The sequence below is a fragment of the Lithobates pipiens genome, unplaced genomic scaffold (genome assembly GCF_037356315.1).
Source record: "Lithobates pipiens isolate NorthernLeopardFrog02 unplaced genomic scaffold, aLitPip1_a1.2 Scaffold_3, whole genome shotgun sequence".
NCBI classification, from domain to species: Eukaryota; Metazoa; Chordata; class Amphibia; order Anura; family Ranidae; genus Lithobates; species Lithobates pipiens.
In genome coordinates, this window is record NW_027507790.1 from 96,225,068 (window position 1) to 96,297,156 (window position 72,089).

General features: G+C 43.0%; 1 protein-coding gene across 1 annotated transcript; it reads right to left on the bottom strand.

Annotated features, from left to right (window-relative positions):
- Window positions 1-5,720: 5,720 nt before the first annotated feature.
- VSIG10 (V-set and immunoglobulin domain containing 10) lies at window positions 5,721-46,528 on the bottom strand. Its single transcript, XM_077462062.1, has 9 exons — window positions 46,380-46,528; window positions 37,813-38,091; window positions 32,626-32,931; window positions 28,875-29,138; window positions 20,511-20,804; window positions 17,558-17,668; window positions 15,030-15,042; window positions 14,578-14,756; window positions 5,721-9,806 (listed from the first exon to the last, which is right to left on the bottom strand). Exons 1-9 carry the CDS (start codon window positions 46,441-46,443, stop codon window positions 9,736-9,738), a joined length of 1,581 nt encoding a protein of 526 aa, XP_077318188.1. The 5' UTR covers window positions 46,444-46,528; the 3' UTR covers window positions 5,721-9,735.
- Between the last annotated feature and the right edge of the window lie 25,561 nt (window positions 46,529-72,089).

The window sequence follows — 72,089 nt, forward strand, 5'->3', positions numbered from 1 at the left end:
CCTCCAGTGATCAGAGTTGTCCTGACACACCCCCCTCCTGCATGGCCTATCACTGGGAAGCTCAGTATGCTGCTGCTTCTCCTCCCTCCTAGCTCTTATGCAGCTGAGAACAGAGAATGTGATCACTTATAAAAAAAAAGGGAAAAAAGGTATTTATAATGTATTTTTATATCTATACACAAATGTTTTGCCTTTCATTTCTATTTTAAACCGAACAGGTTGTTTTACAAGGTGATCGTTTACAGTTTAAAGCTTTAAGGTTAGGAAGTTTTAGTCCTGCAGCAGAAGTGCTTACTGCTTACCTTAGCTCCAAAGGGCTGAAGCCCACAAGGTTCCTCACCAGTGCCAGCATCTCTTTCCCGGTTTCTTCTGGGAGCCTGTCTTCAGCCAGAAGCCAATCTCGATTGGTTAGTGCACGATGATGTCACTCACTCATGCATGGGAGTCATTCATCCCGACACACTGGCAATTTAACACTGTCAGGGGTGCTTACAATGATCAGCTTTTATTAATTTATATAAAATCTTTATTCAAAAAATAAAATAAAAATAAAAAACACTGCTATAATTGCTTACAAAGTGTTTGCTGGAGTTGGGCTTTATTTTGTTATGCACTTAGCCCCCGTACACATATTGGTACGATTTGACATGCAAATCACAGCCTATTGCTGGCAATGGCACCATCCAACTTTACAGTGCTGCACCGATTTACAAAAGTAGTTCCTGCACTACTTTTGGCAACTGCGGGGGGCAATTTCAGTAGACATCTGTGCATACATTCCTGTGTGATTCCTGCATGATTTGAATGTAGACCGGGGCAGGCAAATGCACTTTGTTTGCTATCTGTGGTTGGGGTGTGGTCAACTTTACACTGACACCCACTGAAGACACAGCCCCCCAACAGCGCAATCCAGTGGAAACCGACACTAATGTATCCATTTAAAGTGATTGTAAAGTCTAGTTTTTTTAGGTAAAAATAACAAACATTATACTTACCAACCCTGTGCAGTTGGTTTTGCACAGAGCAGCCCGGATCCTCCTTTTTCCGGGTCCCTCTTCGGTACTCCTGGCCCCTCTCTCCTGTTCAGTGCCCTCACAGCAAGCAGCTTGCTATGGGAGCACCCGAGCCGAGTCACAGCTCCCTGTGTCAATTTAGACATGGAGCCGTGGCCTGGCCCCACCTTTTTTCTCTTCTCATTGGCTGACTGCGTGTTTCTCCTCATCCAATTCGAATAGCAAGAGATTGTGACAGGCTCTCTATGGAGCTGTGCTTCTGGTCCATTTCAGGTCCGAAATTCAGCCAAAAATTCAGGTTGAAATCAGACCTGAACCCGTAAATGGAGACGCACCAGACCCCCCCCCCCCCCGCTGTGAGTCTCTAGTGTGAACCCAGCCTAAAAATGCATTTCCTGACACCAAAATGGCAGTATACTGGTGATAGAGCTCCACCTCCTGACCACTCCTTCAGGACCAGTGAATAATAATGCATAGTTAGCTGCCCCACCATTCTTCTTTTTTTCTTCATACCTCAACACACCAGTGAAGAGTAGGCAGTATTATGTCTCTACATTTGCCTCAGCGCAGTATCTGTCGGGGTTCAGCCTCTTCCAGAACATAGTCTCAGCGATCAGGCTGTTAAATTTGCTAAATAGCCTGGGAGCCCCTTCTGTGGATCTTGATGGGGCCTGCAGTGTTTCCTCACTAGGAACAAAATCTGTCATGATGTAAATGTCTGCGGGGGGGGGGGGGGGGGGGGGCTATTTAATTTTTCTCTCTTGGTCCCTTGTACCACACACGGTTGCCTTTCCCTTTCTTTCTCCCCATGCGTTTTCCTCTGTGTCCTTGGCTCATTATTTCTTGTCTCCGTTTTTTTGTCACCCTCTTGCTTGCATGACCAGGGATCCATGCCGCACTGCCTGGGGCATCCACAGTGTCCCTATAGGGAGAGAGCGGCTAGCCAGTGCTTCTTTTTCTTTACTGAGAACTCTCTTGACTATGTAATTTGGCCGCACTGGGTTGCACATGCATACGGGCTGACAGGGGAGGCCGGGCACCATCTTGGTTTTTTGGGCACTGGATGCCTTCTTGCCATCAGTGAATGGGGGGGTCCTGGGGGTTCTCTCGCTCTCCCTGGACAATTCAAAAGGCGCTCAGACTGTCTTTGTTGGGAAATGCACAGCCTCCTTGATTTGGCTCCTGGCTGTGACTACTCCCTGGTCTAAATCAGCAGGCTTTCATCTGGCACCCTCTGCTGCTATTTTCAAGTATAGCACCCAATAAATAAATAAATAAAAAAGGTTTTGTCCAGGTTTCGCCTCCAAAAGGTGAGTTACAGGAAAACATATTGTTTTCTTTCCAGAAAGAGGAGAGTTGTGTCCTGTGGGTCATCCTGTACCAAAGGTAACAATGGCCCTCCATTTAACAGACACCTGGGCATTGTTAGCCGCCCCCCCCCCCTCCCCCATTCTTTGTAACATTTATATTAAAAACATTGCAGGGTCTGTGTGGACTGAGAAAAGATGCAAATGCTGCATTGCTATGTAATTATGAGAGCAATGTGACGTGGATACCTCTGGAGTAAAGGAGAATACATCACCCACTATGGGATACATCTCCTAATCAGCCACTCCTCTCCATATATATATATACCACATCCTACAGACTTTCTTTTGCTTTCCAAGGCTCTGATGTAGAGGGAACACCTTGAAACGCATTAGCCTACCTTGATCAATTGCCCTTGTATGGGCATAACTCATTTTTAATGAATATCTTGTAACTTAGTTTGTATGAATTCATAGTAATTTTTGTACTCATCTATTTTGTTTATGAATAAACTATATCACTTTGATTCATGCGTTATATCACGCACCTTCCATCCCCTCATTTCCACTCATGAGCATAAATGAGGCTGGATGAGCCAGGGATGGAGCATGGATGAGTATAAATGAGGATGGATGAGCCAGGGATGGAGCATGGATGAGCATGAGTGAGGATAGATGAGCCAGGGATGGAACGTGGATGAGCATGAATGAGCCAGGGATGACGCATGGATGAGAATGAACGAGAATGGATGAACCAGAGATGGAGCATGGATGAGCATGAATGTGGATGGATGAGCCAGGGATGGAGCATGAATGTGAATGGATGAGCCAGGAATGGAGAATGGATGAGCATGAATGTGGATGAATGAGTCAGAGATGGAGCATGAATGTGAATGGATGAGCCAGGGATAGAGCATGGATGAACATGAATGTGGATGGATGAGCCAGGGCTGAAGCATGGATAAGCCAGGGATGAAGCATGAATGCGGATAGATGAGCCAGGGATGCAGTATGAATGTGGATGGATGAGCCAGGGATGGAGCATGAATGTGGATGGATGAGCCAGGGATGGAGCATGAATGTGGATGGATGAGCCAAGGATAAAGCAGGGATGAACATGAATGTGGATGGATGAGCCAGGGCTGAAGCACGGATGAGCATGAATGAGGATGGATGAACCAGGGATGGAGTATGAATGTGGATGGAATAGCCAGGGATGGAGCATGAATGTGGATGGATGAGCCAGGGATGGAGCATGAATGTGGATGGATGAGCCAAGGATAAAGCATGGATGAACATGAATGTGGATGGATGAGCCAGGGCTGAAGCACGGATGAGCATGAATGAGGATGGATGAACCAGGGATGGATTATGAATGTGGATGGAATAGCCAGGGATGGAGCATGAATGTGGATGGATGAGCCAGGGATGGAGCATGGATGAGCCACTATTTTCTGAGTCTTTAAACTGGAACAAGTACACTGAAAGGTGAGAGAATGTCAAAAGTCACCTCTTTCTTCCAAGTTACATTCTGGTAACACATTATAAGGAGGTCGGTAGTCTTGCTTCTGTCAAATTCTTTGACCCCCCCTGAGAACCCTTATGTCTCCAACTACTGATATTTGTTCAGATCTGTTTTGCATAAGACCATTCAATAAATTATTTTATTTACCAAGGAAAAATAACTCCAAAAATCCATTGGAAATGGTGCTGGAATACATGCACCATGTAGTTACGTTAAACCCAATAAGAACAGCAGTAAATTGTAATACTGCTTCTTGTATTAGGCTGTGTCTGTGCTTAAAACTAGAAGTTTTAGATACATATTTGGCTTCAGGGATATAAAAGAATAATCTGTATGGATATGTAAATTATCCCTAATAGAAATCTGTGCCAGCATAAATACAGGCTGCCATTGCTGACTTTTCTGAAAATGCTTTCTTGGCTGTAATGCTGATCCAATAGCTTCAATAATATCTTGGGGAGGTAAAGAGTTCCCACCTCCTATGTATACTTGCTGTGTCCGAACCTGAAAAGGCAATTGCTGCGTCCACAGGAGCTGTTACTATGAATGGAACTGAGATTTATTGTCTGATATATCAAGAATATCACAAATGTAAAAGGAATGCTACAGATGACAAAACTGCACTGACTTACACTTCAAAGGGAACCCGTCATGGCAGAAAGGTGTAGACTGAAAATTTCTTACATCTCCTTTGAAAAATGGTCTTTGTCTGGCTGTCAAAGCCTTCATAATTTCATAGTTGCAGTCTCAGAATAAAGTATAGAGATAAGGAGCTCTGCATGATTATTCCAGGTCTGTGATTAAAAGATTAAGACTGGATTCACACGTAAGCATTCCACTGAGGTAATAATAACTCATAATGAATGGCACCGCAATGCACAAAGAGCAGGTACATTGCCATGCTTTGTGGTAGCATGGGCGTTTATACAATACAGAACTATGAATGGGCCCTTGAAGCCAGAAGCAACCAGGCAACTAGCATTTGCAGCCTCCATATTTCTATCATGACTGGATTACACCAAACAAGGAATAAACCCCTTGAGATTTAAAATGTTGATGAAAATGAGGTGTAAATACCTTGCGTTTTATAAAGACAATATTGTACTTAATAGAGCTATATTTACAAAGCAGTGAAATTTACCAATCTGGTGCATCTTCCTGGTGCAAGGGTTCATTACAGTAATGGATTCACCTGCAATGAATGTTTGCAAAATGTCACATTCACTGCATAATGCTTCTAAGCCCTCATTAACACAGGTGGACTTAAGCATACAGTGTATATACACACACACATACAATTTGATGTCAACTCTTCTATTGGATATTGGTGGAAAGTTGGTAGTCCACCCTGACACTGATCTCTGACAAAAGAAATAGCGTAGAGGAAGTAACCCACCCTATTTTTTGGAGATATATATTTATTTTAAACGATTACCAATATTCTCTGTCTTCATGTCAGAGTGAGGGATCTTCAAAATGTTTTTGCACTTTTATATTGTTGTTGGAAATGGTGAGGAGTAGCAATTGGTTGTGTCTGAAAGTGTCATGTGACTAGCCTGTCTGGTAAGCCGGCTGACCTTGCAGTTTAATGCAATTTGTTTTTGAAATTCTTAATAAAAGAGTTTAAAAAAGTGTGTCAACTTTTTGAAGGACCCTCGTATAACAATTGTTATTTATAATTTTTCTGCGTTAAAATGTGTGTATAATATTTATATATATATATATATATATATATATATATATATATATATATATATATACACACACACACACACACACACACACACACTTCTTTTAAAAAAGAATACATTTTATTTATTGTAATGTTGTAGTTAACGAAAAAAAAGAATAAAAAAAATGAAATAAAGTCTAAAGAACTTTAAAAGAAAAGATTTACTGGCAATAAAAATGACACTTTCACAGACAATGAAAAATAAATACACAATATATGACATTTTGTAGACGGAACATAAGTACATTTTTTCCTGAGCCAAATGATTTGTTTTTTAGAGTTAAATTACATTATTTTTCTAAATAAGGTCACATTTTGGTAGGTGATATGATAGTAATTTGGTTAGTAATCATTTTATTGTCAGTGATTTTCAATGAATTTTAGAAACACAGACAGAGCATTCTTAAACTTTCTTGGACACATTTAAAATGAAAAATTATACTGTAATCTGTATAACACATGTTAAATACAAACACATGTTAAGGTGTTTAGTGTTGTTCTTTTTTAGCATCTGTGATGGGATATGGTCAGTTAGGAAGCAAATAGTACTTTACAGGTTGATATTGGCATTTTTTATGAATTTGTATGCATTTATTATTTTAGGTAAAAATTAAAAATTGGACTTATTCAGTAAACCAGGGTACATGAGGATGTGAAAAAAGGAGCTACTCAAAAGACAGTCCGAAACTATTTTTGCTGGCTTCTTTAGAATAAGGTTAAAGGAAGATTTCGATTAAAAAGAAGGGAAACCTGCCAACTACGGGAGAACCAGACAGCCTGACTGCAAAATATAGGCTAGCTCTAACAAAAACAGCACAAAAGTAAGGTGACCTCCCTGAATATAACCCGCTTTGGTAGGTTAAACAAGAGCAGCCTCCAGTGCTACATGGGGGGGGGGCCTACCTAGAACAGGCAACGTGCTCTTTAATAACTACACTGTACATCATCAGTGTTCTCTTCACTGTCTTCTGATGTAGCCTAGTTATCTATAAAGTAGAAATATAGGCAAAACTTTTATTTTTTTTGGATAGAGCAAAGAAGGGTTATTATCCCAATCTGATTTTTTTTTTCTCCCTGTGTCCCATTCAGGAGATTTCTCTTCACTTCCTGCCCTATAGCCAAACAGGAAGGTAGAAGAAATCCACGCAAATTGAGGGAATTCCTTGGAGACCCCCAGAACTAGTGTCCCTATTGGAAGATTTCCTCTCCATTACTTTTTTGGGGACAATACAAACATTTTGGATTTTCTTTTACGTTCAATGATAATGGTAAACAGGACAAATAAAGAAGGTGAATCTCTCTAAAAGGGCCACAGACAACCTTCTTTTCAGTTTGTGGACCAGATTAATGCACAGGACATAACTGTTGTGGAGTCTTTAGACCACAGTTTCCTGAAATATGACATTGTTATGGAACCTCGACTGTCACGTTACTAATGTATGTAGTCATTTTTGATGGGTTTCTGTTGTTGCCTTTCAGTTGAAGTTGATTGAACATTGTGATATAATGCCATTTTGTTCAACCCGCATACCTTAAATAAAGATTTTTTTAAAAAAAGGGGGGGGGGGGGCACAGACAGCAATAAAAACTGGCAAGCGTTCTAATCCATCTCCAATCCGAAAAAAAAAAAAAAAAAAAAAGAAGTTTTGCCTTTAGTCATACTTTACATGAACTGCATGGATCTGCAGCCTGTAGGTCTGCTGTTGGCTACCAAGACTTGCTGGTCAGGTTATCTGGAGATGAAAAACCACCACCACCTTAATTGGATTGTAATATTTTGTGATCATTTCAAATTCCATCACCCTGGGATCCTAACTTGTAAAGTCTTTCATCAGTATATGTACAGTATAAATTTACAATCTGCAACCATAAAATATTAAAAACATTGGAACAATCAAAATAATATGTAGTTATCCATAACAACCAAGCAACTAACAGTTTTCATCAGTGCAGAGTAGTCAGAGTACAGAAAAAAAAAATTCTGATTGGTGGTTTTGTTTGTAGTACTCTGGCCTTTGCTCTTTGCATTATTAGAGAAACAGTAGTAAACATTGTTCAAGTCTTTAGCAAAAATTAAAAAGAAGTGCATCAGAAATATAAAAGTAGAATATCTTAGTTCAGCAACCTGTGTATATTGCATGTCTGCTCAAAGCTTTTAAAACATTGTTGTACTACACAGTATAACTATTCCAATCAGAAAATGTCTATTAAAGAAGCAAGTCACAGGAAATGACCCTCCTTAGGAGGAATTAAGAGTTACAAGGACTTAGATAAACAAGCAAGAGCTATGTGTGCTTTGTCAACATTGGAAATATGTGTATACGCATACACACATCTTGTGCATACAGAGTCACAATGGCTTATTATGAATTCATAAATAACGACATACCCTATATTACCAGAAGTATTGGGACACCTGCCTTTATACGCACATGAACTTTAATGGTATCCCAGTCTTAGTCGGTAGGGTTCAATATTGAGTTGGCCCACCCTTTGCAGCTATATCAGCTTCAACTCTTCTGGGAAGGCTGTCCACAAAGTTTAGAAGTGTGTCTATGGTAATGTTTGACCATTCTTCCAAAAGCACCTTTGTGAGGTCAGGCACTAATGTTGGAAGAGAAGGCCTGGCTCACAGGCTCTGCTCTAATTCATTCCAAAGGTGTTCTATCGGGTTGAGGTCAGTCAAATTCCTCCACTCCAAACTCAATCATCCATGTCTTTATGGACCTTGCTTTATACACTGGTCCAAATCATTTGGCGGAGGGGGGGTTATGGTGCGGGGTTGTTTTTCAGGGGTGGACAATTTCATGCTCCCAACTTTGTGGGAACAGTTTGGGGATGTTCCAACATAACTGCACATCAGTGCACAAACAAGGCCCATAAAGATATGGATGAGCGAGTTTGGGGTGCGGGAACTTGGCTGGCCTGCACTGGGATGAATTTGAGCGGAAACTGCGAGCCAGGCCTTCTTGTCCCCATCAATGTTTGACCTCACATATGCACTTCTTGAAGAATTAACAAAACCTTCCCATAGACATTCCTAAACCTTGTGCAAATCCTCCCCAGAAGAGTTGAAGCTTTTATAGCTGCAAAGGGTGGGCCAACTCAATATGGAACCCTACGGACTAAGACTGGGATGCTATTAAAGCTCATGTGCGTGTAATGGCAGGCGTCCCAATATTTTTGGTAATAAAGTTTATCTATTTCTTAGGCTAAGCTACAAGGGCCTGTAAAATTTTCATTGTGCAAGAGAAAACCTCTCCATTTTTCCAGCTTGGTTCTGGCACATGAGTTTTTTCATCAGACTGGTGATCTCTAATGTACCAACATGCCATACTAGAATTGAATCATGTCAGACCTTTTCACAAACAATCTTTTTCATTGACTCAAATGGGCTCTAAAGTTCATCTCAAATTCATTTTCGAGGGGCTGTCATTACTAAGGGAGTGCAAATCTGAATTATTCCAAACACAAATGTACAAAGATATGACCATGTATGGAGTCAGACCAAGATCAGATCAATGACAGTGGATGTAAACAATCAGACAGGATGGAAAAGTTCATATAACATTCTGACTAGGCACTGTTCAATAAATGTGCAAAACAGTGACTTTTACAGGGTCTTCTAGCATATCAGAGAACTAAAATAATCTCTAATGTATGATTATCTTATACTAGCCTTTTAAGGCTCAGGTGCAAGCAAGAAGTGAGCCACAGCATTTAATCTGTGCTTACTGAATGTAAAGCCTCCAGTTTTTGGGATCAGTAGTACTGCAATCACGAGTTAAGCATCTTTATACGGTGAGGGCATTGCATTTTCCCTAGGAAGGTTCCTGGAGACAACAGCTGTGCTCCCATTTCTATGCCTTCAGATTACTATTTCCCTGTTAAACACAACACTGTAGCTGGCGGTCATGAAATTAATCTTGCATAAATTTGCCCAATAATCTGCTACAGCTGTACACACATACATCTTTGTATGAGACTTTCATTAAAATGGATCTTGACCCTGTCACTCGGTCCATATAAACAGCCCTGTGTTTGTACATTGCAGCAGCGCCAGCACTGTAGGAGTTATTCCTCTGTTAGGAGGCTCTTTAGTAGACTGTGTGCAACCTCAATTCAAGTGGAAGATCTAAAGATATAGATCAGGGCACTCTAAAGCTCTTCCCCTGGAATTTCACTTTCGTTGTCTTCGGAGACTTCATTGTCTAGGTCAGAATTGATATCTGTAAAAGAAAAAACAGTTCATGTAAGTGCACGCAACACTGTACATTTGTCAATAGCAAGATAAAAGTCCTCAGGAATGAAAGTAGCGAGGAAAATGTCTACCGTATAAGCACTTCACACCTTAAAGGGAATTATTGGTGGTTATCTACATATTATTTCTTTATGTATCGTCTGAACTAAGAAGATAACATTTTTATAAATAGTTTTCTGTTTTTTAGCTAGGTAAGTATGAAATATTGCATATAAATATTTTTTATTCTCGTATTAATTTTTTTTTGGGCTCAATTGTACATTTCTCTTTAAATATTCAATCTTTCATGCAGTAGACTCCTAAAAACTCCCATCATGTCCCAATTCCTCTGGACAATCAAAACTCCATCATTTAACGTGACTAGTGTTGTAATTTGCCACTGTGCCACTACATTCCTATTTGCTCAAGAAATCTCAAGCAAGAAGAAATCAAGCCCCAAAACAATCAAGTATTGATGAAATACTGCCTGAAAGAACTGGCTGGCATTCCATTGTAAGACAAGGGTTGAGAGGTTGCTGCTGGAGATCTGTCTATTGTAGCTTGGAAATTCATGAGAACCACCAGACATTGCAATGTGTATGTACATCTCATTTGCTTTAAAATTGCGCACACCCGTCCAACGGCGACAAACAGCGTACATTTTACTATCCATAGCCAATGTTATGTCCCTGTGTACTGTATGTATAGAAGAAGTAGAACCCATCCAAGAAAAGGCTGTTTAGTTCTTAGTGCGATGCTCAGCAAAACTCTTGAACAAGTTGGGACAGGTAAGTATAAGACTAGGTGGGGTACACATTTAAAGGCTTATCACACTAAAAGTACAGTTAAAAAAAACACAATTTGTTCTCTTTAAAAGGATAGTTCATCTTTACAAAAAACCTCCCCATGCAGGTAAGGGATATTTGTAGATTAAAACAAACTGTGCAGCTCTGACTAAAGCTGAAAAAAGCCCTTGCTATAGGTGTAGGCCATTTGTTTACCATATCAAGCCTGACTGGAATACTCCCAGGACGTTGCTAAACGAGGCCTAGTTGTCACTGCTCACCTCCACCTTCACAGGAGTGAGCTTTCTCCGATTCAAACCCCCTCACATACTCTTTCACTCCTCTGATGCTCAGCATTTGAGAGCTCACTTCTGTGGTGGTGGAGGTGAGCAGTGATGACTAGGCCTCACTTAGGAATGCCCTTTGAATATTCCAGTCAGGCTTGATAAGGTATGTTAATGGCCTACACCTATAACAAGGGCTTTATTCAACTTTAGTCAAAGCTGCACAGTTTGTTTATATTACAGATGCCACTAATCTGCACAGGCAGTTTTGCGGTAAAGGTGAACTATCCCTTTAAACAGGATTCAGAATTTCTATTGAAAGACTGACAACAATTGAAGTCTGTTGTTTTACACTGAGTACCTGACATCAATAACGGCATCATAATCAAAAAAATGTATTCCTTTCCTTGACTGGGAGAAAAACTGGCAGAATATGATACGGATCAGAATGCAACACCCATAACACAGTTTATGTCTGAGCACTCCCCACCACTTCCTCTAAACATTGTCAACCGACAGCTCAGCTTTCAACAGAATAAGGAAGTTTATTACATAAAGCTTTAGTTCCTGATTAAGACCCCCAAGTTATGGCATGCAAGGGAGGCTTGTATGTACCAATTTAACTGCAGTAATGTTATATGCTTTAATGTTGTTATTTGACCAATTTAGGTATAAATAGTGCTTAGATTTAGAGTGGAATGTGACATGTAACATGTTCCATCTCCTGATGCCTTTGCCTTGATCTCCCCTTCAGTGTGACAGTAGGACGGGATCTTCTCCCCTCATGCACTGTCACAATTCAAAAACAATGTGCAGGGCTCCGCTATTCATCAGGCAGCATCATTCATTCACTGTTTCCTTTGAATGAGAAAACTTTAAGTACCGTCATCCACGACAGGCAGCTTGTAGTTCTAAATGAACTGTGAGGGCGCTGATTAGGCCCTTATAATTCATTGACAGGCCTTGCAGCTTTCAAACTAAAAGATGCAGGACCGACGTTGTACCCCCGATCCACTCATCAGGGGTGCAATGCTTTCCAGGCTCCTGCAGGAGAAAATAATAAAGGCACATTTTCTTTTCTGCAAAAGTATGCAAATTTATTATTTGTTTCTAAAAAGGTGGACTTATCCTTTAAGAAGTTCTGCAGCTACACCTTTGCCAGTAATACATTCACATTGAACACTGAACACTGCACACTATCATGTATACATTTTTTTTAAGTACTGCACAAGCCTTGTACAAAATGCTAACAGACATCCTTAGGCAACTTTCACACTGAGGAGCTTTACAGGCGCTACAGTGCTAAAAATAGCACCTGTAAAGTGCCTCTCCTGTGTCTGCAGTGTGAAAGCCCGAGGGCTTTCACACTGGAGCGGTGTGCTTGCAGGATGGTACAAAAAGTCCTGCAAGCCGCATCTTTGAGCGCTGTAGGAGCTGTGTATTCACTGCTCCTAAAGCGCCTCTGCCCATTGAAAACAATGGACAGCGCTGCAGCAGCGCTATGCCAGCGGTTTTAACCCTTTTTCAGCTGCTAGTGGGAAGTAAAACTGCCCCGTTAATGTCCAAATAGCGCTGCTAAAACAACGGCGGTAAAGCGGCTTTATTTTTAGCGCCGCTTTACCGCCAGCGCCCGCCCACCCCAGTGTGAAAGTAGCCTTCAGGTCTGTTGGATAAGTCATATGGAAACTGGAATTCACCTCTGCATCAAGTGGACATGCCTCCGAATCCATCCATTCTGGTCCCAATTACATCAACTTATTGGAAACATTTTGGGACACAACCTCCATTTACTCCCAGCACAATTCCTTCTATACACCACACAGGGCTTGCTACCTATGGCATTTAGATCCCTCCCCTTCCATCTAAATTCCGCAAACATTCATTAGAGATTTTAACTGTCTACCAGCACACCCAACATAGCATAGACCACATAGTGGCAAAGACTACATGGAAATGGAAGAACTGATCAACATCAGCAACAATGCCATAAACCCTTACATGCACACATAGGGGGTTATTTACGAAAGGCAAATCCACTTTGCACTACAAGTGCAAAGTGCACTTGGAAGTGCAGTCACTGTAGATCTGAGGAGTACATGCAAGGGATATAAAAAACAGCATTTTATCTTGCACATAATTGGATGATAAAATCAGAAGAGCCTCCGATCATTTCAGATCTTCCCCTCAGATTTACAGAGACTGCACTTCCAAGTGCACTTTCAGTGCAATTTCAAGTGTGCTTTGCACTTGTAGTGCAAAGTGGGTTTGCCTTTCGTAAATAACCCCTATAGTCTGCCTGGACAATGTTTATATGTACGGACCCATTTAGATGTATAGACCCATCATGGGCCAACCTAAACAAGCAGTTCCCCCACCGATGAATATAGATATGAAATTTATTACATTTCTTTGACTGTCACATCTCTAACTTCTCCCTAAGGGACCCTTGGATGAAGACCTCTGATCCCAACCTGCTGCTTGCTATTCATTTCCCAAGCCCCCACCTTCAGCTGCCTCTCACTTTCCCACCTCTGCACAAACACCCCTCCTTCCACAACCCAGATATACTCCACATACAACACTCTCCTCATATGGATCATCGTGTTCTTTTGGCATCTATGTACTTAAAGTGTTTAAAGTACTTAAAGCATGTTATACAGCAAAGTGCTTGTGCTGTGTAATTTGGCCCCCCGTATTACCTGAAATACCAGACTGATCCTGCCTGGCTATACCCTCCCCCCTGTAAACTGACCCTGGTGTATCATGGCTGCTGAGCCCAAACACTGGTTAGTTTACGTGCCTCCGTCATCCGCTGCTATCTGCATCTCTCCTGTCTCCCTTTGTCCTCCTCTCCCCTCCCCTCTTGTCAGCTCTTACTAGTGCCACTCTGCTACAAAACTATAAAAGCTTTATACCATCCCCATTGTTAGATATCAACCTGTGTCCTAGTGCCTTTGCTTTCTAAAAAAAAAAAAAAAAAAAAAAAAAAAAAAAAAAAAAGCAGTTATTTCTACCTGGCTCATGTGACTCCTCCTCTCCTCCCCAGCTGATCTCAGCAGGAGTTCTTCGCCCCACTCGCTGGAGCTGTGAGATGGGGAGAGGAGAGAGAGGGGAGGTAACATGAGTGCTGGGAGGCGCTGTGAAATCAGGTAGAATTCAGTTTTTTTTTAATAAAGCACAAGCACTAGGACACAGGTTGTTATCAAACAGAAGGGATGGTATAAAGATTCCAGATTGGCTTAACAACCACTTTAAGCCGGCCAAAGACAGAGCAATTTTTCCCCATCAACACTCCTGCTGAGCCCCTGTGTGCTCCCGGCGGGTACTTGGGTACATTCAGCCTGCCCATACATAGTTCGCATGTCGGCTGGCCCCTGCTAAACTGGCCGAGAATCGAAACGTCTACGGCAAGCTTTAGCAATCATGCATATACTGTATCTATTCCCTAATTAAAAGGTCAGGCCCTTACTTTACTCATGAGGACACCATTCAGAACACTCATACATGAATAATAATAGCTCCCACCAGCACCCTAACTTTTTATAACAATGCACTTTATTCTCGCCATGCTACCTTCTACAGCTCATATTAAACTGGAAAACATCTTTATGCACTGTATATTCTGTATCAGCTATGTACTTAATAAAAACTATTTGAAACTAAAATTTGTAACCCATGTCATACTACTTACTAGCAGGCGGATAGTGAAATAACACTTGATGTTTACAGATATTTCCATTTGCAGCTGGAGGGTTAGGGCAACTGTCAACAGTGTCTGTATAATGACCATTTTCAGTGGAATTTCCTGTTTGTTCCATTTCATCTTCATCTTCTGATTCTACAAGAACCAAGACTTCAGATTGGCCGGACCTGTAACACAGCGCCAAGAACATGAAACATTCTTTGCATGACTGAGTCAAGGAATCATCTTATGACCTAAACAAGCCTTGCAAGTGTTGGAAACAGTGCAACTTTATCTTACAGCAGGAATGCTAAAACAAGGAGGAAAAGCAGGTTGTTGATTAATTCTGAAATATTTATGAAACTGATAAATATAAAAAAAAAAAAAAAAAGAAATAAAAAAACTCAGGAGGAGAATTACAAGAAATACATATTAAACAAAATAAAGCTTTTATTACTCACCTGAAAGGGTTTGCTGTGAAAAAAAAAAAACAGAAAACATTATTGTTGTTTGATAATATTTGTCTTGACACTAAGGGGTCTGTGTATAAAACGTTTGTTGTGCAGATATGACAAACATTCGCATAATCAGGGAGAAAATTGCTGTCCTTTGTCCATTATGTGTGATTCTAATGCCCTGTACCACACGACCGGTTTTCCCATCAGAATAAACTCTATAGGTTTTTCCGACAGAGTTCCGAAGGAATTCTGCTGAAACTGTCTTGCGTACACACGATCACACCAAAGTGCGATCGTAAAGAGCGTGGTAACGTACAACACGTACGACTGGACTAGAAAAAGAAAGATCAGTAGCCAATAGCTTCCGTCTCGTACTTGCTTCAGAGCATGCATCGTTTTTGGTCCGTCGGAACAGCATACAGACGAACGGTTTTCCTGATAGGAATTGGTTCCTTCAGAAATATTTAGAACATGTTCTATTTCTAGGTCCGTCAGAATTGTCAATGTATAAAGTCCAATGGGGCATACACATGATCGGAATATACAGTGAAAAGCTCCCGTCAGACTTTTTCTGTCGGGTATTCCTGTCGTGTGTATGGAGCAAAAGGCCTCATGCACGCTGGATGTTAAAATAAAATTATAAAAATGCCAGTAGCTTTGCAGTGAGTTTTTAAATGTTTTTGCAATAGCGTTTTTTAGCTTTTATTAGCTTTTTTTAGCATTTTTCCACGTTGGCATTCTTTCTTTGAACAGTTTTTTTTTTCAATGGATCAAAAACATTAAACGCTGGTGAGAGACGTTTTTGTGCGTTTATCAGCGTTAGAGCGTTTTTACAGCTGAAAAACCTCTCTTAGAAGCCACTAGTTTTTTTTTTTTTTTTTTACTGCTCAAAAACGCCACTGCCCAAAACTGCTGATAATAGCCTATGTGTGCATGGACACATAGGATAACATGATGGAGAGTTTGATGACTGTAGAAAAAAACATCTACAGCCAAAAGCAGCTGCTGTAAAAACAAAAAAAAAAAAAAAAGTCCAGTGTGCATGAGGCCTTATAGTTTCAGCTCCATCTATTGGCAACAATATGTTTTGTTTCCGGATTACCTTGAAAAAAGTCAACATCTGGGGTCTACTTATAAAAGTTTTCACCCAAAATTCACACTATTTTCAATATAATCCACTAAGAAAGTTGTGTGAATCTTGGGTAAAAACACTTATAAAACAGACATCACAGCATGTTTCAGCATATTTACACTTTGTTTCCCCTTAAAATTTGTCAAAGGCCCTAAAGTCACAGCTAGTATTAAATGTCACATGGTAGTACATAGCAAACCTGCTTATTTACTCATACATATTACAAGGTAGACAACATGCCTGGGAGGTTGGTAGGTAACTTGTCATGGTGCCATAGAGATTTATGTGTTGCTATGCATAACAAGTAAGCAAATGGTTTTAACAAAAATAAGAAACGTAAGAGGTGAGACAGCAGCATAGTTTGCCTCATTTTCTACTTCTATCTATTTAAAACCAAACTGCACTCAATTAAGCATAACCAAACTAATGTAGTGGAAGCATCACATACACTGAGTTTTTTTTCAAAGGCCCGGAGCAGCCAGAGCACAATTCTTGTTAAATATTGACTTTGAAGCTGATGTATAGGTGTGCAGATGTTTGCATAGTTACAGCTTACACTAATGCAAGTATGTACACTATATTACTAAAAGTATTGGGATGCCTGCCTTTACACACACACACAAACTTTAATGGCATCCCAGTCTTGGTCTGTAGGGTTCAATATTGGGTTGGCCCACCCTATGCAGCTATAACAGCTTCAACGCTTCTGGGAAGGCTGTCCACAAGCTCGAGAGAACACCTTTGAGATGAATTAGAGCGGAGACTGCGAGCCAGGCCTTCTTGTTCACATCAGTGCCTGACCTCACAAATGTGCTTCTGGAAGAATGGTCAAACAATCCCATAGACACACTCCTAGCCCTTGTAGACAGCCTTCCCAGAAGAGTTGAAGCTGTTATAGCTGCAAAGGTTGGGCCAACTCAATATTGAACCCTACAGATTAAGTCTGGGATGCCATTAAAGTTAATTTAATAAAATATGATCATTGTAAGCACCACTGCTAGTGCTAAATGGATTGTCTTGTCACTCTAACTGCAAGAGTGCTTTTCTATTGAAAAACAGCAGACTTACTGGCTGCATCATAATTCATGATCAAAATAAAATAAAAGAAAGAAAGCCAAAAAAAAGAAAACGAATGCAGCCATTACATGTCATAATTGGTAAGCTGCAATATAATATATGATTACTTTGGGGTTTATTACTGCTTTAACATAACCTTAATACAAATCAGTTGGGTTATTGTGGCAAGGCAGATTTCAAAATCATGGTTTTGAGGTTCTTAAAAAACAGAACTAAATGAACAGAATGCAATAAAAAAAAATAAAAAATAATAAAAGACCCTACAAAAGCACTACAGTATGAAACTGAATAAAGTGTTGCATAAGAGTGGCAAGTACCATACCTTTCCAGTAGACCCAAGGATCACAGTATATTATTAGGCCTATAATAAGGCCTATCACCAGCAAAAAGAGGATCAGCAGAGCAGACACAAGTCCCACGATATTACGAGGCTCTGGAAAATAGGAATGAAAACTCAGTGTACCATTAAACAAAGCTTGTCATAAGCAGACATTATAAGGTAAGTTCACACAAGAATAATGCATGCTGTGGTCTCATTAGAATGGGTTATCCTATTTTTATTAAACTTTGTGTGCTCTAATGCAGCAGGTGAATTTACGGATATAATAATGTATCATGTTGTTTTCTGTGGTATTTTCAGACTAATGCCGCGTATACACGGTTGGACCTCCTGACGGCAAATGTGCGATCGGAGCTTGTTCTCGGAAATTCCAACCGTGTGTAGGCACCATCAGACAGTTTCCATTGGAATTTTCGTTGCACAAAATTTGAGGTCTGGTTCTCAAATTTTCCGACAACAAAATCAGTTTGCGTAAATTCCGATCGTGTGTACACAATTCCGAAGCACAAAATTCCACGCATGTTCGGAATCAAGCAGAAGAGCCACACTGGCTATTGAACTTCATTTTTCTCGGCTCGTCGTACGTGTTGTACATCACCGTCTTTGGAAATTCCGACAACTTTGTGTGACCGTGGGTATGCAAGACAAGTTTGAGCCAACATCCGTCGGAAAAAATCCCATGGATTTTGTTGTCGGAATGTGCGATTGTGTGTACACGGCATAAGAGTCAAATCACTAAGATTAGGACACCAGTCATCATGGAAACAAAAGCTTTTATTTTTCATTTGCAAAATTGTAGAGAAGAGTTAGCCTTTCCTTTTCTCCTTTTCGTGCCCCCACTGGGGTCGGTGCATTATAACTTTGTTTTGGTGACAGTTGTCACCAGGCCAGAAAAAGTAATTGAAATCCAGGATATGACATTAGTACAGTAAAATGGGCATTTCACAATGGTGTCACCAGTTCCAAAAAAAAAAAACTAAGAGGGGATTTCCTGTCACTTTAGGAGGAATATCTTACATTTTCATTGTGTCTCCAAGACATGAAGTGAGGGGAAATCTGCTTAATGGGAGGTCACAGTCAGCAACAAACACATGACAGGGGATCTACCCTCCTCTGCACTCTTTCAAATAAAAACAGTTTTACTGCTCCAAGAATACTGCTAACATCAGGCTTGTAATAAACATGCTCTTATGCTACTTTCACACTGATGTCACTCAAGCTTTAGCATCACAGTGCCGCTCGTTCTAGCGGCGCTTTTGGGCCACTAGTGTGGTCCCTTTGTTGGGGCGCTTCAGAAGCGCTGCCCATTCATTTCAATGGGCAGGGCGTTTGCGAGCGCTGTATACAGTTCTCCCAAACCGCCCCAAAGATGCCGATTGCAGGACTTTTTGTAACGTCCCACAAGAGCCCCGCCCCGTGTGAAAGCACTCTGGCTTTCACATTCAGGCCACATGGGAGGCAGTTTTCAGGTGCTTTACAGGCGCCATTTCAAAATGTGGCATTGGACACACTTTTTAAAGCACTGTGAATGCCAATCAAAGTACCTGTCACTAAATAAAATTGTTATCTTACAGTTTTGTTCACACATTTTGTTTGCTTTCTCTCACTTCAAAAGTTATAGGAAACCAACAAGCGAACCAAACAGACCTCATCAGCAGTCCCTTCCAATTCATGTGTTTATATTCTGGAAGTGTCTGGTGTAGACATCTTATCTGATGTGCAGTATGGAGCAGCAGGATGGTCAGCGGGGTCCTAACTGGAGAGGAGCACCTAGCAGACAGCACACGTGGTGTGCAACATGGGAATGCTATGGTAGAAGGTGAGCCTGGATTGGAGAGAGAGGACTGAGCGCCAGAGAATCAGCAGAGCTGGGGAACCAGAGCAGGAGAAACTAGCAGATGTTGCATGTGGTAAGCAGCATGGGCGCAATATAGCAGGAGGTAAGCAGGGAACCGTAGAGAGAGGAGGATCAGCAAACCAGAGGATCAGCAGAGCTGGGGATTACTACTGAGTGGGGGGATCAGCAAAGCTTGGGGTACTACTGAGTGGGGCAATGGTAGAGCTGGGGTTACTACTGAGCAGGGAATCTGCTGAAGGAGGGTACTAATAATTTGAGGATCTGTTAAGTGGGGGTACTACTGAGTCGGGGTTCTACTGGACCCCTTTAAAACAGAAATAAAGAATAAAATCAACACACACAGGGCATTTGCCAAGCTTCATTAAATCTTCAAAAAAGCATCACCTAAGCACCAAAATACAGATCAAAAAGGCATGTTAAAGTGATAGGTGCTTTAATGTGTGTTAAAGTTGAAGCATGTGTAAATGAGCTCTTATGCCCTGAACACACGGTCGGACTTTCCGACGGAAAATGTGCGATCGGATCTTGTTGTCGGAAAACCCGATCGTGTGTGGGCTCCAGCGGACTTTTTCCGTCGGAATTCGTTTAAATTTAGATCATGTGTAGACAGTTCCGACGGACAAAGTGCCACGCATGCTCAGAATAAATTACGAGACAAAAGCTATTGGCTACTGGCCTCTTTATAGTCCCGTCGTACGTGTTCTACATCAGTGCGTTCTGAACGATCGGATTTTCGGACAACTTTGTGTGACCGTGTGTATGCAAGACAGGTTTGGGCCAAATTTTGCCGGATTTTATAGTCGGAATATCTGACCGTGTGTACAGGGCATTAAAGTACACCATAGAATCGCACTGCTGGTTCCACATCCTTAATGTAAAGACAAAATATACATTGGCAACCATACTGCACTTCTTGCCTGAATTTATTTGAGAAGCAGGCTAGACATGTAGACAGGAGAGCATTGATCACAAAGCATTAATAGATCCAACATACCTTTAACACTATCTGCCCTTTTTTTGATATCTATCTAACTCCAAATTCAATATACATAGACAGAAAGTCTGTATTCTACTCACTGTTTACTGAAAGCCATACATAAAGGTCTCTTGTGGCAAGGCCATTTACTGCTTTGCAGATGTAATATCCCTCATCGCTATCATGAGAGCAGTTCACAATGGTGAGGTAGGAGATGCCACCATCTTGGATCATCTGGTATTTCTTCCCTGGTTGAAGCTCCACCTCAGGAGTGCTCAGATTACGTAGCCATCTTATTGTAGCAGGGGGGTTAGCACCTGATACGGAGCACGAGAGTGTCACATTTTCTCCTTTCACACAGCTTCTCAGGGGCTGGGACTGTAGCAGAGGAAGACCTGAAAGAGAGGGGCGTAATGTCATTGTCCATAACATGATTTGTGGACAGAACCTAAAAACATTTCTGATAATACAAAAAACCTTTAGCTTTAGAAGAATGCTTTCTGGCAAATGTATCTTCTGCCCAAAAATCTTCTGTTTCCTTCCAAACAGCCCACACTCCATGAAAATAACAAACAGAATGAAATCAAACTGATCTCTAATGCCGCGTACACACGACCGTTTTTCCCGTCGGAAGAAACTCTGAAGGTTTTTCCGACAGAGTTCCGACGGAATTCCACTGAAACTGTCTTGCGTACACACAATCACACCAAAGTCCGATAGTCAAGAACGCGGTGATGTACAACACGTACGACGGGACTATAAAAAGGAAGCTCAATAGCCAGTAGCCAATAGCTTCCGTCTTGCACTTCAGAGCATGTGTCATTTTTGGTCCATCGGAACAGCATACAGACGATCGGTTTTATCAATAGGAATTGGTTCAGTCGGAAATATTTAGAACATGTTCTATTTCTAGGTCCATCAAAATTAAAAAAAATAAAAATAAAAATAAAAAAGTGTCAGATGAGGCATACACACGATCGGAATATACGATGAAAAGCTTCCATCAGACTTTTTCTGTCAGAGATTCCGCTTGTGTGTACGCGGTATAAGATGCCCAACTGTGCTTTGTAGTTGGTCTGTGTCATCTGCATAGGTTCAGCCATGTTTTATGGCATACTACATGGGATACTACTAAAGCCTGTACAAACCGCATAAAAGCTTAGGTACTACCCTGTTTCCCAAAAAATAAGACCTAGCGTGATTGTTGGTGATGGCTGCAATATAAGCCCTACCCCCCAAATGAGCCCTAGTTAAAGTCCTTGTAGGTCTTATTTTTAGGGTAGGTCATATTTTCGGGGAAACAGGGTAGGGCTTCTTTGGGGGGGTAGGGCTTATATTGCAGCCATCATCGACAATCACGCTAGGTCTTATTTTTGGGGAAACAGGGTAGTAGATGTGTTTAGGATGGGCAGGTGCTTTTTGATGTTCTGGTGCATCCAGCTGCATTCACACCTAAGCGCTTCAAAGTCGTGCATTTTTTACCACGTTTTTTGTTCAGGTCACCCATGTAAAAAGGAAGAAAAATGCCTGTAATCTGCCCCAAAAAAAGCGCACGTTCTTTCTTTTTTTTTAGCTTAGGGCGTTTTTCAGGCAGTTTTTTGGGCGTTTTATGAGCTGAAAACGCTCAGGTGTGAATGCAGCCTCAATGTTTTTACGATTTAAAAAAAAAAAAAATTAACAAAAAAACTTAAAAATTTCAAAATTACATTAAAGTCAACGAGGGGCTATTTTGATGGTCACTTTTGCTGCTTTGGAGGGCTTTCAGGGAAACTATTGTTGTCCAAACAAGGGGATCTTTGCTAAATTAAAAGTATGGGGGCTTTTCATACAGCTTTAATAAAGACTTGGAAAATACACAAATCTTTTACAGTACAGGTTGGTGGATGACTTAAAGCTGTATGTGCTGTATTAACCACCACAACATTGAGTAATAGCAAACTTCGCAAGCACATCGTTGAATGTGGAATTTATTAATTTATTTTAAGAATTAGCTTATAGCCACAGCACCCAAAGTACTTTCATTTGAATAAGTAAAGTCACAAAAGGCATTTTTGGTAGTTTTAGCACTGACGTGTGTTTTCTTCAAGTGTGCTGTGCCAGGCAGAACTAGTATCTACGAAACCCTTTTTTTTTTTCCAGAAACAGAGTTTCTTTTTGTCATTTGACCAGAAACAGGCTGTCAAATGCAGAGTAGGCCAGAGTTTAAAGCCACAGGGAGGTGTCTTTCTAAAAAAAGAAAGCTACAGCCCTCAGGATGGGATGAGTAAAACTTTAGTTTGATTGCAACACCAACAAGCCTAAATGCAGACAGAACATAACGACAACTGTTTGAAAAAAAATAATGCATGTACACATGGCCGGACTTTGACAGCAAAGGTCCGACGGAACAAATCCGGTGGACAATTTGATCATATGTGGGCTTCATCGGACCATTGCTGTAGAAAAATCAGACGGACTTTAGATTTATACTGCATACACACGAGCGGACTTTGACAGACTAGGTCCGATGGTCTTCCAGACGGACTTTCGGCAGAGTTCCGACGGACTTTCTGAAAGAACGGACTTGGCCACACACAAGCACACCAATGTCCGATGGATTTGAACGTGATGACGTACGACCGGACTGGAATAAGGAAGTTCATAGCCCATAGCCAATAGCTGCCCTAGCGTCGGTTTTCGTCTGTCGGACTAGCATACAGAAGAATGGATTTTTCGACCGAATTCAAGTCCGTCTGAAAAATTTGAAACATGTTCTAAATCTAAAGTCTGTCTGATTTTTCGACAGCAAAGGTCCAATGAAGCCCACACACGATTGAATTATCCACCGGATTCGCTCAGTCAGACCTTTGCTGACGAAAAGTCCGGCCATGTGTACAAGACATTAGAACATGTTTCAAATTTTTCTGACGGACTCGAGTCCGGTCGAAAAATCAATTCGTCTGTATGCTGGTCCGACGGATAAAAACTGACACTAGAGCAGCTATTGGCTACTGACTATGAACTTCCTTATTCCAGTCTGGTTGTACATAATCACATTCGAATCCATCGGACTTTAGTGTGATTGTGCGTGGCCAAGTCTGCTCGTTCGGAAAGTCTGTCAGAACTCTGACATGAAAGTCTGTCGGGAAGACCGTTGGACCTAGTATGTCAAAAAGTCCGCTCATGTGTATGCAACATAAGAGATCGAGCATTTAGATTTAGGTGGGCTAAAAATAGCTATTAGAACCCTAGTCTGGCAGCAATGCCAACTGGCCAAAATGCAGATAAGGCATCTTCCTAAAAAGTTTGAGTTTTAGTCCTACTACTATGCACGAATGCCCAGTACCTCTGCTGTGGTCTTTAAGCATGATGTCCATTTTTACAATTAAGTACATCCCCAAATTTTATTAGGTACTATGGTGATAGGGGTGTGAGGAATGTGGGGTGGCAGTGTGAGGTTGTTTTAATTATGGTAACCTTTAAAATAATGTAGCTGGGTGCTGCAAAAAAAAAAAAAAAGGCAGCTTACAAACATTGATTAAAGAAAAAAAGAAAAAAATAACCACCACAGCACACATCTAAAAATTGTAAATTAGGGTTACCAAATACTTGTCCCCCGTCAATGAATCACTGTCCCCACCTTGTGAGGGTGGGGTATAGTCTCATTGAGAAAAAGCAATCATATAAATGAAAGATTACAGATCCAAAGAATTATCTTATACAGAGACACCTGGGATTCGTAAAAGTATTCATTTTATTGAACCAATGTAACAAATAAAACTGAAAAAAATGACAATACCACCTGTGCAAAAAAAAAAAAAAAGGACAACGTTGTCAAAGAGGAAAGGAGGGACTGCTATCAGTACATCATACATATGCACATCAATCATGCACACCGCTAAAGCTAGAGCACAGTAAATTCAATCTGACTAAAATCCGAGGGGTCTCCAAAGTGTAGGCAAAATGGAATGAACGGAAACAGTCCAAAAATTGAATTATTGCACATAGCCACCAAGGAGGTTATCCCAGAGATGTGTCACATAAAACGGAACAAGGCATGAAGGTAAGCGGGTGTCACTGATCAATGTAGTCAGGGTGGATCCGTAATGCTGGGTCAGTGCATGGACAATGCTGTGCAGACTGGGATAAAGCTGCCAAGTGGTGTCTATACTCAGTGGGTTAGCAACACGGGAAGATGATCGACACAGTCACTGCTCAAATGTCTCTGAGGATAGTAAAGGGCGATACACCACACAGGTGCATGTGTGTGATGTACTGCTAGCAGTCCCTCCTTCCCTCTTTAACAACGTTGTCCTTTTTATCTTTGCACAGGTGGTATTGTGTCATTTTTTTCAGTTTTATTTGTTACATTGGTTCAATAAAATGAATACTTTTACGAATCCCAGGTGTCTCTATAATTCTTTGAATCTGTAATCCTTCATTTATAAACTTACAAACACTGTCAGAAACAAGCGAGTGATGCACCCAGATTAAAAAAAAAAAAAAAAAACCCCATATCACTACAAAATAAAAAACAAAGACTCTCCAAAAAATACACAACTACTAAACCTCCATCCCAAAAAAGAAGCCCACCCCTACTGGAAATGATTGTGTGCCATTTTCATGCCTTCACTTAACAAAAATGTTTGCTGTAAAAAAAAAAAAAAAAAAAAAAAAAATGGATGGAGTCAGCAGCAATAAGTGACCTCAAATCAGAAAAGACTCATATTAACTAATCAAGAGCTAGCAATCAATCGCTTGCTGCCACACTTTATGCCCTGTACACACAACCGGTTTTCCCATCAGCAGAATAAACTCTGAAAGTTTTTCTGACAGAGTTTCTAGCGGAATTGCGCTCAAGCTGTCTTGTGTACACACGATCACACCAAACCGATCGTCAAGAACGCGGTGACGTACAACGCGTACGACGGGACTAGAAAACGTTCAATAGCCAGTAGCTTCCGTCTCGTATTTGCTTCAGAGCATGCGTCGTTTTTGGTACGTCGTTACAGCATACAGACGAGCGGTTTTCCTGATAGGAATTGGTTCTGTCGCAAATATTTAGAACACGTTCTATTTCTAGGTCCGTCAGAATTTTAGATGTAAAAAGTCAGATGGGGCATACACACGATCAGAACATACGATGAAAAGCTCCCGTCTGACTTTTTCTGTCGGACATTCCACTCGTGTGTACATGGCATTATTGGCTGCTCTGAGGTTGCTAAGCAGGGTCAAAGAATGTCCAGGGCATCATGGGTTAGCACCAAAATTGTAAAGGTCAAATTGGGGAAAGTCAGATCAGATTTGTGTTTGACCAGAATTCAGATCTGAAGCTGGCCAGACATTGGTCAGATTTTTTTCATTCAGCCAGTGGGTTGATTGAAAACACTGACCCGATTGCCCTTTCCACACTTTCAATGTGGAGACATGAATCCTCCCCACTGTGTCATTGTATTCTGACAGTGGGAAGATTCCCCCACTGTCAGAATATACAAAACAGCACTGCAGCCTATTGACTGCAACATGGTAGTTGAACAGAAGTCGATAGGTAGATCAACGTCTATCCAACCACAGTGGCCACACATGGACAGAAATTTCGCCGGTTCCTGCTGACCCAGCAATTTTTAATCCTTGTATGGCCAGTCTTAGCTGCCTCACACATAAATGTACCCTTCTATGATATAAAACAATATATTTAATGTGCTGACAGATACAGAGAGCATTTACGTGTAAATGTTTATGGGAATGATCAAGTATCTGTGCAGACCTTACCTGATGGGGAAGAAAATCCATTAGATGAATGTTATTGCCATTATTTTTTTGCTTCTGCTTTTTCCCCATTTCAGACCTGTGTGTGCAGTCCAGTCCTCTCCTCTTCACAGGCACTACCTTTGTTCATAAGACTGATAACTTAAACACCAGATCGCACATGCTCATGCACCTGCGGACTTTGTAACTCTAATGCCGTGTACACACGGCCGGACTCTTCGACAGCAAAGGTCTAACGGAACGAATCCATCGGACAATTAGACCGCGTGGGGGGCTTCATCGGACCTTTGCTGTCGAAAAATCAGACAGACTTTAGATTTAGAACATGTTTTAAATCTTTCCGACGGACTAGAGTCCAGTCAAAAAATTTGTTCGTCTGTATGCTAGTCCGACGGACAAAAACTGACACTAGAGCAGCTATTGGCTACTAGCTATGAACTTCCTTATTCTAGTCCGGTCGTACGTCATCATGGTCGAATCCGTCGGACTTTGATGTAACTGTGTTTAGACAAGTCGGATTCGACGGAAGTTCGTCAAAAGTCCGTTGGAATTCAGTCCATCGAAAAGTCCGGTCATGTGTACACGGCACAAGGCACCTTTCACACGGGTGGGACTGTTCAGGTACGCCTGTCAGTTTTTTAGGTGGACCTGAACGGACGCTCCATGAGTGACAGATGTCAGTGGTGACCATGCCATCCGATCCGCTAAAATCAGACATATGGCAATACAAACGCCATCCATCCTGGCGGGATCGGATGAGAGCTGATGAAAACGGACATGCTGTCCGTTTTCCTCCGATCTCTTCATAGGAATCAGCGGCGCTCGACAGGCCCCTCCCCACAAACATGTCATCCACCGAATCAGTGGAGATCAATGGAGAGAACGCCTGCTGAGCTGGCGGACTCTGCTGAAACGGATCCGCCTCGTGTGGAAGGGGCCTTAAGGTGACCATACATTATATAATCTTATTGTACAATCTTCTTCGGATCTACCTTCAACTTTACACATACATTACTTTACACTATGACATAGTGCAATATCCTTTATTTACATTGACCAAAACTAACACTGTACAATGAGGGCCAGCTTAACACTGTATGCTCCAAACGTCAGGCCAGTTATTCAACATTCCTCCATTCCACCAGCAGCACAAGAGTTTTACTGTTACAATCTTTCTCTCAATAGGCGCTTACTGCCAGTATTTACATACCCTTTGCAAATACTATTTCCAAGTAAATTATGGAAAAATATATAAATAATGCGCTAGCCAATTATTAACAGAAACTGCTGCACCTGGGAATCTCTGAATACCAGGAGCTAAAAATAGGTGAAATAAAGGAAGTGCGCTGTCTCTAAAAAAACATAATGAGCTAACCAAAAGCTCACAAAACACAAGTACTTGTGCTCTTTAAAAAACGTGCAAAGCTGTTCACTAATCGTTTAAACATGTGATGCAGCACAAGATCAATAGATTGACACAATGTGAGCAAAAACAACAATAGTGACATGTACATTCAAAATAATAAAATGTAAATATCCAAAACAGAAAAAAAGTCCCAAAAAGAACTCTATTGCAGGTTGTTTAATCAAACCGTCCCAAATGGTGTAAAACGCTGAAAGCATGCTATTCCAAAACCTTCAAAGTTCTGCATGCATCACCACCGTGCTCAAAAGATACCAGACTTCAAAAGTCAATGGGCATGTGTACAGCTCTCAGCTGAGAGGCATCGGTCTGCATCACCGTCTCTATGGACCCCGGACAGTCAGAGGCTCACGGCTCACATGTAGGAGTTACAATGGAAAGGAGGACCAATAGTGCATTATCCTTTACAACTTATATTTATTAAAAAAGAATCACACTTACAGATTGCTTGAATCTAGCACAGAATCTCATGGTGGCATGGCTGCCTGCAGCGCAGACCAGGCGTGCTGATGTCACAGCTGACTCTACCTGGCACGTTTACCTTCAAAAGGGGTCAACTGAGATTGGAGCCTTCTGAGAGGAAAACGCATCGGGTGGAGTCAGTCATGACGTTAGCGAGCATGGTCCGCACTACAGGCACCCAGGCCACCATGGGATTCTGTGCTACATTCAAGCAATCTGTAGATGTGATTCCTTTTTACATGGTTCTTTTTTGGATTTTTTCATTTAATTATTTTGAATGTACATTCACTTATGTTATTATACATGTCACTATTGTTATTTAAGTTTGCTCACATTGTGTCAATCCATTGATGTTGTGCTGCATCACATGTTTAAAGTTATTAGTGAACAGCTGTGTGCGTTTTTTTAAAGAGCACTAGTACTTGTGTTTGTGAGCTTTTGGTTAGCTTAATACATTTTTTTTTATTTTTTATTTTTTTAAGAGACAGCGCACTTTATTTATTTCACCTAAGATATAAATTATGCAATGTACCATTGCTGACTTTTGTAAAGATGCTCATCCTTGATTCATATCTAGAAAACCACTAACCTGGAACAAGCATGCACCCAGAGAAGTCTACACTCAAGGAATGAGACCAGAATGACATCCCTGGAATTTGCACCATTAAAAACCAAGTTACCAATGCCAACTTCAAAATTTCTATCCTTACAGATTCCATTCCTAGGATGTGAACCACTCTACAAGCCACAGCCTGTCCCAGAACTATAGTTGTTTAAAAAAGTACCAATTAATTAACTAATTAATCTACTCATATATTTATTAATCACTTACTTAAATGAACTTCACAATGTACTTCTTTCACATCTTTTGCTATCTGGTGTTTTCCTCTACATGTAAGTGTTTGGCCAGCACTGAACTGAGAACCATTTAATGAAGCCACCAACGTGTCTGAAGTGTCATTAAAGTGGGTTTTGCCATCTTTTTCCCATTCCAGTATAGGAGTCGGATACCCTCCAGGCCAGCTGCATAGTAATGATACTTTATCGTTTATCCCCGTGTAGTTGGCACTGCACTGTATAGGATCTGTTGGTGCATCTGTACAGAACAAAAAAAAAAAAAAAAATGTAATATAAAACAAATATCATTTTCACATAAACCAACCTGAGTAATTGAGACTGAGAAAAAGGATGACAAATATATAAGTAGAGCCTACATTCAATGAAAACTACATTACAAAAGGACTAGAAGAACCAGATATAGAGGCAGCTGAAACTATTTTCAAACCTCCACTTTTCCAGTAAATCTAGTTTGAAACTGCATTGTCTCACCTTCCAAGTCGCTTTATCATGATGCATGGCCTCACTGGCTAACTGGGGCTGAAATCGGCTCTTAAAGCGGAGTTCCGACTTAAAAAAAAGAAATAAAAAAAAAAGTCAGCAGCTACAAATACTGCAACTGCTGACTTTTAATAATTCGGACACTTACCTGTCCCAGGGTCTAGCGATGCGGGGGGGGGGGGGGGGGATGAAGCCCCACTCCTCTCTACGGAGCTGGTAATGTCACTGTGGGCACCCGGCTTTGGCTTCACAACCAGGCACGCACTGCGCCTGCATGAGCTGCGCTGCGACTTGGACTGTGGGAGGAAACCGCAGTACCCAAAGAAAACACATGCAGGCACAGGGAGAACATGCAAATTCCAGGCAGGTGGTGTTGTGGTTGGGATGTTTTCCAAGGATAACCATTTATATATGCACGACTAAGGTCCTATACACACTATTCGATTTTCTGCAGATTTTTATCTTCAGATTTACCAAAACCATGTAGTGTAAGGGCCTCTGTCCCTGTTAAGCCTGGTACCCATTATTAGTTTTGTTCCCCTGAATGAAAAAAAAACAAAAAAACAAAAAAAAAACTGTCAGCTCCGGTTGGAGGCACTGTATTAACCAAGTTGTGTTCTGACAGGGGGACGGCCCTCACCATAACACTACCATCAGCTCTCTCCGCCATTGGCTGAGAGGGCTGATCAGAAGTCGGTCAGCTGCTGGTTTTCCAGCATGCTCATCCGACAAAAGCTGGCTTCTGTTGGACAGACCGACATTTGGGCCGTGTGCACATGGCTCTAGGGAGATTCACCCTCACTATCTGTCCTGTTTACCATTATCCTTGAAAGTAAAAGTAGAGGAAAATACCAAAATTTTGAGTTGCCCTATGAAAAGTAATAGAGGGAAAATCTTCCAATGGGGACACTAGTTCTGGTGATCTGATTCCCTAAATTTGCAGGGATTTCTTCTCACTTCCTGTTTGGCTGTGAGACAGGAAGTAAAGGGAAATCTCAAAAAATGGAGAGAAAAAAAATCTGACAGATGTTATAACCCTCCCTTGCTATATCCAAAAGAGAAAAAAAAAAAAATTGCCCATAGTTCTACTTTATTATGTTAAAACACAACAACCAGACACTAGCACACCAGCAATGCTTATGCTTGTCATTGAACAGACTGCAGAACTGTGCTAATAGCCTTATCTAAAATAGGTGTACCTAAAGGAAGCCTGTAATGTTATCCCAGTGTACTTTCACACAAACCACTCTTTTTGTAACAAAATGTACTGTGTATAGTATCCCCATGGTTGTGTCAGTTACTTTTAGCCCAGCGGGTCTAAAGCTGGCAAACACTGCTAGATTTTCGAAAGAAAAATGTGAACAAAAATTCTCAGGACATTCGATGATTTGACAAATGTCATTCGAAAGTACTTTCAAATTGAATTTGCTTTTAACATTTGATTTTGGAATGAATGGACTTTACAAAATGAAAATCACATACACACAGGAGGAGTTACTAAAACTGGAGAGTGCAAAATCCGGTGCAGCTCTGCAAAGAAACCAATCAGCTTCCAGGTTTTATTGTCATAGCTTAACTGAACAAGTTGAAGTTAGAAGCTGATTGGCTGCCATGCATGGCTGCACCAGATTTTGCACTCGCCTGTTTTAGGAAATCAACTTCACTGTTAGGGATTCCTTCATTTGAAAAAGAACAATTGCAACTTGGGCCTTCAGATTTTCTCATCGCTGCAGTAGAAAACAAAGCGTCGATTTACTCTACTAATGAGAAGAAGATTGAAGGAACGTTCTTAAAACCAAAAGTTTGGAATGGAATTCTACTAGTGTTTGGCCAGCTTAAGGCAGGAATAAAATCTATTTCCATTACCTAACAGGTGGATTTCTTCCTGTGCTTTATATCATTCATAAAAAGGCAATGAAGGTGTGGACACAGATATGGCATGACTACCACTATAGGCAAGTTTAACTTTAATACACAAAAAAATAAAAAAAATGACGAGCTGAATTAACTCCAAATATCCTGGCCACCTCTCCAACAACTAAATACATGTAAAAAATGTAATTGAATAATTACTTTTGTTGAAATGACATTAATAACTTGCTGACCGGCTCACGCCGATATGAGTCAGCAAAGTGGCATGTTCCCGCAAAACAACGTATGGGTACGTTGTTCCCTTTAAGAGCCACTGGAGGTGCGCACACACGCCCGTTGCAAGGCAGGGGACCTGATGCGCGTGGCTGGCGGGTGCAATTGCCACCTGGCACCCACATTTGTGGGCACCAGAGCCAGAACAGGGATTTGTGTGTGTAAACACACAAATCCCTGTTCTGTCAGGGGAGAGGAGACAGATCGTTTGTTCCTAGTAAGTAGGAACAGCGATATGTCACCTCCACCAGTCAGTCCCATCTCCCCACAGTAAGAAACACTAACTAGGAAACATTTAACCCCTTGATCGCCCCCTAGTGTTAAACCTTTCCCTACCAGTGACACTTACACAGTAATCAGTGCATTTTTATAGCACTGATCCCTGTATAAATGTCAGTGGTCCCACAAATGTGCCAAAATTGTCCGATCTGTCTGCTGCAATGTCGCAGTACCACAAAAAAAATAAAAAATATAATAATATATATCTATCTCTATCTCGCAGATCACCTCCATTACTAGTAAAAAATAAAATAAATAAATAATAAACCATATAAATACCATAAATCTTTCCCATAGTTTGTACACGCTATAATTGCATATTGCATAAACCAATCAATATATGCTTATTGTGATTTTTTTACCAAAAATATGTAGAAGAATATATATTGGCCTAAACTGATGAAGAAATGTGTTTTTTTTTAAACATTTTTGTGGGTATTTATTATAGCAAAACATTTAAAAAAATACAGTTTTTTTTTCTTCAAAATTGTCGCTTTTTTTGTCTATAGCGCAAAAAATAAAAACCGCAGGGGTGATCAAATACCACCAAAAGAAAGCTCTATTTCTGAGAAAAAAAGAAATAAAATAGGATGTCAATACAGTGGCGCACGACCGCTCCACTGTCAGTAAAAGCGACGCAGTGCCATATCACAAAAAATGGCCTAGTCATTAAGCAGGAAAATCTTCCAGCCTGTAAGTGGTTAATAACGTAAAAGATTTTAGTGACTTGGTTTACATCTACTTTAACTCATTATATACTGTCCAGTCAATGCTGTGAACATGTTAGGAAATGTAAGAATAATGTAGAGTATCATACTCACAATAGACCAGAAGCTGCAGAGTAGAGAAGACACGTTTATGGCTTGCATGATTCTCTGCTGAACAACTGTAGCTTCCTTGGTAATTACGACCAATGTGGAGTATGGCGAAGTCATGAGAGCTTCCATTTTTACTGTCAAACAGCTCTGAACTGTTATCCGGAGCATAGAAAAACACAGCTATCTCGGGCTGAGGAATGGAATCCGCGGTGCAGCTGAAGTTCAAGCTAGAACCAACTGATGTATAAAGTGTACCATTTGGCAAAACGTTGGTTGGAGATATCTCAAAAGTCACATTGTGAGGGCCACCTAGGGCAATAAAAGGGAGATCAGTAAACATACACAGTATTGAAGCAAACTAAAAAAGAAAGCCAGGATGGCATATATTTTTAGATTTTTTGATTATTTTTGATATGGGTTACGTTGTTAAGTACAGCAAACAAAGGGTGTCATAAAAAAGTACCCAACATCAGTACCAGAATACAAATACAGAGACAATTTAAAATCTCCAAAAGGATATGAAGTTATTTGTAAAAGTAGGAAACGGTAAAGATACTAATCCTGTGGGGATTTCTCAATGACAAAACCATAAAATACCCCTGTAAGCGAGGGAAGGGATTGATGAATTTGCTCATGAACCAGACACTAAAGACTGGAAAAGGAGGAAAAATTAAGAGAGACAGAGAGAGGAAAAAGAAGGGGGGAAGGAGAACAACCACATAAGAGAAAATTGGGACATGGGAAAGGAAGGGGAGAAAAAAAAAAGAAAAAAAAAGAGGGACAAGGGTACAAAGAGATTCCATAATGCCCGATCAAGCAGCAATATCCCTGAGGGCAGGGGATCACCCAAGAAAAGTCATAAAATTTGGGACCCATGGGTGTCTTCTGGCTGAACTGTTACATCTATTTCTAGATGAGACATATAGGCCAGGATCTGGGTAGTTTATTTGTTCATAAAACATAGGGGGGAGATTTACATATACTGGTGCAAAAAAACTAAATCTGGTGCAACTGTGCATGGTAGCCAATTAGCTTCTAATGTTTAGCTTGTTCAGTAAGGCTCTATTCATACTTGTGCAGCTTTGGACATCAAAGTTGCATGACAAGTCATTCCCCATGTTTTATTATTATTTCAGGTACTTATATAGAGCTGTCAATTTTCACAGCGCTTTAAATATATATTATACATTCACATCAGTCCCTACCCTTACAGTCTAAGGTCCCTAGCTCACATTCATACATAGGGCCAATTTTTAGACAGGATCCAATTAACCTACCAGCAGGTCTTTGGAGTGTGGGAGGAAACCGAAGTACACAAAGAAAACACATGCAGGCACAGGGAGAACATGCAAACTCCAAGCAGGTGGCGTTTTGGTTGGGATGTTTTCCAAGGATAACCATTTATATATGCACGACTAAGGTCTCATACACACTATTTGATTTTCTGCAGATTTTTATCTTCAGATTTACCAAAACCATGTAGTGTAAAGGCCTGCCTGCATACAAATGGAAACTCTTAAGGTTTGACCTCATATTACAGGCATACCCCACTATTAAGCACACAATGGGGTTTATTTACTAAAGCCGAAAAGTGAAAAAATCAGGCTCACTTCTGCATATGAGCTTCTAACCCCAGCTTGTTCAATTAAGCTTTAGTAATAAAACCTAGAAGCTCATTGGTTTCTATGCAGGAGTGAGACTGATTTTGCACTTTACAGCTTTAGTAAATAAACCCCATTGTGTACTTAAAAGTGGGGTATGCCTGTATATGGTTTTGGTAAATCTGAAGACAAAAATCTAATAGTGTGTATGGGGCCTCAAAGTTGCAGCTACTTCAAAATAGTTCATGTACTACCTTGGTCGTACTTTCATGCAACTAGTGGGTCATAGAATGCAATGTTAACCCTCCAAAGTTACATGAAAGCCGTACCTGAATGTTATGCTGTGCAACAGTTGTCCATTATCAATGGTCAAAGTCATAGCTAAGTCGCACCCATCACAAGTTGTGCCAAAGATGCACCAAAGTTGCAATCCAATGTCGGCGCAACTTTGGAGTCGTACAAGTGTGAATGGGGCCTTAAGCTTTGACAATCAAGCCTGGAAGCTGATTGGTTTTTATCCAGAGTCGCACCAGATTTTGCACTCTCCAGTTTTAGTAAATCCCCCCCACAGCATCTATAGGAAAAGCCCACAATTTTTCCTGTCTTCTTTACTACTTATCTGGATTTGTTTGCGATCCCATATTTATCGTCTTCAACTGCATTAGTATCCTGTGCTTGTCTGCTTTCTTATTGATAATGGTATGCTATACGGACATTTCTCTGTACTGTTTTTTATTTTTATTTTTTTGTTTACAATGTTAATTTTGCTTATATATGTGAGCAAAGTTCACTCTTTTTTTCTGTACGTTCATCTTGTACTCAATAAAGTTCTGGACCCTTTTTTGTCGCTCGAATCGAGGCGTTTTTCTTTTTTACATTGGTGACCTTTTGCCCTGCACAAAATCGCTGCAAAACGTGGTTAAAAAAAAAAAAAAACGCTGCAAAATCGTGGTAAAAAAAAAACGCCGCAAAATTGCTGAAAAACTGCACGATTTTCTGCCTGAAAACGCTAATCTCAGGTGTGAATGGGGCCTGAGAGTAGAGAGTGGTCCAGATTCAAGTGATTATTCTAGGTCAGCCACGGACCTGGCTTTTAGGAAAAAACTCAAGACCTTCCTCTTTTAGCAGATGATCAAAGCTCGCCACAGCGCCTAGAGGCGATTCAGTTCGCATTGTGCGCTATATAAGTATTTCATTCATTCATTTCATTCACGGATCCTAAATCTTAAGAAATGTAGTGTGGGTGTCAAGGAGTCTCTGTTTAATCTCAAGTTAGGTGATTGTCTCAAAGCTTTGGCTAACATTTGCCAGGCCATTAAGAACACAAATCCAACCAGCACGTTTCTATTGAGAACTGAGATGGGCCTGGTAATAGGGCTTCCCAAGGGTTACTAGTAATGTTAACATTCGAGATTGACTGAATCTTGTTATATACATAAATCCAAAAGCAGGAGTGGTGGTTATATTTCTGACTTTTGCATGCTCCCAACTACCACTGCATGTACCAGAATCTTCTGCTGCATTATCCAAATTACAGTTTTTAAAATCCATCATGGAAGATGAGACACCATAATGGACCCAACAGAAATGTCCACAATAGATAGGAAACAGTCTCTACAAAACTAACCCTTTAAGCAAAAATTGTAATCTTGTGATAAGAACACATCTACAAGATTACATTTAGTTGTTTAAAATTATTGAAAAATCTCTCACATTATTATAACACAATGGACACCCTGGCAGAAGGAAAGTAATAATCTTGAGTGCTTTATTAAGGCAGCTGACATCATTAGCCCCACCAGCTGTCACCCACCACCATCTGATTGGATACAATTTTTCACCAGGCTCCTTCAATTTTTCAATTGAGGGACATCAGGCCAAAAGATGCTCCATGCATGGACAACTTTAATGAGTGTGGTGCCTGCAGGTACCATGGAAATTAAAATGGAAGTATTCAGTTCCACTGCTAATGAGGTTACCACTCTGCAACCAAGTCTGCTAGTGTTCTTGATTCCAGGTCATGGTATATCTGATAGTAGTTAGTCACACTCAGCTGGACTTACTCTGTAATGTTAAACAACTTCATAGCAACAGCTTCTTCAGAAGTGAAGGTAGTGTTGTGCCTGTGCTTCTGTGTAGTCTCACTATTGGCTGTATTGTCAAAGGTCCTCAGAGTAAAAAGATCTTGGTCTTTATGTAGAATTAAACCCTCCGCGCTTTGTTTTTAGCTTATCACATTCCCCAGTAAATTGTTTGTTAAAATTTTTACCCCAACACTTTCACACAGTGCTGCTTCCCTGAAGTTCTGGTCTTCACAGAAAGAGTTAATAGTAGACAGTGCAGTCCAAACCAGTCTGTTAGCTTGTAGAAGGGAGGGTGGAGGAGGGGGAGGAGCAGGAGAGTGCCCTGCCATCCTAAGCTATGGTGTTCTGTGTTTCTATTGATGCACACAGTGTATGGACACACAACTCTACTTCCTGCATGCAGGAGGGGCATCAGGACACTGCAAGAGAATGGAGCCATGCGGAACCTAGAGCAGCAGTCATAGATCCAGCTTATACTGGAACACACACAAAAGTTAAAAAAATAATGAAAGTTGCATACTCAGTAAAGTCCCATACATACTATTCGATTTTCTGCAGATTTTTGTCTTCAGATTTACCAAACCATATAATATGAGGTCCAACCTTAAGCGTTTCAATTTGTGTGCAATCAGGCAGGCCCTTGCACTACATGGTTTTGGTAAATCTGAAGACAAAAATCTGAAGAAAATCTAATAGTGTGTATGGGGCATAAGGCTATGTGTACATTAGCAGCAGTCCTTGCTGATCCTAAGGTCTCTTCCACACAATACTCCTGTTTGAGCATCTACTTTTTTTTAGACTTGTTTTTTAAATGTATTTTCACGCATGTGCGGAACCTTGTTCCTGGATTGACAATGCACAAACCTGTGTGCATTTGCGCGCATGAGGTGTAAATTACTGACCGAAAAATGCAGATTTTTCAATTATTTTACTAAAGAATACACAACGCCTCTTTACATGCCTGTGTACATTACAATGAATGGCTGTATTTTAGCTCAGTAAAAAAATAAGCTGTACTGAGCATTTTCAAGCTGCAGTGTGCAAGAGGCCTAAGAAAACTGATCTGCCGCATATCCCTTTTCTGAGATGTTTGACCGGTGGTGAGGGGGCACTTTTTTTTGTAACCTTGTAAAAGTCGCATCACAGTGCTGCAACAGTGTGATTTGCTGGCAGTTGTGGTGTCGCCCTCTTCACATCAACAGGTCACATTTGGCAGTGGTACTGCCCACTGAATATGATAGGGTAGATATTGTGTGTGAGGAGAGGCCGAAATATCTACCCTGTCGCACTCAGTGGGCAGTACCACTGCCAAATGCAACCTGTTGAAGTGAAGAGGGCAGCACTTAAGGGGAGATGGTCACGGACAAGAAAAATAGCGGCTCAATGGCTTGTTTTTACCACCCACGCCTGCAGGTTTAAACAAGTCCTTAGTGATAAAAACAGCTGCTGAATGTGCTTAGAGAACCTGATGATTTCTTATGACTTTATTTATGTAGCATACTTACTTGTGACAATTAGCTGTATATGGGGCTTAGATTCTGCGGTCTGTGAACAGTCTCTGCAGCCATAGTTCCCTCCATCTTCCAGACTCAGTTTAGTTATTACAAGAGAACTCCCGTTGTCCCTCAGGAACCTGAAATCTGATGAACTATTTTTGTCACAGTTTAGTAATTCCTGTGTAGAATTCTCCAAAAACCAGGCCACATTTTTTACATTGTCTTTCACAGCAGTGCAGGGTAGAAGGATTTGTTCACCAATCTCACCAATGACTGGAGTTAGCGAAGCTGCAAGAGAGCAAAGTATAGTAAGGTACAGAGATTACAGGAATATATGCGATAAATGAGAATGGGAAGTGATCAGAATTATAATATATATATTTTATATATTATATACACATATGATTGCTTATACCAGTGAATTTCAGGGAATCGAGCAGTAAAACTCAGGCTCGACCACCTGCTTTCACCACCCCCTCTGTCACCTGCATGAAAAAGGGGTCTTCGATAGTCATATCTCTGCATGTGCATTCATTATATGAAAAATTGTTTGAACTTGTTTTCAAATAACAAAAACTCAGCCGTGAGAGCAAACAATAGTGCCATCATGTAATGACCACATTTCGATCAATAAATCGTTCAATAGACATAAGTGAATCAGTTTTCCCTCCATTTTGTCACATATGCACAGTGCAAACAGTTCAATTTTTTATTTAAAGCGGAACTTCAGTCATTTTTTTTAACTTTCCATCTATTAAATCTTCTGTCCTTGTTGTTTTAACTTTGGATAGTAAAATATTTTTATTTTGCCAGTAAATACCTTATACAGCCCACTTCCTGTTTCTTATCTGGTAAAAAGCCTTGGCATGACATCATGCACAGCTCTCTCTCACTCCAGAGAGTTTGCCAGGAAGGTAGGGGGTGAGTCATAAGAAGGCCAATGAGAGCTGCAGAGCTGGAGGTGTGCCTTTGTGTGTCTGTGTAAATCCAGGAAGTGAACAGGCAGCAGCTTCAGCTGCCAACAGGTAAAATGGTTGCAGCCAGACTCAGTGGCGGGAGATTTCTGCAGCATATTTGGCAAGTACAGAATCACAGTATATTTCAAATAATATGTAAAGTGGTTGGAGGGAAGCTTCAGAATGGCAAAGATGTTTTTATTACAAAGTATCTGAGCAGACTGCAGCTCCTCTTTCTTTGGTTGTAAACCTTCTCATACCCAGTGAAGTGAATAGCCTCAGGTGATAGGCAGAGATTAAATAAATCATCCTACATAAGTTTTACTTGTTTTTCTGCAGTCTTCTCTTATCTGCATCCTTTCAAAAGTGTAGAATTGTGATCAAATCCTTCTTCTTCAAGAGCAGAGAGGAGGGGTGAAGAGCTGCATTACCGCTTTTATACACTGTGTGAGAGCTGATTGGAGGAAAGGGACACGCCCCCCTCCACACACAGCACAGGAATGAAGGAACATACAGAGCTGTGTTGTGAATAGACAAGCTGTGTGCTGAGCTCTCCTCCCCCATCACAAATGTATCTCATGTGTTGGGGAAATTGCTCAGAAGTGACTCATGCTGATAAAAGAGGAACGGAGCACCAAACAGAAACAACATTTAAGCCCCGTACACACGATCAGACTTTCCGACGGGAAATGTTGGATGACAGGCTGTTGGCGGAAAATCTGACCGTGTTTACGCTCCATTGGACAATTGTTGTCGGACTTTCTACCAACAAACGTAGGCTAGCATGTCTTCAAATTTTCCGCCAACAAATGTGCATTGTCGAATTTTCCGATCGTGTGTACAAAAGTCCAAAGTACAAACAAGCATGCTCGGAAGCAGAAGCAGTTGGTTCTGTAGACCGGCATTCGTAATGGAGAATTAACATTCGTGACGTGGCAAATTATGAAATCTCCAAATGGAGCGCGCAATTCTCTTTTTGTTTAATGGGATAATAATGAAGCTGCTTTGCTGGTGATACTGATGGAGTTATTGCAAACTAATTTTCAAAGGTTTTTTTTTCTAGTGATATCAAGAATATTATTATTATTATGTTTTTGTTTGTTTTTTATTTGTGCAGGTCACCACAACACCATTATCCCGTAGTTTTTAAGATCAAAGATACAACTATGTTGGTGTCCCTTGTCAATTTTATATTGTATTTTTTAAAATGTAACTGCCAACTCCCAAACTGTCATTTGAAGTAAAATAACCAAAAAGTGCATTCTATGCATCCAAATATATAGAAATTATTCATTATTCAACCCAAAAAAAAAAAGTCAAAGCAATAACTCCAAGGAGAAAATAAATAACATGTTATCTCCTCCGATTCCACAACATGTCCGGTTGAGGAACGGCAGTTCAGAAAGAAACTCAAAAGCAGGAAATTAAAAGCGCAAATCAACACTCACCAAACTTATACTAACATGAAATTAGCAGAAGGAGCCCAAAGGGTGGTGCTAAAGAGCTGAAAGTAGTACGCCACTACGTTCGGAATTGTTGGCCAACATTTATGTGACCGTGTGTATGCAAGACAAGTTTGAGCCAACACCCTTTGGACAAAATTCCACGGTTTTGTTGGCGGAAAGTCCGATCGCGTGTATGAGGCATGCAAGTTTTGGAGAGAGACACCACATTTGTTCAGATTACATGACTGAAGTTTGCAACCGCTTTAATCTTCCAATTTATTGTTCGCATTCAGCAGAATTTTCCAACCTGTTCCTTCGATTTTTACAGCTCTGAAAAGTTAAAACCGATTTTCTATTTCTGCCTATTAACAGGATGGAAAAACAAATGAACAGTCCAAACAACAGATTTTTGTAAGATTTTTCACCTATTGTATAGCCAGCCATAGCTCTTTACATCTGTGGGGACAATTAGATGTGTGTTTCACCCCTTGTTCCTTGGTTTATTACATTTCCAAAAGGAATAGAGACCCCAACGTAGGCAAGAACAGAGCTGGTGACTGTGCCACAGATGCCTCACTGCTGCAGTATCGCAGACAACAGCAGATTTTACTTGTTTTGCGAATCAGATGCATTTTTAACCACATCCGATTCACATAACGTGTGAACTAGACTGTTTTTTTAATGGAGCTGGCTCACCCATGTCCTGGGGTGGCCGTAGTCTGTTTTTGAAAAAGAGTCCTGTGCAATTTTGGGTCCGGTTTAGGTAAAAAACAATTGCACTTGAATCAAACCTGAACCGGTGAATAAAACCGCACTGGACTCCAGACTGCAAACCGCAGCTGGACATGTGTGAACCTAGCCTAAAGCCTCGTACACACGATCGGATTGTTGGACGACAGAGCGTCAGACTTTTGTCCGAAGGGCATGTGCCTGGATTTTGTCTTGCATACTAATGGCACACAATTGTCGGCCAACAAACACGAACGTAGTGACGTGCTACGAGCCGATAAAGAGGAAGTTCAATTGTCAGATGCCACCCTTTGGGCTCCTTTTCCTAATTTCATGTTAGTAGAATTTTGGTGAGTGTTGATTCGTTCTTTTCAAGTTCGTTCACCAGCCATGTTGAGGAATCAGAGGAGAGAACATACTATCATTGGCCTTGGAGCTTTTGCTTTGACCTAAGTCCAGGAACAGGAGCAGGATGATTTCTTGGACCAAAAATTGGTTGCTTAATCGTGATCAATTATGTCATGTGCCTTTGATGCGGGAGCTCCAGGAGAATAATCTGGATGATTTTCTGAATTAACTGTGGATGACGGACCCCTGCTCTCACCAACTCTTGGCATTGTTGACCCCCTATATTAAAGCGGAATTCCAGGCTTCTTATGTTTATTAAAAGTCAGCAGCTACAAAAAGTGTAGCTGCTGACTTTTAATAAACAGACTCTTACCTGTTGCACGGTCCAGCGATGCGGTCAAATGGAGCGTCGCTCCTCCCCCCCCTCTCCGCCGGAACCTCCATTGCCACTCTGGGCACCCGGCCGTGACAGCTTTCGGCTTCACGGCCGGCGCACGTGTCCTGTCACGTGTCCCAGGAGATGGCTTAGAGGGAGGGGCCGCCTAAGGCAAAAGGAGGAGTCGCCTTGGCGGTCCCTGGACGGAAGGAGGAAGTGGGACAGGAAGCCCCCCTATATTTTTGGATGCATAGAATGCACTTTTTGGTTAAGTTCTATTGGCAGATAGCATGTCTATTTTTTTTTTGTTTTCGTTTTTTAATGCACAATAAAAAAAAATTGTGTAGAATAATACTTGGCTATGTGTTTTACTTCAAAAGACAGTTTGGGAGTAGGCTAGTACAGTTTCAAAAATACAATGTAAAATTAGCAAGGGACACCAACATAGTTGTATCTTTGATCTTAAAAACTACGGGATAATGGTGTTGTGGTAACTTGACCAAAAAATAAAAATAAAAAAAATACAAGCATAATAATATTATTCTTAATATCACTAGAAAACAAACAAATTTTCAAATAAGTTTGCAATAACTCCACCAGTAAAGCAGCTTCATTATTATCCTATTAAAGAAGAAGAAAATGTGCGCTGCATTTCGATATTTCAAACTCTGCCACATCACAAATGTTAATTCTCCATTACGAATGCTAGTTTACAAGACCGACCACTTCTTGCTCATCCTTACTTCCGAGCATGCGTGTTTGTACTCTGTACTTTTGTGTGACAGACTTGTGTACACACGATAGCAAAATCTGACAACAGACCATTGTCCGCCAAAAATGTTACTAGCCTGCTATCCAACATTTGCTGACCGAAAGTTGTACAACAATTGTCTGATGGAGCGTACAAATGGTCGGATTTTAGGTAAACAGTCTGTCATCACACAATTCCCGGCCGAAAATCCGATTGTGTGTACGAGGCGTTAGATTCCAAGGATCTGGTTTCCAGCCATGATGGATGAGCTCTTTCCTGCTCTGCCGTTAGGCCTCGGTATTCCCAGTACTGCACACTATCAGAGGAGCTCCTTTCACAACCCAGACGACAACAAACCTTAAACTTGTAGAAAAACCAACTCTACCAGTATATTGTACAGTAACAGCCATTTCAAAGAATAACAAGTCATATTGACACAACAACTGTAGACAGATAAGAATGTAACATTTTATCTATGTAATAAAAGATCTGCTACCACTGCTGTTCACCACTATTACTTGTATTATAGAAGGAAATTAATAATTAATAGATTGTTTATTGATCATACAAAACTAAGGGGCTTCATTCTATTTACTTTAACCCCTTAATGCCTGAAGGCAAAACAGGCCTTAAAGAGGAAGTAAACTTCCTCTGCTGACTTGTACCTATAGGTAAGCCAATAATAATACTCACTTATAGGTAGTGTAAATATCTCCTAAACAAGCATCATTTACATTACATGCAGCCAGTGACATCACTGGGGCATACGGTGTGAAGGAATGGCGACCGGTGCCGTTCCTTCCGAGCCCTGTGCACGCATGGGGATGATGTCATCGCGGTTCCGGCCACTCACAGAGCCGCAGCCCGCGAACCCAGAAGCACAAAGAGTGAAGATGGGAGGGGCTGCAGCACTGACATTGTGGCGCTGGAAGAGCTTTGTTTTAAGCTAAGTTTCATGTAATGAAATGCATACTAGCACATTATGACTTTACCTTGCAGGAAGAAGGAAAAAAAAAAAAAGAAAAAGAAAAAACGTCCAGCGGTATGCAACCGCTTTAATGCTTCAATGAAGTTTTGCAACTGTGGCATGTGTTAGTATATATCTTCACAACTACTTAGTGTATCCAGGGGAATGATTCCTTGTTTTAAATATGGTGAATGTAAAAAAATGGCACAAAATAGTAAAACAAAATACGTTTTAAAATGTATTTTTATATTTCTTGCCATGACCCACTATTTGCGACAATACCATATATGTGTACATCATTTGTTGTTTGTACCTGTAGCAGGACCAGGGAACAATAGTGCACATTTTGTTTTTCCTATCTAAAACCTTGACATTTATTTTTTTCTTTTAAATAATATAAATATATATAATATATTATATATAATTATATCCTGATTCTGGCATTCACCTTGACAACAACCCACAACAATTCCTGATATAGCCATTTTATTGTTATTATTTTTATTTTGTATTTCTTTTCTTTTTTTTTTCCTTTTAGGCTCCATTCACATGAACTCATCTCCAAAGTCGCACCATTTCCAGTGTGACTTTGATGCAACTTTACACTCAGTGGATCTAAGTCGCATCAAAAGTTGCACCAATGTAGCGTAGGCATCTTTTCAAAGTCACTCGCCTTTAAGGCCTCATGCACATTGGATGTTATAAAAAATACCCGTAGCTTTAGCTGTAGAATGGGTTTTTCAGCATTTTTACAATAGCGTTTTTTAGGAAAATTATACTACCACAAAAGCTTATGGCTCAAAAATGCTGATAAATGGCGGTTAGCCGCATTTTTTCTATGTTTTTAAGCTTTTATCAGAGTTAGCTGAAAAACAACTCTTTAAACCCACTAGTTCTGCGGGGGTTTTCAAGCCAGAAAGCGCCCCTGTGCAAAAACGCTGATAACAGCCTATGTGTGCATGGACACATAGAATAACATGATGGAGAGTTTACTGGCTGCAGAAGAAAAATGTCTGAAGCCAAAGTTGCACCGATTTAAATGTGTGCCATTGGAAAGAATGGGGTGCAAATTGTCATGCAACTCTTATATTAATGGATTGGCAGCAATGGAGCCTTACTCGCAGATTTTTTTGATCTTGGTTTACATTCTTCTCCTATGGGTATATAGCCTTTCTCCTATGACTATGGGGTTGAGTTACTAAAATTGGAAAGTACAAAATATGGTGCAGTTTTGCATAGAAACAAATCACCTTCCAGTTTGTTTTTTCTTTTTGTCAAAGCTTAATTGAACACGCTGAAGTTAGAAGCTGATTGCAGAGCTGCACCAGATTTTGCAATCTCTGATTTTAGTAAATCAACCCCTGTGTAAAAAAAGTACATAGGTAGTGAGTGGCTCCCACTGCTGTCAAAGTCAGTGAGCCAATGGGGAAAGAGAGGGGCGGGGCCGAGCTGTGGCTCCGTGTCTAATCGCTGTATGGGTCACGCGGCGGGAGGGGCCAGAAGAGGTGGTGAGGGACCCGAGAAGAGGAGGATCGGGGCTGTTCTGTGCAAATCCACTGCACAGGGCAGTTAAGTATGACACGTTTGTTATTTTTATAGAAAAAACAAAAACAAAACAAGTCTTTACTATCAGAATATTGGCATGCATTAAAAAGGGATTAACTCCAGAGATAAAACTATAATTCTCCTGCTCTACAAGACTCTGGTCCAGCTGGACCTGGAGTATGCTGTCCAGTTCTGGGCACCAGTCCTCAGGAAGTATGTCCTGGAAATGGAGCGAGTACAAAGAAGGGCAACAAAGCTAATAAAGGGTCTGGAGGATATTAGTTATGAGGAAAGGTTGTGTGCACTGAACTTATTCTCTCTGGAGAAGAGAAGCTTGAGAGGGGATATGATTTCAATATAGAAATACCATACTGGTGATCTCACAATAGGGATACAACTTTTCCACGGAAGGGAGTTTAACAAGACACATGGCCACTCATTAAAATTAGAAGAAAAGAGGTTTAAGCTTAAACTACATAGAGGGTTCTTTACGGTAAGAGCAGCAAGGATGTGGAATTCCCTTCCACAGGCGGTGGTCTCAGCAAGAGGCATTGATAGTTTAAAGAAACTATTAGATAAGCACCTGAATGACCGCAACATACAGGGATATACAATGTAATACTGAAACATATCTCCCAACTGTCCCTGATTTGGAGGGACTGTCCCTTATTTGGAGGGACTGTCCCTTATTTGGAGGGACTGTCCCTCTGTCCCTTTCCTCCTAATTTGTCCCTCATTTTAGTCTGATCCATATAGTTGTGTATAAAATTGACTTTTTATCTTTCAAAAAGTGTTTCCCAGTGCTAAACCATTCATCCAATTTCTTAATTGCTGCATTTGTACATTTTAAAAGCCATTATAAAGGAATAGTAGTGGGGAAAAAAAGTCCTTGTGGATTTAATTAACTTTTTATTGGTTAATTCTCCTTTAAGGGGGTGTGGCAGATGCCTACATACATTTGTTAGTAGGTGTCCCTCATTCCCAAGGTTGGGCGGTATGGTGACATATAATCACACTTGATGGACTTGTGTCTTTTTTCAGCCTCATCTACTATGTAATTATCACTTTAAATCTCCAGCTAACACTTTTAAGGGCTTGTTTACACCAGAGTGCAACGCGTATTTGTTGCGCTGCGTTTAAAACGCACTGGATGTGCGATCTGTTTGCGGATGCCAATTTATTCCTAAAGCCAACCCAAGCGCAGCAGGGTGGCATAGTATCACAGTAAGGATAAGCAGATTTACTAAATATAGTGCTGAGTTTTGTGATGTGGGCCCTATGATCTATAGTGGTGTGGGGTCACCAAGAAGTCCATGTGTCCCTCCTATGATCGGGGTGACAGGACACATGGTGCCCCAGCCTCCACACTTCCGGACATGGGGGGGTGGGGAGCTGTCAGTGTCAGGCAGCAGATCCAGTTTCCATCAGATCAGGTGGAAGGGATCGGGGACTTCCTCACCTTCACAGGCACTCCACACTATTGCAGAGGCGACCAGCAGCGGAACCAGTCCCCGGGGCCCCATCGCCGTGTCTTATCCAACCAAAGGGCAGATCGGGCGACTTCACTGGAGAGGGCTTCCCATGCAGGCGGAGACCGGCGGGGCCTGGGCCATGGAGAGGAGGGCGGAGGGGGGTAGAGCGGCTCCCGGTCCCACGCCGGCCGCACTCTATGGATGTGACAGTCCTTCCGGCTTTCTCCACACACAGCCACGCCCCTCCCTGTGTGCCCAGGTAAGGGAAGTGCCCTCCTCCGTCTACAGAGCGCACACCTACCCCTCCAGTCATCACAAGCTTCCAAATCACTGCTTGTCACATCAGCCAGCTTGTTTTGGTTGGATATTCAACGCAGAAAAAACTAGATATGACACAATTTAATATAGAAAATAATGATTACACAGAGCCGTCACACATACATCGCCCGCTATAACATTTGCAATATGCTTTGATTTTACTGTGCAAATTTAAAGATACAGAGCCCCAAATATTAACCCACTGGCTACACACTGACATGTCTGCATTACTTCTAATGGGTTAAAATCTCCAATTGGACCAATACGTTTACAATGTAGATGTGTCATACTATGATATTGCATTTTACCGTTGAGATGTGACCACTTCAATACTGGCCACTTTACCCCCTTCATGCCCACCACAATTTTCACCAAAACTAAATTTTTATCATTTTCTTCCCACAAATAGAGCTTTCTTTTGGTGGTATTTGATCACCTCTGGGGTTCTTATTTTTTGCTAAACAAACTAAAAAAAATGTGAAAAGAATTTTTTTTTCTCTGTTTCGCTTATGAAATTTTGTTTTCTCCTTCAATGACGGGCACTGATGAGTCGTCACTGATGGGCACTGATGAGTTGGCACTGATAAGGTGGCACTGATATGTAGAATTGATGGGCACCAATAGGCGGCACTTATATGCAGCACTGGCAGGTGGTACTGATGAGCACTGACATGTGGCACTGATGGGCACTGACAGGTGGCTGTGATGGACATTGACAGGTGGCACTGATAGGCGGTACTGATGGCACTGATGGGCAGCACTGATGATGAGGTACTGACAGGTGTTACTGCTGGGCAATGATTGGCACTGTGGTGGGCACTGATTGGCACTGAGATGGGTAAAAAGGGAAGCGCCCCCTGGACAGGGGGCGCTTCCCTTTTTACCCTTCTCTTGCTTACTACAGAGCCAGCTCTCTTAGGAAAGCAGCCGCCTTTCTGATCAGCCATTATACTTTGTTTTAAACCCCTGAACTGCCAGATAACATTTTAACCATTAGACTGCCAGTTTGAGTACCATGGACTTAATACTCAGTCAGCTATAATTGTCCAATTATTGTATGCATCTTTTGTATTGCGCTTACAGTTACTACCACATTTATTTGACTGGCACTGATATGGGCACTGATTGGCATGGATATGGGCACGACCTCCGTTTCTGATGGGGCCCTGACTGGCAGATGATGGGCACCTTTTTGGCAGCTGTGGTGGCATATCTGATGGGGCTGTGCTGATAATCAATGTGCTGATTATCAGCACAGACCCCCCCCCCCCCAACAGGGAGAGCCACCGATTGGCTCTCCCTGTCAGCGCAAACTCAATATGGTATGATTTTACTGTGCAAATTTAAAGATAAAGACACACAAATACCAACCCTTTATTTATAAAAGCAACACTTTTCAAATGTTTTAAATACTTAAAAATAAAATCTCCAATTGGAGCAAAATATTTAAATTTCTTCATACGTAAGGCCTCATGCACACAGGGAGTTTTTACAGCTGCTTTTAGCGGCGACAGACTTTTTTTTTTTTTTGCAGCTTAAAAATGCTGCTCCATATCATTCTATGGCCTCATGCACACACAGGCTTATAGGAGCTGTAAGTGGCATAGGCATTTTCAAGCTGCAAAAAAACCCCAGGGCCAGCACATTCTGAGGACCAGCATTAGAGCTGTAAAAAATGTTTTGACATGTCAAAAGCAATGGTTCCCTATGAGAGCCCATTCATTTGAATAGAAGTCGCACCAGAAATCGGATCATGATGATCATGGTGTGGCTTGTGCGCTGAGGATCTTGAAGGGGAACCCTCGCCAAAATGAAAAAAAAATTTCATGGGGTACCCCCTAAAATCCATACCAGACCCTTATCGGAGCACGCAGCCCGGCAGGTCATGAAAGGGGAGGGGGCAGGCAAGTGACGCCCCCCCGGACCATACCAGGCCACGTGCCCTCAACATGGGGGGGGTGGGTGCTAGCCCACCCCAAAGCACCTTGTCATGTTGATGAGGACAAGGGCCTCTTCCCGACAACCCTGGCCGGTGGTTCTCAGGGTCTGTGGCCGCGAGGCTTCTAGGAATCTTGGGGGCCCCCTTGTGAAACCACTCCATCATGCCCTGGGTGGTGTAGAGAGAACATCGGAGGAAGAACATAGGGAGAAGGCAGCGGAGAGAGTAGAACTGGCAGCAGAAGAAGACATCAGTGGAGGGAGAAGAACTAGAGGATGAAGACATCACTAGAGGGAGAAGAAATCAGAAAGAAAGAGGCCCCCGCCCGCAAACCCCGACAACCAAATGGCCAGGGTTGTCGGGAAGAGACTCTTGTCCCCATCAACATGGGGACAAGCTGCTTCGAGGTGGGGGACGCATGCCCCCCCTGCCCCAAAGCACCCACCCCCCCATGTTTAGGGCATGTGGCTTAGTATGGTCCAGGAAGGGGTGGGGGCGCTCGCTTGTCCCCCCCTTTCCTGACCTGCCAGGCTGGGTGCTCGGATAAGGGTCTGGTATGGATTTTGGGGGACCCCACATCATTTTTTTTATGGCGTGGGGGTTCTCCTTACAATCCATACCAGACTGAGAACGAGGGTTCCCATTGATTTTGAATAGAGGCAGAGAAACGCTGCTAAAAGCTAAACGTGCGGGGGGGGGGGGGGCGTGTCCAAGATGGCCGACTGAGCGGACGCACATGAAGTGAGCTCCGGCTGACCATCTGGAAAATGTGATCCTTGCCCTGCAGTTATCGTGGGTAGAGGCACCGCATCCTGCGAGCACGGACCCGGGAGGGGATGACCAAGGAAAGGGGTAATTCAAACAGCCGCAGAACCCCCGCATCGGCCAAAACGAAGCCCCGGCCTAGCTCCGGCCCGTCTCCAGACCCAAAGCCTTCAGCCCGCATGGCGTCCCCACCGGAAGATCCGGAACCGGCTCTGTCGGAACAATCTAACTTCACGGCACTGATGCAAGCTATTACAAACTGCCAGTCTGCCCTTACGGGTAAGATAGAATCGGTGCAACTAGATATCAGCCTTATCCGGAGGGATATAGATTCGTTCCGCGCTCGGCTGACCGAGGCGGAACGGCGTGTGGGGGATTCCGAGGACGTGCTGCGGGATCACTCTGGGACACTCAGAACGCTGCAGACCAGGGTGAAAATACTGGAAAGCAGAGCGGAAGATTCCGAAAATAGGAATCGGAGGAATAATCTCCGCATTGTGGGACTGCCTGAGGGGGCGGAAGGTGCGGACCCCCAAACGTTTACTGAAGGTTTGCTTCGTACACTCCTGCCTCAAGCGCCATTTTCGAGGTTCTTCACTGTGGAGAGGGCACATAGAATGCCAGCCATCCGGGCCATCCCCTGGGCTCCTCTACGCACACTCATCCTCCGCCTACTCCACTTTCGGGATCGTGACCTAGTGCTGCGGGAGGCACGCAAGGTGGAGGGGGCACGCTTGATGATCTTCCCGGATTATTCCATCGACACCCAGAAGCTACGCCGGTCTTTTGACCAGGTTAAGCTGAATCTCCGCAACAGGCGCATTAAGTATAGCATGCTGTTCCCAGCCCGGCTCCGAGTCCAAGATGGCGAAACGGTCCGATTTTTCACCTCACCGGAGGAAGCTGCGGCCTGGCTGGACACTCTACCACAGGGCCGGGAGGATCGGTAAGCCGCCCCTGAGGGGATATGTGACTGATTCGCTTTCATTTTTTGACTGCACTGTGCACTGAGCCTCCTACGGAGTTGCTGGCAGGGGCAGGTTCCAGCCCCTGTTCATTAAAGGCAGGATGGTGTTTCCCGATCGGTTGACTATTGCCCCTGCTGTGACCTGCCTGCTCCAATTCCCACTTGCTGGCGGAGCTCAGTGACTCTTCTTTTGAGCGATATTTTTCAACTATTGGTTTGTAACGGTTCTCTCTCTAAGACTGTGCCCCCGGTAATGGCCGGGTGAAACTATGTGAATATGCCTCTGCAGGGCCCTTTCATCTGGACGATGGACTAGACCGGACTTGCAGTGCTAAGACTGTAGCACTCATGGTGCTTATCTTTACATGCACCCCCATGGTAGATACCTGGGAAGTTTGTTTAGGGATTAGGACACGCTGAAGTTTGGGGGGTGATGTCGGGGTGGGGGGGGGGGAGTTAATGTGTTCAATTGGTCTTTCTCAATGCATTTTCCTAATTTTCTCTATGTTTGGCTTGGGTCAGGTTTTCAGTATGTCCTTTCAGTGTCAGCAAAAAAGAGTTAAGAGTGTTCATTTCCTGGTATGGGGGGAGAGAGTCCCAAGGGAGGGTGTATCGGGGGAGGTTGCTGTATGTGGGCTAGCGGGAGGGCCTTTGGGTAACAGGTTGATGATCCGGGGACACCGTGTATTTTTATGGGAGACGGGATTATGGCTCCATTGACCATCTTGTCCTGGAATGTACGGGGCTTAAACTCCAAACTCAAACGCTCCCTAGTGTTCACGTACGTTAAAAAATACTCCCCGCAGATCTGCATACTTCAGGAGACCCATCTGACTGGAGGGAAGACGCTGGCCCTTAAGAAACCCTGGGTTGGGGCATATTACCATTCTACCTACTCTGTATATGCCAGGGGGGTCAGTGTTCTGGTTCATAGATCTCTCCAGTTCTGACTACTCGATCTTCATTTGGACCCGGGTGGTAGGTATGTAGCGCTTCATGCCATGTGTAATGGACTGAAGATGCTTCTGATAGGAATTTATGTGCCCCCTCCTGCTACTATGGAGCTCCTGACTAAATTGACCCCTATAATGGCACTATACCCTGGCGCTGGGGTGTTGATAGCGGGAGACCTTAATATGACCCCGAACCCATCTCTAGATAGATTCCGGATGGGCGTGGGTCAGAGTTCCCCACTTCTGAAATGGATGGAATTGTATGGGTTCACTGATATTTGGAGGTGGAAACATCCTACTGACAGACAATACACGTGCCACTCCGCCACCTATGCCTCATTTTCCAGGATTGACCTGCTGCTGGCGGACGCTTTGCTGCTTCCCCGCACTGTAGGCGTGGAGATTCTGCCCAGAGGCATATCCGATCACGCGCCTATGCTACTGCGGCTCGAGGTGGGCCCCAATTAGGGGCCCGCCTTGTGGCGGCTCTCTGGGTACTGGGTGGCGGATGAGCGGGTCGCCCCAGGAGTAGAGGTGGAGCTGAGGTCCTACTGGGGGCAGAACAGGGGCACCGTGGCTTCCACGGTGCTCTGGGATGCCTACAAGGCTTATGCCAGAGGTCAGTACCAGACTTACATCTCTAGAGCCAGGAAGAATGCTAGGCTGGCTTTGGAAGATGCGGAAAAAAGGGCACAGGAGCTGGAACAGGCCTACACCCTGGGAGGTGATGGAGCAACCTATGCTGCATTACAATTGGCTCACAGGGAGATTTCCTTGCTCAGGACGGAGGCTAGCAAGAAGATATTACTGACCCAAACACAACGGATATTTGAACAGGGGGAGAAGACGGGCAGACTTCTGGCGTGGTTGGCCAAAGAGAGGGCTTCAGTAGCTCATATAGCCAGAATTAAGGGGGAGCGGGGTGAGGTAATATCGGACCCCTTTCAAATCAATGATAGGTTTGTGCAATACTACAAGGCCCTGTATGCCCCCAGAGAGGTCTTTACCTCGGAGGCCCTTGACCATTTTTTAGACCGGGTAGACTTCCCGATGCTCTCGGATGTTGACCGTGGCCGCCTGGAGGCTCCGATTTCTCTTGAGGAGGTCCAGGAGGCTATTGCCTCCCTCAAAGCGTCGAAAACTCCGGGTCCTGATGGCCTACCAGCGGAGTTTTATAAAACCCACGCGGAAGTGCTCGCACCACAGTTCCATAGCTTGCTTCGTACCATGTTGGAGGAGTGGAACCTCCCACCCACCAAGTCCGAGGCGGTGATCGTCGTAATCCCCAAACCAAATAGAGACCCTGAATGCTGTTCCTCCTACCGCCCGATTTCGTTGCTTAACGTCGATGCAAAAATCGTGACAAAGATTCTGGCGAAGAGGCTTAATTCTGTGATATTGACCCAAGTCCACGGTGATCAGACGGGCTTTATGCCGGGCAAAGGCACTGACATTAACATAAGGCGCTTATATACTCATATTTCCAGGGCGAGGACTCAGGATGGGCAGGGAGTCGTTGCATCGCTAGACGCAGAAAAGGCGTTCGACTCTGTCGAATGGCAATTCCTCTGGGGGGTTTTAGAACGCTTTCACTTTGGCCCTAAATTTATATCCTGGATTAGGTTGCTTTATCACAGCCCCGTAGCCAGAATTCGTACCAATGGGATGGTGTCTGAGGAGTTCCCGCTGGGCAGGGGCACGAGGCAGGGATGCCCTCTGTCCCCGGGCCTATTTGCGCTGGCTGTGGAGCCCCTTGCCATACTTTTGAGAGCATCGGAGGAGTTTGAAGGGCTGCGGGTGGGTCCCCTTAGAGAAAAAATATCTCTATATGCGGATGACGCCCTCCTATACCTCCCTGAGGCATCTGCCTCATTGCAACAGGCCCTTTACATCATGGATGAGTTTGGTTGCTTCTCAGGGATAAGAATCAATTGGGATAAATCCTTGCTATTTTCACTTTCTCAGGACCCCCGGGATATGACCACGCCGACGCCCCTGAAATTTGTTCAGCAATTCCGATACCTGGGGATAGTAGTGAGGGGAGACCCTAAACAATATTTGGATGATAATGTATATCCAATCCTAGATGATCTAATTGCCAAATGCCAAATGTGGAAGTCCTTGCCCTTATCGCCGGTGGGTAGAATTAATTTGTTAAAAATTACCTTCTTACCAAAATTTTTGTAAGTTTTTAGGAACACCCCTACCCCAATCCCGAACTCCTTCTTTAAGAAGGTGGATCGGGTGATTACTGCGTTTATATGGGCCGGAGCGGTGCCCAGGGTCGCGAAAGACACCCTCCAACTACCCTTGTCCGCTGGGGGCTTGGCTTTGCCGTGCCTGAAACAGTACTACTGGGCGGCGGTGCTAGTGACGGTGCGGTTGTGGTTTGTACAATCGCGGTCCAATCCGTCGGTCAACTTGGAGGCGGCGATTCTGGGTTCCTATGCCGCACTCAGCAATTTGGTCTTTAGAGGGCCTAAGGCACACCCAGATATTACATCCCCTATGAAAACGACGGTTCGTGTGTGGCTGCAGGTGTCGGCAAAACTTAATGGCCCTTCGGATATCTTACCTCATGCGCCATTGTGGGGCAATCTGCAGCTGCAACACTTAAACTCTGTCCCGGACCCTGCACTGTGGGCCAAATACGGCATTACGACCCTACAGCATGTTATGCCTAGGGGGGTCCTTCTTAACTTTGACACCCTAAGAGCGGAATTTGGGCTACCTAATAAAATGTTTTTCCGATACCTGCAGCTGCGCCATGCGATACAGGCCCAATTCCCTGACCGGGTCTCCCTATGTTCACATCAGATCGAGAAATTCCTAATCTCCAAACATGCAGATCGTATTCTATCCTCCCTGTACCTAAGGCTCTCCGCTCCGGAGCCTGCGGAGGGGACTAAGCTTTTCCATAAGTGGAGGTCTGACCTCCCGACTCTGTGGGGGGGAGGATTGGAGGGAGGGGATTCAGAATTATATCCCCTTGATGATTTCTGCACGGGATAGGTTTATTCAACTAAAATGTATCCATAAGGCCTACTACACTCCGCAGAGGCTATCGAGCATATACCCATTGTGCTCCGTTAGGTGCCCGAAATGTTGCACGGCAGTGGGGACATTTATGCATGTAGTGTGGGAGTGCCCAGCTATTCAACTTTTCTGGAAGGAGGTGGTGGGGATCCTGAACTCGGTGGGGGGCCTCTCGTTGGGGATGGACCCTATGGTCCTGCTCTTGGGGGTGTGTGACGGAGTGGCAGTGAGTACACACAGACAACTCTTTGTATTCTATGCGGCATTTTATGCCAGGAAGGCCATTCTACTCAACTGGAAGAAGCCAAACCCCCCTAAGATCTCGCAATGGAAGGGGTTGATTGACTCTGCTCTTCCTCTATACAAATTGACCTATATGAGCCGGAAATGTCCTTCCAAATTCGACAAGATTTGGGGATGCTGGGTGGGAGTGTAGCTACTATATTATGATGACGGTTTGGTGGTTGGGTTTGCGGTATCCTCATATAATCACCTGCTAGAGTATGGTTAATGTGGGGCGAACGATGTATTGCTGTATAATGCTTCTTGCTATGATCCATATAAATGACCCTGACTCATGTTCTCCCTCCCCCCCTCCCTCTCTTCTTTCTTGTCCTTTGTTTTCTCTTCTCCCTTCTCCTTTTGACCCGAACATGTTGATGTGCAATAACTGAAAGACTGACTGTACACTGAACGTTATGATTTGTTTTTAATGTACGATGCACTGTTGTATTGTACCAATGATTTTCTCCTATATGGAGGCAAATAAAAACGTGCCTGTTAAAAAAAAAAAAAAAAAAAAAAGCTAAACGTGCATTAACACCAATGCAAAAAGCTACTAAAAGTATGTTTTTACAGCCGCTTTTTCCCGGCATTGGTTTTGTAATGTCCTGTGTGCATGAGGCCTAAGTCTAATGGTTTTATGCCCCCCCCCCCCTAAACAGGGAGTGGATTGTTCAGGGATGATGTGGCTAAACTTATTTCATCTGTTGAATTTCTGTAGAACTGGCTGATTTACTGCTACAAACATTTTTCAGTACCCTTTGTTTTTCTAGCCTTTTTTTTTATATTTTTTTTTTACATTTTTCTATACCATTTTGCCTGCAACATTTCATTTAGTTTTAGTTTTGACTAAAATTTCATTTAGTTTTAGTCATATTTTAGTCATCTGAATTGTTTTAGTTTTAGTCTAGTTTTAGTTGACTAAATAACATAAGATTTTAGTTGACTAAATCTATAGTAGATTTAACCAACTAAAATGTAATGACCGAGATTACATACCTGTATGGTTGCCACCTATCCGGGTTTCACCTGGACAGTCCGGATTTGGAGTCGAGTGCACAGGTTTCAAGCTGCCTGAAACCCAGACACGCAACCTAGTGGAGACCGGATGGCGGCCTTTAATACACTCAGTGCGGCCGGTCATTGCAGAACTGCAGGGCAGCCCATGATGGGTGTGTGCTCTGTGCACACAGTCCATGACCCCCTTTAGGGCGGAGCCAGTCCAGAGGGGTTTGCAGGGTGTGTGCCCTGTGCACTGGCACAGAGCACACACCTGTTATGGGCAGCCCTGCAGTAACCAAATGACCGGCCACACTGAATTCAGTAGGGTTGTTCATTAAAGGTTGCCACCCGGTCCCAGCTGAGTCTGGTGTCCGGGTTTCAGGTGGCACCCAACTCCAAACCCAGGCTGTCCGGGTAAAACCTGGATGGGTGGCAACCTTACAGGTATGTAATCTCAGTCATTACATTTGAATTGATTAAATCATTTGGCATTTTTGTCAAAACTAAAACTTGATCAAAATGTTCAGTCAAAATTATTAAAAAATGTAAAAAAAGGCAAGAAAAACAAAGGGTACTGAAAAATTTCCGTAGCAGTAAATCAGCCAGTTCTACAGAAATTCAACAGATAGAATAAGTTCAGCCACATCATCCCTAAACAATCCAGTCCCTGTTTAGGGGGGCCATAAAATGGTGTAAATGTTAATATGTTGCTCGAATGGGAGATTTTATTTTTTAAGAAAAGTAATACCCGGATTGCGAGTAATGCGGTTAAAGAGCGTTTCGCAATACCAGCTATTATTTTTTTTAAATCTTGACTTGGTTTGCGAGTGTTGTCTCGCAAAATGAGCAGGATTTAAACCTCTGCAGTGTGCAGTATCGCATTTGGCCAGAGGTGGGGGGGGGGGTGCCGGTGACACTCGGAGCCGCTCAGAGCCGTTCGAATGTACTCAGAAAATACTCCAATACCGAGTGTTTCCGAGCCTTTTTCAAGGGTTTTTGAGTGCATTCGAGCCGTCTCCAAGTATTTCCAAGTCTCTCCGGCATGTCACTGCCAGCATTTCACACTGACATCTGCGAACCGCTTCTAGCGTCAATGTAAAGTTAATGACGCATCCAGATTGTTTTGCAGATCACACTGCCAAATGGTGCAGGAATCGGATCTCATAGGAGTGAACACCCATGCGATCTGATTTCAATGCGGACCAAAAAAATGGTCCTGCACCATTTTGGTGCAAATTTGATGAAAATTCAGCCATACAATCTGTGAATCACATGGACATTGCATGTGATCTGCATAGCAGTGTGGTGTCTAACATAACACCTGTGTGAACCCAGCCTATAAGTCATACCTGAATATTATACAATGCAAAATGTGTGCAACAGTTGTCCATTATTACTGGTCAAAGCCAAACAAAACCAATAGAGATAACTGGAGAACCCCCAGTATCCTATAATGACTGACTATATCGGCCACATAGAGGAGACATATTTGATAAAAACATAGTATTTATTTAAAAACACAGGTAGAATATTAGAAAAAGGATTTATAGTGATACCCCAACAGGGGAGTTGAGTGTACAAATTATACACATAAACACATAAAAATTAACATATACAAATTAAGTAAACATGATCAATACAAAGGTATGATATGGCATGGTCTGCATGGTCAACGTTTCGCCATTAATTGGCTTCTTCAGGACCCAGACATATGACCAGTTTTAATTGAGTTACCTAAAACAACAGAATGTTAGTAACATATATTTTATAATGATGTATCATATACTCCTACCAATAAACCTTGGCAACAAGTCAGTCAGCCGAAAAGCCTGGGCAGGCATAGGGGCACACAAGGCACCAACCGCAGGGCTGTCTTCCCATGCGGCTCACAGCAGGGGTCTGGTGAGTCCCTGTTCACTGTTTCAGGTTAGATTTCAGCCCAAATTTTTGGTGGAATTCCGAACTGAAACAGACCAAAAGACGCACACGTGCACATTTGTACTGGAGCCGCAGCGGATATATGTGAACCAGTTCCATAGTGAGCCAGTCAAAATCTCCTGTGATTGAATTGTCGGTCCCGGCAATACACATAAAAATCTTTGAAAAAACCAGCATGGGATTCCCCCACAGGGGACCCCCGAAACCAAAATGAAAAAAAAAATTGGTGGGGGTCCCCCCAATCTCCATACCAGCCCTTCAGGTATTAAGAGGAACCCCGCGCCAAAATTAAAAAAAAATGGCGTGGGGGACCACCTCAAAATCCATACCAGACGTTTTATGACAATACCATGCATATAAGCCTTTAAAATTAGCACTTTGATTTCTCCCATAGACTTTTAAATGGTGTTCCACGGCTTTCGAATTTGCCGCAAACACCCAAAATTGTTTGCTATTCAGCGTACAGGCTAATAACTTATAATACATTGAAATGTATCGTAAAGGGAACATAAATTGAGAGATGTCAATTGTTTAGGACAGACTGAACACAAGAATGGAACAAATAGTCCAAGATAAACACCATGAATAAATGCCTCTCACAAAAAGGGCTTGAAACCAAATGCCTCATTGAGGCCAGGTGGACATATGGCCTTGAGACGGGAGATGCATCTGGCCTCCCGCTGAAGGATCATCTTGTCCCAATCCCCACCTCTAGGATTTTTCAGAAAATATGTTCAAGATTCGCAAACTTTATGACACTAGTGTCGTGCCTATGTTTGAGAGCAATGTGTCTCCTGATAGGGGTAAATAAATTGTTCCTGTCATAATAAATGTGGTCTTTGATTCTTCACCAGAATTGGCATATAGTTTTGCTTATATAATTGACACCACATTCGCATAGCATGATTTAACCCCTTCCCGCCGAGCATATGCTGATGTGCGGCCTCAGCTTTCGGATGTGCGGCCTCGGTTTTCAGCTTTCATGGGTTATACCGTGATGATGCCCGCAGCTGCAGGCATCATCCTGGTACCGTTTTTTTAGAGCGGGCGATCGGCTTTCCAGGTATAACAACCAATGCAGCTAAAACCCGCTCGGCTGTTATCCCGGAAGTACCGGGTCGAGGATCGGGTCTCCCGGTGGGACGGGAGGCCCGCTCAGAGCAACGGCTTCGTTCCAGTCTCCTGAATGTAAACACGGAAGCAACGTCACAACGTCACTTCCTGTTTACTCGGCTGCCAATGATGCCGGTTTTAAAAAAATATACAGTATTCAGAATCACTGAAAATGGCAATCTGAATACTTTGAAGTGTAAAGGAGGGATTGGGGGTCTTTTCTCTCCATAAAGAGTACCTGTCACCACCTATTACTGTCACAAGGGATGTTTACATTCCTTGTGACAGTAATAAAAGTGATCAAATATTTTTTTTTTTAAACACAATTTAATAATGTAAAAATAAATAAAATAAATAAGAAAAAATAAAATTTTTTAAAGCATCCCTGTCCCCGCGAGCTCACGCTACAAAGAAAACGCATATGGAAGTTACGCCCGCATATGTAAACGGTGTTCAAATCACTCATGTGAGTTATCGCTGCGATCGTCAATACCGTGTGACATAAAATATTGCAACAATCACCATTTTATTCTCTAGATTCTCTGCTAAATATATAAATAAATAAATAAATATATATATATATATATAATTTTTGGGGGTTCTAAGTAATTTTCTAGCAAAAAATATGGATTTTAACTTGTAAACACCATATGTCAGAAATAGGCTTAGTCATTAAAGGGTTAAACAATTCTTGGGGTTTTTCAAACAACATAGTGTTGACTTTGGTCAAAGCCAAAGTTGCACCCATCCAAAGTTGTGTCAAAGTTGCCCTCCAAAGTCGGCACAACTTTGCGGTCATATAATGTGACAGTCATGTGAAAGCAAAACTATTTTTCATTGTATAGAACATGGGTCTCCAAACTGCAGCCCACGAGTCTTGTAGCACTTTGCTTGTCTTTATGCAACCCTTGGGCCACTATTCCTCACACTGACACAAATAATGGGTTATATTTCCTCCCACTGACACAAATGATGGGGCACTATTCCTCCCACTGACACCAGAGATGGGGTGCTATTCTTCCCACTTACACCAATGATGGGACACTATTCCTCCCACTGACACCAGAGATGGGGTGCTATTCTTCCCACTGACACCAGAGATAGGGCACTATTCCTCCCACTGACACCAATGACAGGGCACTATTCCTCCCACTGACACCAATGACGGGGCACTATTCCTCCCACTGACACCAATGATGGGACACTATTCCTCCCACTGACACCAATGATGGGGCACTATTCCTCCCACGACACCAGAGATGGGGTGCTATTCTTCCCACTGACACCAGAGATAGGGCACTATTCCTCCCGCTGACAGCAATGTTGGGACACTATTCCTCCCGCTGACACCAATGATGGGGCACTATTCCTCCCGCTGACACCAATGATAGGGCACTATTCCTCCCGCTGAAACCAATGATGAGGCACTATTTCTCCCACTGATTTTTTTTACTTCTAATGGTCACCAAGCCTAAGCATTGTTTATTCCCATCAATGGCAGGGCCTTTTCTGCTCCCATTGGCCACAGTCCATGCCCCCCCCCCCCTAAAGTTTGAAGGGCAGTAGACTGTCCCATTGTTTCGAAAGTTTGGAAGTTTGGAGACCCCGGTATAGAATAATGCTAGGTTCACACAATCCAAATATTGATCGGTTCAGCAGGAACCTGCCGACATTTGGACAGTGTGTACAGCTGTTTGTCCGACAGAAGCCAGGCCAACAACTGCCATTTGTCGAATGGTCTTGCTGGAAAACCAGGATCCGACCAGCAGTCGATCAGCTCTGGCAGCCAATTGCTTTGAGGGCTAATTGGGGTATCCTGCCAGTGGGGGGTGGGGGGTCTAATTTTTTTTTTCTTTTAACCCCCTGGGTTGAACAAAAAAAAACTTAAAGTGGTGAAAAAATAAATAAATAATAGCCAGCAGCTACACATACTGCAGCTGTTGGCTTTTAATAAATGGACACTTACCTGTCCTGCAGTCCCTCGATGTCGGCACCGCAGCTGATTTTTCCATCAGCTATCGGGTGCTGCCACCGTCATTGCGGGTAAGGGAACCCGGCAGTATAGCCTTCTGGCTTCACGTCGGGAACCCTACTGCGGATGCGCGAGGCCCCGCTCCTCTCTCCTATTAGCCCAGTGGCCGAGGGAAGAGGAGGAGGGAGCTCCGCGGTGACATCACGGCCCCATCACGGCTGCGGCCGGACTCCCGGAAGTGGGAAAGGACACCTGTCAAAGAGTAAAAAAGAAAGGTATACTGTCCCCCCTCCTCCTCAAAAGGTGCCAATTGTGACATCGGGGGGGGGGGGGGATCCGATGAGCGGAAGTTCCACTTTAGGGTGGAACTCCGCTTTAACGTGTGTGCTAGGCTTAAGGTACAATTATTACTCCTTGGTCAGGTTTCTTTTGCCACCTGCATCCTATGGGGGAGATGTCCCTTCACTTCCTGTCCCAAAGCCACAATGGAAAGTTAGAGGAAATCTCTGCAAAGTGAGGGATTCCCAGTGTGTCACCAGAACTAGTGTCCCCATTGGAATATTTCCCCTCTATTCTTGTTCTAATGTCAACCCAAAATTAGTGATTTTATTTTACTTTCACTTTCAATGATAATGGTAAACATGACAAATAGAGAGGGTGAATCTCCCTAACGGGGGGGCACAGAAAACAATAAAAACTGAATGGAACTAAAAAACAAATGTTTGCCTTTAGTGACACTTATCACAAAAAAGTGCTTTCTGTAGCCATTAGTCTCCTCCAAATCTCCAAAGTTCCCAGCAGGAATGGTGCGCTTGGTTGAAACTCTGGGTCACACCACAAATATTGTACTACGGCAACTATGTGTGCATGTGCATGTTTTCGTGACCCTGCATGTATTTCAGGGCTGGTTCACACCAGATGGTGCATTTTTATTCTGCATCAAAAACACATGCACAGTGTTTAACATGGATTCCAATGGTCCCAGTTCACACCAGTACAGTCAACAAAAACAGAAAAAGTTACATATTTTCTGTATGAAACATATGGAACGTTACAAAACGCATAAAAAATTTACACTGGGACGCACTCGTCCTCAATTGAGATGTAGAGGAAAAAAGAGAGGAAAAAACGCACCGGAATGCATCAAAAACACCCATGCAGAAATACATCCGGAACACAGAAATTGTGGTGTGGCCCTGTCCTTGTGCATCTTTTGGAGTGTCTACTTGGTCCACGGGCTGGAATGTTTTAGCGCTGGTTCACACCAGAATGGCACAAGAAGGCAAATTGTGACTCCTGCACGTTCCTCTGCAGTGCGATTTTGCAGCCCATTTACTTGAATAGCAATGGACTGCACAAAAAGTAGTGCATGCACTACTTTTGAAAAACTAATTTTACCAGTACCATGCGATCTGGTGCCTGCAAACGGTCTGCGTTTGGGGTGCCATTAACAGTGTATGGGCACCCGCAGCAGATAGAGCACATTATGTTGCTTATGAATAATTATTAGCATTGTATTATTTGTATTATTTTGTACCTGCAGCAGATCTCAAAAGCAGTGCATTTTGAAAGCAGTGATAGGAACGTGCACAGAACATGCCTTTCCCACACCGCAGTCTGGTGTGAACTAGCTCTTAATTCACACTTGGCTGAAATACAGAACTCTCCTAGGTGATATATGAATGTCCTTTTGCCCCTGACAAAGATATGTTTCAAACGTGTTGGGCTGGGCTATCTCCTTGGACCGACACTATCATATATCTCCTCCTTAGTTAATAAGGTGAACATGTAGAAGAGATTAATTTTACTGGTGTGAAATTAGCTAACCTTGGCTTTTATCTATGTAATAAAATATTGGATTTTTTTAATATATGTTTTTTTCTTTCTTGGCGATACCGGTGCTTAAAAGTCCCAGATACCCAGCCTTACCCAGAAGAAAATTAAGCTAGGAAGCTGTAACGTGCAGGGTGTACTGGTCAGTTTGTCTCTATTCAATGGTGCAAAAATCAACTACCTATGATTTTATTTTTTTCAAATTCTTTATTTAAGATACAAAAGATAGCGAAGACAATGACTCAAATCTGAACAGTAGAAAAGTAGTCAAGTTAAATAAGTGCATTGAGTATACAAGATACTACCTATGATTTTAACTTCTCTTTCTTTTGCAGGTCCAAAGTGAACATAGCAGCACCTCTAGAAAAATTCAATGTGGAAGAGCATAAGACCATAATCAAGTTTCTGTTTCTCCAAGGGAAAGGTGCGAAGCAGATCCACGATGAAATGTCACAAACTTTGGGTGACAGTGGCCCTCCAGTGGGTTGTCAATTTTAAAACTGACCATTTCGGTGTTGAAAGTGAGAAACCCAGTGGAAGCCTTTTTTCTGAGTCTGTGCCTGCAAATGTGAAAGCCATCCATGACATGATCATGGAGGACTGCCGAATATCAGCCAAAAGTATTGCTACATATCTGGGAATATCACATGAGAGAGTTGGTGCCATTATCCACAATGACTTGGAAATGTGAAAGCTTGCAGCAAAGTGGACCCCAAAACTTTTGACAACCAAACAAAAGAGGAAACGTGCGGGGACATCAGTGGCTGTTTTAGAGCATTTTGCAAGTAATGAGTCAGATTTCCTGGACAAACTGGTAATGGGTGATGACACACGATCGGAATTTCGGCCAGCAAAAGACCGATGAGAGCTTTTCATCGGAAAATGCGACCGTGTGTATGCTCCATTGGAATTTAGCTGGCCGAATTCCAGCAAAAATTTGACAGCATGTTCTCAATTTTCCCGATCGGAAATTCCGATCGTGTGTATGCAATTCCGACGCGCAAAAACTCACACATGCTTAGATTCAACTATGAGATGGAAGCTATTCGCTACTGGCTATTGAACTTCCTTTTTCTAGTCCCGTCCTACATGTTCTATGTCACCGCCTTTTTGACGGTCGGATTTTGGTGTGACCGTGTGTAGGCAAGACAGCTTGAGCGGAATTCCATCTGGAAAACCATCAGACCTTTTTCCAACCATAATTCTGATCGTGTGTACGCAGCATTAGGAATAAAGGAACAGTGGTTCCCCCAGGCCAAAGAAGATCTGTGTGCAAAGGTCCAAAAGGGTTCAACCATCAATGCAACATATTACTGTGCTTTATTGATGAAGTTGAGGCAAAATATCAAGGAAAAACATTATTATTATACAGGATTTATTTAGCACCAACAGTTTGTGCAGTGCTTTACAACATGGGGCAAACAGTACACTTATAATACAAATCAATACAGTAGGGATCAGAGGGCCCTGCTTGTTAGAGCTTACATTCTAGAAGGGAGGGTCAAGTGGAACAAAAGGTAATAACTGTGGGGGATGAGCTGATGAAGAAAATGAAAATACAGTTGTTAGGTGTGGGTAGGGTAGGCTTCTCTGAAGATAACAGTTTTCGGGGATTGTCCAAAAGCTAGTGGAGTAGGAGATAATTCGACAGATGGGGTAAAGCATTCCATAGGATTGGAGAGGCTCTGGAAAAGTCCTGGAGGCGAGCATGGGAGGAGGTGATGAGGGAGCTAGAGAGCAGGAGGTCTTGAGAGGAACGAGAATGAATAGGTGGGTATTTAGAGACTAGGCTGGTGATGTAGCTGGGGGTGGCTTTGTAAGTAATTGTTAGTATTTTTAATTTAATTCGTTGGGTGAGCAGAAGCCAGTGGAGGGATTGGCAGAGAGGAGTAGCAGCCACAGACCGATTGGTAAGGTAAATGAGTCTGGCAGCAGCATTTATGATAGATTGAAGGGGGGTAGACTCAGGGCCGTCTTTAATATAGTTTGGACCCCGGGCAAACATTTTTTTTTGGGCCCTCCCCAATTAAATTTTGCTCTTCGCCCCAACGTCTCAAAAAACAGACACACACATAGAATTATCTTTAAAAAAAGACAAAAAAACTTTAATAATGTAAACATAAAAGAACTGGTCCACAAACAAGTTCTTAGCTAGATCTGTAAGGCCGCGTACACACGGGCGGACTGTTCGCCCAACTTTGTTCGTCAAACAGTTTCGGCAAACAGTCCGCTCAAAATTAGCATGGACGGACATGGCCACACACGGCACTTTTTGAGCGGACTGTTTCAGCGAACTGTTTGCCAAACAGTTCGCTCAACTTTTGAAATGAACGGACTCGCCCACGTAAGGCGGAGGCAAATCCGCCCATTTCGAGCGCGTGTACAGGTAGGCGGGGCCCGCGAAGGAGACGTCGCGGGCTCCGCCGCCTGGAATGGACTTAAAGGGGAACCCCAACGCCGAAAAAAATCGGCGTGGGGTCCCCCCAAAGTCCACAACAGACCCTTGTCCGAGCACGCTACCCGGCCGGCCAGGAAAGGGGGGCGAGCGAGCGCGCCCCCCCTCCTGAGCCGTACCAGGCCGCGTGCCCTCAACATGGGGGGGTGCCTTGGGGAAGGGGGGGCCGCGCGGCCCCCCCACCCCAAAGCACCTTGTCCCCATGTTGATGAGGACAAGGGCCTCTTCCCGACAACCCTGGCCGTTGGTTGTCGGGGTCTGCGGGCGGGGGGCTTATCGGAATCCGGGAGCCCCCTTTAAGAAGGGGGCCCCCGGATACCGGCCCCCCACCCTATGTGAATGAGTATGGGGTACAATGTACCCCTACCCATTCACCTGTAAAATAAAAGTACCCAAAAAAAAAACACAACACACAAGAAAAAATATTTTATTGCACAGCTCCGGGGGTCTTCCGTCTTCGGGGGTCTTCTCGCCGGACTCCTCCGCTATCTTCGTGTAGCTCTTTTGCTAGCGGAGGAGTCCGGCTTTCTTCCTCCCCGCCGCCGGCCTCTTCTCCCGACTTCGGGGGTCTTGTCCCCCTCTTCGGTTCTTCTGCCGGGCCACCGCGCCTTCTTGTAGCTCTTTTGCAGGCGGTGGCCCGGTCTTCTGTCGCCGCTGCCTTCCGTTCTTCTGTCGCCGCCTTCGGTTCTTCTGCCGGGCCACCGCGCCTTCTTGTAGCTCTTTTACAGGCGGTGGCCCGGTCTTCTGTCGCCGCTGTCGCTGTCGCCGCCTTCCGTTCTTCTTCTTCTTCTTGTTCTTCTTCTTCTTCCCCAGGAGATGTTGACACGTCGCTCTCTCCGGCCGGAATGCCAGAGCCGCGCTGTGCGGTCACTTATATAGTGACAATGGGGCGGTGTCACATGGTATATGTCACATGGGTTGGTCACATGGGTTGATGTCACATGGGGACTATGACATCGTAAGGGGGCGGGGTCACCATGTGACCAACCCATGTGACATATACCATGTGACCCCGCCCCATTGTCACTATATAAGTGACCGCACAGCGCGGCTCTGGCATTCCGGCCGGAGAGAGCGACGTGTCAACATCTCCTGGAGAAGAAGAAGAAGAACAAGAAGAAGAAGAACGGAAGGCGGCGACGGCGACAGCGACAGCGGCGACAGAAGACCGGGCCACCGCCTGTAAAAGAGCTACAAGAAGGCGCGGTGGCCCGGCAGAAGAACCGAAGAGGGGGACAAGACCCCCGAAGTCGGGAGAAGAGGCCGGCGGCGGGGAGGAAGAAAGCCGGACTACTCCGCTAGCAAAAGAGCTACACGAAGATAGCGGAGGAGTCCGGCGAGAAGACCCCCGAAGACGGAAGACCCCCGGAGCTGTGCAATAAAATATTTTTTCCCTGTGTTGTGTTTTTTTTTGTACTTTATTTCACAAGTGAATGGGTAGGGGTACATTGTACCCCATACTCATTCACATAGGGTGGGGGGCCGGTATCCGGGGGCCCCCTTCTTAAAGGGGGCCCCCGGGTTCCCCTTTAAGGGTTCCCCTTTAAGCCCATTCCAGGCGGCGGAGCCCGCGACGTCTCCGTCGTGGGCCCCGCCTACCTTCACACGCGCTCGAAATGAGCAGACTTTCCTCCGAGCGGGAACAGTTTGCTCATTTCGAAAGTAGCCTACACACGGGCGGACTGTTCGCTCAAACACAGTTTCAGCGGACAGTTTTTCGGAATTTCCGAAAGACTTTGTCCGTCAAACTGTCCGCTGAAACTGTCCGCTGAAAGCCCACACACGAGCGGACTGTCCGCCCAAACACTGTTCAGCGGACAAGGTTGGGCGAACAGTCCGCCCGTGTGTACGCGGCCTAACAGTACGTATTCGCCAACTGTAGTAGCACTTATTTGTTAATATCTTAATAACTTTCAGTAATAAAGTGCAAATCAACAATATGTTTTGTGTGTTAAACAAATAGCCATGTTGTCTAGTAACACAAACATAAATATTCATAAATAATAGAACAATTAACAACAACACATAGCAATTAAACAAACGGTATTAAAACGTACAACCCGTAGAATCCAAAATCAAACATTCAAAACAGAGTGCGTATGCTCCACTCCAATTTAGAGAATAGGTAATCAGGTAGCAGAGTTACATAATATACTACACTAAATCTGGAAGCTATGTGCTTCTGTGCTAAATGGGTGATAAAACCACCCTTTCATCACCACCAAAAAAAAAAAAAAACGGATTTTTCGTATAGCAGCCTTATGGAAAATCCCAGTATGTTAACATTCCTATTAGGCAGCAGCTGCTAGTATAACAAACTATTGTCAACCAATATTATAAAAGTGCAGATAACATTTTACATAAAAAGTCAAGAAGTACTTTAATCCAATTTATACCACCAGTCTACGTGCTTTTTGAGCAGCAAATGTCTTTGTAATGTTGGTGAAGTCAAGACTGCGAAGTATATCTGATTCAGCAGACATTATAGACCAGTGATAACCTCGGCACCCCAGATGTTTTGGAACTACATTTCCCATGATGCTCAACTACACTGCAGAGTGCATGAGCATCATGGGAAATGTAGTTCCAAAACATCTGGGGTGCCAAGGTTCGCCATCACTGTTATAGACAGTTTGGTGAGACGACTTTGGCTCATGGTTGTGCGTTGTAGATTTTTGATCCGTTTCATTTTTGAAAAAGATCGTTCACCTGAACAGTTAGTGATCATTAAAGTGAGATAGTTTTTTAAAGTAATTTCCGTGTTGGAAAAGATATCTTTTACATCCTTGTCAAAAATGGTATTGTAGATAAATTGCTCTATGCTGCAGTCATCTGGTTTTTTATCGAGAAACAAAGAAATTAATGACTGAAACTGAACTAGCTTGTCACCAAAGGTTGTGCCCAGATCATGCTTGTAGAAAGCGGACAACTTTTCTGCTGCAATTTTAAGTGAGTTAAAGTCCATCACTGGAAAGTTTATAAAGAACCCAAATAAATCACACACTTCACTGTAAGCTCCCAGTTGATGCTCCAGACATACTAAAAGTTGGTCAACACATGGGAGAAAGGCCTTAACATAAAAGGTGTCCTTGGGTGTTAAGTGTGCTTCTTCACTGTGTCCATAATCAAGTGGCTGCTGAAGGACATTCCGGCGTTGAAGTTGACGATGTTGCACAGTATATTCTTCAGTATCTGTGAGACGCTTGCCAGCTTCTTCAAATGCATCAAATTTAGTATGTTGTTCATTCGTAAAATCTTTTAATGATTTCAAAATGCTAATTGCTGAATTTAGGTTGAATTGAATGGACTGCAAAGTTTTACTGCTGCTGTTAAAGTGCTGTAAAACAGTGTTCCAGAATTCTGAAAAATTCCCGGTCCCAAGCTTGCTCATCTGATCAAACAGTCCTTTTGCCATATTACGGCACTCTGACCTCTCTTCACAGTCACCTGAAATTTCTAACAAAATGTACATTATATTTTGATAGCCATGGACTAGTGCCTGACAAGCATCAGCACGATACGACCAACGTGTGTCACTTAGCTTTTTCGGCATGGACACAGAGAGGTCATTCTCATCAAGCTTGTCTTTAAGCTTTTTGTAACGCTTGGTTGAGCCAGTAAAGAATGCATACAGGGCTTGTATGAAATCAAAAAACTTGACAGCCTCACTACACGAATTTGCAGCATCCTTTCCAACAAGGTTTAGTGAGTGTCCAAAACAAGGTATATACTTTGCAAATTTATTCTGGGTAACGATTTTTGCTTGCATACCCTTGTAGTGACCAGACATGTTGCTTGCATTGTCGTAACTCTGTCCACGGCATTCTTGTATGGAAAGTCCAACATTATCAAGGAATTTTAGAAGCGCATACACCATCTCTTCTCCTTTATGCCCCGTTGAGGGTAAAAAGGTTAGAAAATACTCCACAGGTTGATTTCCTTCTAAGTATCGTAAAATCACTGTGAGCTGATCAGTATGGGAATAATCTTCAGAGGAATCTACAGATACCGAGTAGTACTTTGCCATTTTAACCCGGTTGATGACATGTTCTAAAATCTTTTCCCCTGTAATCTGTATAAGTTCTTCACAGACATTTGCTGATAGATAACTTGTAAATCCTTTGCCCTTGTTTGCCTTGGTTTGGATGTGTTGTGCTAGAAAAGCATCGTACTCCGACAGTAATTCCAAAATTCCAAGATAGTTGCCATTGTGTTTGGATCCAATAACTTGGTCATCTCCTCTAAAAGCCAATCCTCTTTCGGGAAGGAAAATTATGACACTAAGCAACCGATTAACTAGGTTGTCAGCTCTTCAATCTCTTGTTGCATTTTATGGTCAATCCGACCCTCCAGTTTACAATATTTGGCTGTATCAATCACAGCATGAATACGGTTTTGGGACTGTTCATGTGAGGAAATTCATTCACTAACATGTTTCCAGTCGCTGAAGCCATCATTGGAAAATGCTTTTTGTGATGCACCAAACAATTTGCAGTCAAAACAGTAGATTCTGCCGGTGTTTTTTTGAATAGCAAAGCCACTTTCTTTCAACCTTGTCTCCATTGGGACAGTTACGCATAAACATGTCGATTGTACAGCAACGTCCATCTTTAAATGATGTTGCAAACCCTTCATTTCTCAGTTGTTCCAGAGGCTTTCTCACTGACACATTTCCATTTTTTGACCAGTACTCCCGCATCTCAATAGTAGATATGTTGGGCCACAAACCAAAGTCAATCATGAAACCTGACTGTTCCACAAATTCACTATATCAAATGCTTCAACAGTAGGCTCCACAGTATGGAGACTAGGCAACAAACCAGTATTTTGGAAAAGGCCTGGTTTCTCCACCTCCATGGGCACTGGTGGTGTTTCTAGTGGCGTTAGGGGATCAGAAGACACTACTGCATCAGATTCAGAGACAAAGTCAGAGGTACTTTGAGCAGGAATCACTTCCTGAGAAGATGTACCAGCAGGTTCCTCAGAAGATCCACTTCTAGGTATAAGAAAACCAGTAATTCTTGGTATTCTGCATAGTTTTTCCTCCAACTCCTGCTTCTTCTTTCGCTTCTGTGCACCACTCAGAGATTTTGAAATATTGAGGGCTTATAGGCACTTCAAAAAATAGATATGACTGACACCTGCATTATAAAAAATTAATTATGCTCTGTGCAGTCTCTTATTACCTTATAGTAAATGCTTATATGTTGTAATGTTCACTAGTAAAATGCCAGACTCCCAAACCACTCTTTTGCCCCCTCATGTTGCAGTCATGCACACTGCTCTATGCACAGTACCCATCCAATAGTCCATCTTAAGAGTGAGCAAAAGAAAGTCAGATCACAGCACCCACAAAAGGGAAATTTGGAGGAAGCTGAGAGCAAGAGAATGATTTTTTTTTTTGGCTAAGAATATAATGTATATACCAGGGATCTTGAATTAAAATTTATGGAGGTTCAGGTGGTAAAATATTCATCCGTCAAAGGTCTGAATATCATGTTTGCACTATAACACATCTCAGCAGTGTTTACATCACATTTGCAGACCCTCTTCACAGCAGTCCCACGATGTCCTCAGTTCCTTTTCACATCACAGCGCCCCATTACATTGCAGCCTCCTCACATCACAGCGCCCCATTACATTGCAGCCTCCTCACATCACAGCGCCCCATTACATTGCAGCCTCCTCATATCACAGCGCCCCATTACATTGCAGCCTCCTCACATCACAGCACCCCATTACATTGCAGCCTCCTCACATCACAGCACCCCATTACATTGCAGCCTCCTCACATCACAGCTCCCCATTATATTGCAGCCTCCTCACATCACAGTGCCCCATTACATTAGCGCCCCTTTACATTGCAGACATTTACACATTATAGTGCCCCTTTACACATCACAGTGCCCCTTATCACATCACAGCACCCTCGTTACATTATAGTCCCCTTCATGTCCAGGGCTGGACTGAACAAAAATGTGACCCTGGACTTCATCCAGACTGGCCCAGGGCACAACACATCAGGGTACAGCACATCAGGGCACAGCACAGCACATCAGGGCACAGCACACAGAACATCATGACACAGCACATCAGGGCACAGAGCCCAGCACATCAGGGTACAGAGCCCAGCACATCAGGGCACAAGGTACAGCACATCAGGCCACATCAGGGTGCAGGGTAGAGCACAGCAGGGCACAGAGCCTAGCACATCAGGGTACAGAGCCCAGCACATCAGGGCACAAGGTACAGCTCATCAGGCCACATCAGGGTACAGCACATCAGGGCATAGAACATCGGGGTACAGAGCCCAGCACTTCAGGGCACAGCATATCAGGGTACAGAGCCCAGCACATCAGGGCACAATGTACAGCACATCAGGGTACAGCACATCAGGGCACAGCACATCAGGGTACAGAGCCCAGCACATCAGGGTATAGCACATCAGGACACAGCACATGGCACATCAGGGTACAGGACACAAAACATCAGGGCACAGTACATCAGGGTACAGGACATCAGGGCACAGGTCACAGTACATCAGGGCACATGACATCGGGGCACAGCACATCAGGGCACAGGACATCGGGGCACATCAGGGCACATAGCATATCAGGGCACGGGGCACATAGCACATAACCACTTGCCTACTGGGCACTTAAACCCCCCTCCTGCCCAGACCAATTTTCAGCTTTTGGTGTCCTCACACTTTGAATGACAATTACTCAGTCATGCAACACTGTACCCAAATGAATTTTTTGTCCTGTTTTTCCCACAAATAGAGCTTTCATTTGGTGGTATTTGATCACCTCTGAGTTTTTTATTTTTTTTACCGCCGATGCCTGGGCGCTGTCAGTGTGAAAGAAGCTTAAGGCCCCTTTCACACTGGGGCGGGAGCGGTGTCGGCGGTAAAGCAGCGCTAAAAATATTTTTAGCGCCATTTTACCGTTGTTTTCGTGGCGGTATTCAACCGCTAGCAGGGCAGTTTTAACCCCTGGCAGTGGCCAAAAAAGGGTTAATACTGCCCGCAAAGCGCCAGCATAGCCGCGCTGCCCCATTGATTTCAATGGTAAGAGCGGTTTAGGAGTGGTGAATACACCGCTCCTTCACCGTTCCAAAGATGC

Excerpts from the sequence above, each read along its gene's own strand:
- VSIG10 (XM_077462062.1), bottom strand. The coding sequence starts at position 46,443 with ATGGGGCCCCGGGGACTGGTTCCGCTGCTGGTCGCCTCTGCAATAGTG. Across the intron at positions 29,139-32,625 it reads TCTGCAGCTTCTGGTCTATT|ATGCACCAACAGATCCTATA; the intron begins GTGAGTATGATA and ends TGTTCTGTACAG. Across the intron at positions 20,805-28,874 it reads ACATTGTGAAGTTCATTTAA|GTCTTCCTCTGCTACAGTCC; the intron begins GTAAGTGATTAA and ends CCTCTCTTTCAG.